This window comes from Ctenocephalides felis, unplaced genomic scaffold, assembly GCF_003426905.1.
Source record: "Ctenocephalides felis isolate EL2017-DRISC unplaced genomic scaffold, ASM342690v1 CF-g0.4_SCAFFOLD_01886, whole genome shotgun sequence".
Lineage (NCBI taxonomy): Eukaryota > Metazoa > Arthropoda > Insecta > Siphonaptera > Pulicidae > Ctenocephalides > Ctenocephalides felis.
This window is the reverse complement of record NW_020538040.1, coordinates 63,155,163-63,227,251: the sequence shown is the minus strand read 5'-3', so window position 1 is coordinate 63,227,251 and position 72,089 is coordinate 63,155,163. Positions and strand designations below refer to the sequence as shown.

Genomic DNA, 72,089 nt, shown 5'->3' with positions numbered 1-72,089 from the left:
CAAAATTTTTTTTCCAAAATCAATTATTTGTTTAAGACAAGCAGAAAGTTCTTTGAATCAATTAAATCGGATGCTTAGTTCTCTCAAAAACTGACATTTTTTGTACATTTAGCCTCGTATCTTCGAAATGGCTGGGCCTGCCTTTGCGAAAAACTAATAACCACTTCTCCCAATCATTACTAATTGAATGTTTTTTAGATCATTCTAATCGGATGCTCCGTTCTCTCAAAAACTCGATTTGTATTTTCTGCACTCTTTGCTCTTTATCTCCGTAACTGCTGGATCTGCCTTTGCCAAAAACTAATCAGCACATCTCCTTATCAATAGAAATCGAATGTTTTTTGAACCATTCAAATAGGTTGATCCGTGCGCCCGAAAACGTGGACGAAAAATTGTATCCATATATACATACACACACGCATCCATTTTTTCTGAGGTATGCCAAAATGTTCAGAAACCTTCAAAACGTCGAGAAATGTAAAAATTTTCAATTCCGATTTTCGGCCCATTACAATAACTTACCCTACGGGAAGTTAATAAAAAGAAATTTTTTAAACTTTGAAAAAGTTAGATTTTTGAGAAATTGTACATTTTTGAAAAAAATGGACTCTTTATGAAACAAAAACTTGAATTTTTTTTTCTTATTTTGAAATATTTTGGAAATTGAGACATTTTTTCGAAGCAATCGCACTGCTTTAGCCGCATAGAGATGCAATATCAAAGCGCGTAAGCGCCGAGTCTCCGTCCAACGAACAAACGATATTACGGAACCCATAGAAATGTGAGCAAAATTGATACATATTATTAAAATCTTCACAAAATATCTGATAATTTGATGTGCATATGTCTAATGATCATTTTTGACCACCAAATGGCGTTTTTACTAGATCTCCAAAACCGCTAGACCTGCTTTCACAAAAATTTGATCAGTTCTTCATCTTGTCAATACATGTAAAATATTTTTTGAATTATTAAAATCGGACGCTCCGTTTACTTAAAAACTGAGTTACCGTTTTTGGCACTTTCGAATCTTCGGAACGGCTAGACCCGCCTTTGCCAAAAACTAATTAGCACGTCTCCTTATCAATAGGAAGCGAATGGTTTTTGAATTATTCAAATCGGTTGATCGGTGTTCCGGAATCGTCGACGAAAATGACTGTTCTTTGTTTTTTTTTACAGATTTTATTTTATTTGTAATTTTTTTTATTTATAATTGCTTTCAATTGTAAATATACATACATTATCTTAATTATCTTAAGATATAAATATTTAAACTTATATTGAAATTCTAACTAGTAAAAACTAATATTTAAAATATATTTTTAATCATGGTAAAAGTAATCACCAAGATAACATAATAACAAACAAAACATACTGCATAGATATGTTCAAAAATAGTGAAGAGTCTATTGACATATATTGTAAATATAGTAAAAGGGCATTTAAGCATCATTATATTTGTTAACTTCCCGTAGGGTAAGTTATAGTAATCGTCCAAAAATCGAAATCAAAAATTTTTACATTTCTCGACGTTTTGAAGGTTTCTGAACATTTTGGCATACCTCAGAAAAAATGGATGTGTGTGTGTGTGTGTGTGTGTGTTTTGTATGTCCGCGTTTTTTCGTCCACGTTTTCGGGCGCACGGATCAACCGATTTGAATGGTTTAAAAAACATTCGATTCGTATTGATAAGGAGACGTGCTGATTAGTTTTTGGAGAAGGCAGGTCCAGCCGTTACGGAGATATGGAGCAAAGAGTGCAAAAAATAGAAAGCGAGTTTTTGAGAGAACGGATCAACCGATTTGAATGATTTAAAAAACATTCGATTCCTATTGATAGGGAGATGTGCTGATTAGTTTTTCGCAAAGGTAGGCCCAGAGGTTTCGGAGATACAGAGCTAAATGTTAAAAAAATGGCTGTTTTTGAGAGAACTAAGCGTCTGATTTAAATGATTCAAAGAACTTTCTGCTTCTTTCAACAAAATAATTGATTTTGGAAAAAAAAATTTTTTGTTTCTAATTTTTTTTTCAAAAAATTTTTTTTGTAATTTTGGATTAAAAATTCAAAAAATCACCCAGGCTAAGCACAGTCTAAGCGCCACTCTGGTAGAAATGTTTACGCAAGTGCGTTTAGACTGTTTATGTACTGGAGCACTTTTCCAATTTTGTGAAAATTATTGAAAAATGTGAAAATGCCGCCAAGCTAAGCATAGTATAAGTGAAAATGTTGCACAGAATTATTTGCAAATGCGTTTAGACTGTGACTATGCGGGAGCACTTTTTCAATTTTGTGTAAATTTGGCAACTATTTTTTTTTTGAAATTTAATTCGAAATGAAATGACGATTGTTAATGTTATGGAGATGATAAATTGATTTATTTATAATTAACTTCTCGTAGAGCAAGTTATAGTAATCGCAAAAAAATCGTTTTTTTATATATTTTTACGTTTTAAAACTTTCTGAACATTTTGGCATGCCTTAGAAAAAAATTGATGTATGTGTGTGTGTGTATGTGCGTGTGTGTGTGTGCGTGTATGTGTGTGTGTTCGGATACAAATTTTTGTCGACGATTTCGGTTACACGGATGAAGCGATTTGACTAATTCAAAAAATATTCGATTTGTATTGATAAGAAGACGTGCTGATTAGTCTTTAGCGAAGGCAGGCCTAGCCGTTCCGAAGATACGGGGCAAAAAGTGCCAAAAACGGTAACTCAGTTTTTAAGAGGACGGAGCGTCCAATTTGTATAATTCAAAAAACATTTTACTTGTTTGAACAAGATGAAGAACTTATCAAATTTTTATGAAGATAGGTCTAGCGGTTTCTGAGATCTAGTGAAAAAAACTAAAAAAAAATACTATTTGGCGGTCAACAATAATCATTAGACATTAGGCATATGCATATCAAATTATCAGATATTTTATAGAGATTTTAACAATAAGTATAAGTTTTGTTAACATTCCTATGGGTTCCGTACCAGTGTTTATCCGTTAGACGACGACGCGGCGCTTACGCGCTTCAATATTTAGTCTCTATGCATTTAAAGCAGTACGATTGCTTTGAAAAAAAGTTCAGAATTTCCAAAATATTTCAAAATAAATTTTTCAACAAAAAGTAAGATTTTGTCAAAAATTTATAGTTTCTCAAAAATCTATTTTTTCAGAGTAATTTTTTTTCAAAAATGTTAATCTTTTTAAAAAAATAATTTTTGGTACGGGAAGTTCCAGCAATTTGCCTTAAGGCACGATGCCATGCGCCCCACTAGTTTGATTTTTATGTCATTATTGAGGATGATTTGCGTATCTAAAAATTTTGCTCTGATTTTGTAGCCTTTTAATGAACACTCTATCTGATTTGGCCGATGTGAAATTTACAGTCAACACACATTAATAATTGAGTATTGATTTTTGTAGGCCTATCCAGTGGCGTCGGAACCAAATTTTTGATGGGTGGGCTCGTTTTTTTTTTTTTTTTAGATAGGCTGAGCCCCCCCATCAAAATTCATGGTTGGGCTCAAGCCCACACAGCCCACACGGTTCCGACGCCACTGGGCCTATCATATAACAAAAATGGAGAGTAAAATTGTTTCTAAAATACTATCTTGAGGCACACTTGCAGTAATGCCTTTATGAGTAGATTTACAATTGCATATATTAACTTTAAATTATTTATTAACTTCCCGTAGGGTAAGTTATTGTAATGGGCCGAAAATCGGAATTGAAAATTTTTACATTTCTCGACGTTTTGAAGGTTTCTGAACATTTTGGCATACCTCAGAAAAAATGGATGTGTGTGTGTGTGTGTGTGTGTGTGTGTGTGTGTATGTATGTATGGATACAAATTTTCGTCCACGTTTTCGGGCGTACGGATCAACCGATTTGAATGGTTTAAAAAACATTCGATTCCTATTAATAAGGAGAAGAGCTGATTAGTTTTTGGCAAAGACAGGTCCAGCAGTTACGGAGATAAGGAGCAAAGAGTGCAGAAAATAGAAATCGAGTTTTTGAGAGAACGGAGCATCCGATTTGAATGATCTAAAAAACATTCCATTAGTAATGATTGGGAGAAAGGGTTATTAGTTTTTCGCAAAGGCAGGCCCAGCCATTTCGGAGATACAGAGCTAAATGTACAAAAAATGGCAGTTTTTGAGAGAACTAAGCGTCTGATTCAATTGATTCAAAGAACTTTCTGCTTGTCTTAACAAAATAATTGATTTTGGAAAAAAAAAATTTGTACAATTTTTTTTTTTTTTTTTTTAAATTTTTTGTATATCGAAAATAATTCAGATTTTATTTTTAATTCTGACTATAGTTCTAATATACTTTAAACAAATAATTTCAACTCTGCAATTCAGTTTATATAAATATTATAAATATTAGACAATAATACAATATTTATAATAATCTATTTGAAAACATTCAATATTCCTCAAACGTTTCGTTACGGTACGGGAAGTTCCAGCAATTTGCCTTAAGGCACGATGCCACCCACCCCACTAGTTTTATAAATTAATTCATCAACCCAAACCGTGTCAGATGCCTTTTCTATATAAAAAAAACAAGAAATAGTACTTAGGTGTAGTTCTTCTTCTGTTAAAATTAAGGCCTGTAACTAGTAGAGAGTACACTAACTTTATTCGATTTTTTAATGTTATTTCAGAAACTTTCAAAATGAGCGAAAAATATTCATGTTTGAAAATACTGTTAATATTTTTTATTATAATAAAAATAATAAGTTTCTCCATTGAATTTAATTTTATTCAACTTCATATTGACTTGTTATTAAACATATATGAAGAAAGTTAAAAGCTTCTATTGTTTTAAATCTTTGGGTTGCTACCTTGTCAGAGGTCTACACTTGAATGTTTTGCATACTGCAATCATATTTAGGTCTTTACCTTTTAGGCGTTTACAGTCTCGTTTAGATGTTTGTTTTGAAATCCCATACGTCCATATAGGTTTAAATACCACGTTGTACAGGAACAACTTCTCCATGAGCTCGTGTTTCGTCACGTTGTTGTCAATTTTTTGAATGTGTTAAGCTTTGTATTTTGATCGCTCTAAGATTATGTTATGGTTTAGACATGAAGACAACCTTTGTTGAGGGTAAATTAAAATTGATGTAGAGAGATTTGGCACCGCTAATATCTTCAAATCTCTAGAGTCTACAGTCATTGTTGTATTTCTGATTAGTCATTGTTATAAATATAGAGTGCAGTGGTCTGATGTGGGCCTTCTAAATAATTATAAGACTAGTGATATGTTTGTCGAATCGCGTACATATTTATCATATTTTGATACTTGCTCAATTTTGGAAAGCATTTGGAGGTTAAAAACCTACTTTAGCACTGTACAGAGAAACGCGCCAAGAATTTCGCCGAGAAAGTTTTTACCCTCATTTGCTCTTACGCGATTTGTCATCGAATTTTCACGAGAAAAAATCAAGTAAATATACAATTTATTGTATAGACATATGATCTTTAAAATTCAAAGTGATTTTTGCCGATTGTTTACATTGTGTTTTTGTTGGAGGCATATGCAAAATAAGGTGTTTGTAGATAGAAGTGGGCCACTATTTGTAGACAGACATGGGCCACTTGAGTAATGCCATTCGTTGCACAGTAAAGCGTTTTTATCAATTATTCAAACGTATTATTAACTAGCTGTAAGTGGAATTCTGTCTTAAGGCAATTAATGCATCGTGCCTTAAGGCAAATTGCTGGAACTTCCCGTACCAAAAATTATTTTTTTAAAAACGATTAACATTTTTGAAAAAAATTTACTTCGAAAAAATAAGATTTTTGACAAACAATTAGACAAAAAATTACTCTTTTTTGGAAAAAAAAATTTTTTTTTATTTTTTTTTTATTTTTTTTTTTGAAAAAAAAATGTTTTCTTTATTTTGACATGTTTTGAAAGATCTAAACTTTTTTTCAAAGCAATCGTACTGCTTTAACTGCATGAAGGCGAAATATCAAACCGCGTAAGCGCCGCGTCGACGTCTAACGCGTAAACATTGGTACGGAACCCATAGGAATGTAAACCAAAATTATACTTATTGTTAAAATCTCTATAAAATATCTGATAATTTAATGTGCATATGTCTAATGATCATTTTTGACCGCCAAATGGCTTTTTTTTTTACTTTTTTTATTAGATCTCCGAAACCGCTAGACCTGCCTTTATGAAAATTTGATCGGTTCTTCACCTTGTCAATACAAGTAAAATATTTTTTGAATTATTGAAATCGGACGCTCCGTTCTCTTAAAAACTCAGTTACCGTTTTCGGCACTTTTTGCCCCGTATCTTCGGAACGGCTAGACCTGACTTCGCCAAAAACTAATCAGCACGTCTCCTTATCAATACGAATCGAATGTTTTTTGAATTATTCAAATCGGTTGATCGGTGTTCCCGAAATCGTCGACGAAAATTTGTATCCGCACATACATACACACACGCACACACACACACACACACACACACACACACACACACACACACACATACATCCATTTTTTCTAAGGTATGCCAAAATATTCAGAAACCTTTGAAACATCGAGAAATGCAAAAATTTTCATTTTCGATTTTTTTGCGATTACTATAACTTACCCTACGGGAAGTTAATTATTTTTATCACTTCAGTCATCATGCCTCCCAAAATCTTGGATTGTTAACAGCTAGCAGGCTTTTCGCCAATTGATTAGCATGGGACGTCTGTTTGTGAACCGTGCTATTTCTTCTTGGACATTGATCATATTGATATCTCGGTGTTTTATTCAGTTAGGGACATATTTAGGCGCTGGTATTGAGTTTTTAAATTATTTTGATGTTAGTTTTACTAGCGCAGCTCCAGAACTGAATGTCATATGTCCATGTCGGTTTTAAAATGGTTTTGTATAACAAAAATGTATTGTTGATAAGTTTGATCTCAGTCCTAAAAGACTATATAATTTTTGGAAATTATATTGCAAGTTTTTCAGCTCAACTTTTCTTTAGATATAGTTTCAAGTACTTGGCTGAGTCTTTTTAAGGAATTTGCTCTCTATAGATTGATATGGAAGATGTGTGTGTTTTGAAATATTGGGGTATTGGCTGTGTAAATAAAGAAAAGGATTGAAACCAGGACGCTTTCCTGGGGATCTCCGGAACATATAAGCTTAGCTGGAGAATTTCAATTATGTAGGTTTATGAAAAACTTGTGGTCAGTCAGCTAGGACTGTAATATTTGGTAAAGGGTTTCAGGCAACAATAATTTCAATTTATGAAATAGAACTTAATGCCAGACTATCTCGTACATCTATAAAGCTTGAAAACGTATTTTTATGCAGGTTTAATTTTGCATTCTATGTATTCACTAATCAAATTAATATTATTGAAAGATGGAAAATAATCGATTCTACAAACTTTTTTTGCTTTGCCAATCATGATGAATTGCAAATTTTCTGACACTGTTCTTTACTGTAATTGATGTGAAGAACTTACAAAATGCATTTGATGACTATGCTGCTTAATTAACTTCCCGTAGGGTAAGTTATAGTAATCGCAAAAAAATCGAAAATGAAAATTTTTATATATCTTTACGTTTCAGAGGTTTCTGAATATTTTGGCATACCTTAGAAAAAATGGATGTATGTGTGTGTGTGTGTGTGTGTGTGTGTGTGTGTGTGTGTGTGTGTGTGCGTGTGTGTATGTATGTGCGGATACAAATTTTCGTCGACGATTTCGGGAACACGGATCAACCGATTTGAATAATTCAATAAACATTCGATTCGTATTGATAAGGATACGTGCTGATTAGTTTTTGGCGAAGGCAGGTCTAGCCGTTCCGGAGATACGGGGCAAAAAGTGCCGAAAACGGTAACTCAGTTTTTAAGAGAACGGAGCGTCCGATTTTAATAATTCAAAAAACATTTTACTTGTATTGACAAGATAAAGAATTGATCAAATTTTCATAGAGGCAAGTCTAGCGGTTTCGGAGATATAACGAAAAAAGTAAAAAAAAATGCCATTTGGCGATCAAAAATGATCATTAGACATATGCACATCAAATTTTCAGATATTTTATAGAGATTTTAACAATACGTATAAATTTTGTTTATTTTTCTATGAGTTCCGTATCAATGTTTACCCGTTAGACAGCGACGCCGCGCTTACGCGCTTTATATTTCGTCTCTATGCAGTTAAAGCAGTACGATTGTTATGAAAAACAAGTTCAGATCTTCCAAAATATGTCAAATTAAAGAAAACATTTAAAAAAAAAAAAAAAAAAAAAATAAATTTTTTTTAAAAAAAATTTTTTAAAAAAAATTTTTTTTTTTCAAAAAAAAGTAATTTTTTGTCCAATTTATAGTTTTTCAAAAATCTTATTTTTTCGAAGTAAATTTTTTTCAATTTTTCAATTTTAATCGTTTTTAAAAAAAATAATAATTTTTGGTACGGGAAGTTCCAGCAATTTGCCTTAAGGCACGATGCCCTAATTGCCTTAAGACAGAATTCCACTTACAGCTAGTTATTATTTATAGATGCAATTTTATTATAGTCATCCATAAACCATTGAATATATGGACGTGAATATGGTCAAATTTTGTAAGCAAATGAAGACGTGCAGGAGTGTTGCCGGAGAAGCCCAGGATGATAGGCAAAGCGAATTGGCGACAAATCCTTTTTTCCACGGACCTAGTCTCGGCATCAAAGAGCAGTGCAACAATGACTGCGCGCGCTTTATTAGACTGTAGTTTACAAATCAATATAATATCCAACTCTTTATCAAATAGGTTAAAATAAAATATTAAAACTTCGATTGTAACGGTTGTTGTGATAGCTTGTGATTCAACACAAGCGCATATCACAAAACTCACCACGGGAATGAAAACGTTTTCGAAAAGCATGCAATTAATGCAGGTTGTTTAAAGCATACATTTACACAAGTTTGAAGATACTAAATTATAGGGGCTAGCAATGAGATTCAAATATGATATAATCCGAATCACATTGTTTTTGCTATTAGGGGCCGAGCTTTTGTGTGAGATTCCAAAAATTATACATCTTTAATTATAAAAATAATGTTATGGACTAAACTGCTGTGGAAAAATCAGGAAAGCTGAGAATATAATTTCAAATATACGAATTATTACACGAATAGTAGTAAAAGCTCGGTCGACGAAATTTAAATTATACACGAGTCCACGTCTATATACTTGGCACCGCGATGGTGGAAATTGGCAAAACTAATATGACTTGATTTTTTGACGATTTTTTTGCTGTCGATTGGTGCAAACTAAAATTTTTTTGCTCTTTCCGTTCTCGAGATAAATGGGTGGGGCCAAATTCGGTGCTAACTATATATATAGTCAGCACCGACCCCTTTAAAAATGCAAAAAAAATAAAATTTCTTTTTACTATCGTTATCAGTGATTTTTTTGCTGTCGAATGATGCAATTAATTTTTGGAAAAGTTTTGCCCACCATAGATTTTCACGCATAGGAAAATTTCCAAATTTGCCAGTTTAAAAAAATTGACAATTTCGAAAATGCCCAATTTTTTTGCTCGTTTACTTAAATATAAAACAAAAAAAAAATTTTCAAAAAGATTATTTTTTCACCCCTTTTCAGAGGGGTTGCCAATTTTTTTGGGTGTCCACAGGTCACTTTTTCAAAAGTTTAAAATTTGTTTCGGAATCTGTGATTTTTTTGCTCTGCGATACAAAAAAGAAAAATTCAAAAAAATAAATTTTTAATTAAACTCTACCGCATAAATAATAATTTATAATTAAATGTTATTACATGGAATCAAAAATAAAATACTAAATGAGAATTAAATATAAATAAATTTTGTATTTATTGCTATAGAAGTAGGCTTCTTCAAATTAAAATATAACAGATTAATTTATTTAACAAATAATTAAAATATAAAATAAATATAACTCATTGTAAATTCTTATCGATTTATTAATGTTACTGATTATGTTACATATTTTCATTATTTAACCGCGAGGAACTTCTTAATTAATGATGTGATAGCCTCTTTCTTTCAAGCCCAATCAATATGCAACACAAACATGTTACATTATTGGTGTAATCAGTATTGAGCTGTAATGAAAGCTGCTAAAGGTTTTTATTACAGACATATTGTTAAACTATGTCAATTATGAATTACCATAATTATGAGATTAAACATGTGAATATTGTATTCAAATATTGAAGAAATTTAGACCCAAGCATGCATATTTAACTATTAGTTTTTAGTAAATTTTATTTGTATAGATCAGGCACTTACAATCATAACAGCACATAAGTGATCAATCACGGATAATTTTGTACGATTATTAAAAATAAATTTCTTACACTATGAAATAAAATATATGCCTAATGAAGTTTCTTGAAGGTCGCTATTTCTATTTTGAAAAATATTTTAGTATGAAGACGGACATAATTCAGTCATATAGCATAAATGATAAAAACAATTTTATTTCTTAAACTAAACTTTATGCTATACATTTTTTGATAATTTGTTCCAAAATTAAGGCCACCTTCTTAAACTTTTTCAATTATTCTTAATATATTATTAACTTCCCGAAGGAGAAATTTATGTTTTCATAAAAAAATCCGAATTGCTAATTTTATGTTTTCTCGACGTTTCAAGTCATTATGAATCGAACGAGACCAAATTTGGAAAAAGTATGTGTGTGTGTGTGTATGTGAACAGATTTTTTGCCGTAAATCCACGTTTTTTTTCGAAACGGCTGGACCGATTTCAAAAATTTAAAAGCCATTCGAAGTATCTCGATGAGGACTACGCTACTGCGCTACTATCGGCCGAGCCGTTTCTTTGTAAATCGCAGAAAAGTAAAAAAAAATTTTTGGCCACGTTTTAGCCCGCAATTCTCAATCGATTATGAAAATTCAAAAACCGTTCGAAAGATATTGGTTGGGAATCGTGCTGATTAGTTTTTGGTAGAGATCGGCCGGGCCGTTTTCTTGTAATAAAGTGTTAATTTTTTTTTTTCGACAATTCTTATTATTATTTTTTGGGCGATAGATACCATAGTCTTCTAGATCATACTAAAATATTACGGCCCTACAACAACTCGTTTAACTTTAAAAATTCGTCAAAGTTTGCAAAAATTGGTTTCGTTTTTTTGCCATTTGTCAAAATTAGACCTTTGATCGACGTTTTCTCAAAAACGCCTGAACCGATTTCAGAAATTTAAATGCCATTTGATGTATCTCAATGAGGACTATCGTTTTGTGAGACAATCTGCGCAGCCGTTTCTTTGTAATTTGAAAAAAAGTGTTGAACTTTTCGTCCACATTTAACCTCAAACTACCGAACCAATTTTAAAAAATCAAAAACTGTTCGAAAGATATTAGTTGGGAGATTACTTTTAGGTGAAAATCTACCGAGCCGTTTCCTTGTAATTAACTGTTGAAAAAAAATTTGGAGCCGATTTTTATGGAACTTTTTTTGGCGATATATACCATGGTCTTATAGAACTTACTGAAATATTACGGCCTTACGACGAGTAGTTTAATTTCAAAAATTTATCAAAATTTGAGAAAATGAGTAGTTTTATTGACGTTTGTTAAAATTAAAATTAGATGATTTACTTGGTATAACGATAGGTTACTTGGTCTTAATGAACATACTAAACCATTAACGTCCTACGCCAGTTTTCGTACTTTAATTATAAAAATTAGAGTTTTTTTAAAAATTTGCTTTTAGAAAATACTCCGAGTTAACGTGTTTGTTCGTTTTCAATTATGTATCATAGATCCACTCGGAATACTTTTAATCGCTCATAAATTAATTTATTTTTTATTGATTAAGTCGATTATTTACACATATCGGGAAGTTCATGTAACTTGCCTCAAGGCTAAACACCAAATACCAATACCAACTAGTTTCAAATTTTAGTTCAGCCAAAGCGTACGAAATTGTTTCTAAATATATTTCACAGGTAAAAATTGTTTTAAATCATTCATAAATTTAAATATTCAAAAATTAAAAAAACAGGTTTTTCAAAATTTTGAAGTAATTCAGTTATTGATTTATTTTCTTTCGACAATAGTTTTGCATGACATTTGAGTGAGCATTTTTATTGTTTCCATACGTTTCGACACATTGTTTTGTGTCAGTGGAATGTAATTGTAATATTCTTAATTATTTCCTAATAATAATTAATCACAAATGCACTACTAAAAACAAACTAATTTTTAGAACGAATTTCTTATTGTAGAGTTCATTTCGCAATGTCGGTGTCCAATGCGACAGTGACAGTTGACTGTGTATAGGGTTTCCCAGAATTCAACATCAAGCTGAAATGGGTTGATTGTAAACAACATGAAAAATAGCAGAAAAAAATTAAAAAAACTAATGTACCTTGGCAAGCTTCACTAAAAGCTTATATATATATATATATATATATATATATATATAACAAATGTATTCTGAGAGGATAATAGATATTAATTTGGAAATATGAACAAACAACACTCTTCTTGCACTAATTTATAAAATAATAATTTTCACAAGCGTTTCGAGACTAGGTTTGTCTCATCATCAGTGTTATAATTAAAAAGAGAATTATATTTCCATATTTTAAAATTTTTTTAATTATAACACACTGATGATGAGATAAACCTAGTCTCGAAACGTTTGTTAAAATTATTATTTAATAAATTAGTGCAAGAAGAGTGTTGTTTGTTCATATTTCCAAATTAATATATATATATATATATATATATAATATAATAATATATAATATAAATATATATATATATATATATATATAGAATAAATATAAATAATATATAATATATATATATATATATATATATATATTATATAATATATATATATATATTATATAAAAGCTCCTTATTTATTTTTAATAAACCTAAATTATTATTTAGAAAACATAATGCAATACGACATTCAATACCAGCTTAAATAGTTAAAGTAGACTGGAGCTAACAATATAACTCAAATTCAAGATAATTTGATGCACGACAGTACAAATTTTACGAATTTTACAATCATTAAAAATTCATGACCAGGCTTTGCAGAAAAATCGCAAACAATAAAGTAGAATTTATTTCTTTATGATAGTCTAAAAATAGGCTCTTATAAAACTCTAAGTTTTACTTATACCATGCTTGATGCCCATATGTTACAAAAGGCATAACACAAATATGCTGCTTTGTAAAAAATTGATTTTTGAGGATTTTGAAATTATTGAAAAAAATTTATTTTCTTGAATTTTGAAATATTTTGGATTTTTTTAAAGCAATTGCGCTGCTTTATCTGCGTAAAGACGTAATGTCGAAGCGCCGTGTCTCAGTCTAACGGATAAACAATGTTACGGAACCCTATACTAATGTAAACAAAATTTATACTTATTATTGAAATCTCTATAAAATATCTTTTGACCCTGAAATGGCACTTTTTTATTTTTTTACTCGATTTCCAAAACCGCTAGACCTGCCTTCCCAAAAATTTAATCATTTCTTTATTTTGTCAATACAAGTAAAATATATTTTGATGTAAAATAATCATATTTTATGCTTTAGATTATTAAAAATTTATTTATTATTTTGAACTCCATGTTACTTCAGACCGCCCAGTGATAAGCGCTTTCTTAAACTTTTGCCATTGGCGACCCCCATTTATGATGGCGAGTTTCTTGATGATCCCACACAAATATAAAAGAAAGAGGAATTATTATTTTTATATAATTTTTATTTAGTAGGTAACAATATACATATGTCAACATATAGTTTTAGCTGTTCTTGCTTCGACAGAACATATACTAAAATTGGAATATAGATTTAGAATTCGTTGTGAAACATACATAAATCTAGACGATGTTATAAAATGATTATATACATTTGACATTAAAACCTCTCGCAACCTGCAAATTTCACTATATTTTTTATACTATTAATACTCTCATTTAAAATCAAGTGCAGTCATGGATGATTTTGTTTTTTTTTTCTAAAAATTTTAGTTCCAAAACAATAAACGCCCACTAATTATTCAGTTTTAAACATGACTAATTTCAGTTTCAAAATTGACATATTATATATCTGTCTTTTTACTCGGTCTCTAATTAACGGTCTATAATGGAAATGCAATAATTCTATTTCTCTAGCAGTAAATATATTCTTGTAAGTATGTAAATTTTATAAATAATCTGATTTTTTTCATTTGTTTTAATTTTGACGTGGATTTAGTTTACCCAGAGGGTATTGTTGTTTTATAAAATATAAGATATACAATAATTTATCTTGAAATAAACTATAGATAAATTATTTTTTGCTCTTTATTTTAAAATTGTTGAACTTGCGTATCTACAAAATAGTAAGAAGTTATAACTATTTTAAAAATCATACCATTTTTTTTGTTTTGACGAAGTATTCTTAAAGGGATAAGCTTATAATTATAAGCTAATTGGAGTCAAGTAAAGTACAGTGTGTATGGAACAATGATTTTGTACTTTTGTAGATTTGTTCAAACATATAGACGTGTAAATAAATAAAATGTCTTGGACATCGGGATTAAAATGTGCCATGCCGAGGAGGCCATGCAAGGTACCGCATGTTGTAAAAGCGTCTAGGGTTGCGTTACTTGGTGCCGCCTCACGACTAGGCGCGATATTAGCGTTGTTACTGAAGAGGAGTAATCTCGTTAAGAAGTAAGTCAATAGAACATTTGGTTATATTCTTCATACATATAATTTTCTAAAACTAAATGGTTTGCATTATTAATAGGATTATAATAAAACGTGTTTGACTTCTATATTTTGCAATACAAAATAATTTAATAAATCATAATAAAGAGTAATGAAAATACTTCTGTGAAATAGGTAGAACGAAATTTTCTTTTAAATAAGATTTTAATTTTTAGAAGTATCAAGCAGAATTTACAAATTATATATCTGATTTATTTTTCAATTGTTCTATCATTTAAGGGGGTATTCTAGAGGAGTAGAGGCAAGAATTTTACGTCATTTTTAAATCATTGTTAAAAAAAGCAATGAAGTTTTTACTATCATTTTTCCTATAATTTATTTATCAATGTTACAATAGTACAGAAGAAAAGTAAAAAAAAATAATAATTCTAAAAATTAGCAGTTGGTGAATTGAGTGGTCCCAAAAAAATGACACGTGATTCATTCCCACGATTGCAGCCCTCGTAGTAAAAAAAAAAATATCTAGAATGATGTCGCAATAGCATATACTAGGATTGAATTTGAATTAAAAGTTGATTTTTTTGACAAAATGAACATTGTTTGAAGAAAAAAAATCATTTTTCTAACCACTTTTGAGTTTCTCAATTTTCTTAAAAATAGTAAAAATTAAAATTTGAGTATGAGGCTATCGTGCCAAAGAGAAGTCTATAAAGAAGATTTTCTGAAAATTTCAAGTAAATCGGTTCAGTAGAACTCGAAATATTGTGGGCATCGTACTGAAAAAGCCGCGAAGGATTTTTCTAATATTATTTGAAAGCGCTTAATAATTTGTCTAGCTTTTTGACGCAGCGCCATTCGGTTCATTCTAAATAATACGAATTAGATAAAAAAAATTGATAATTCCTAAATATTCGGCCTTGTTTCGAACCAATTGAGAACAAACTAACCACGTATATATAGTTAAAATATCGTGGACATTACTAATTGCAATATCAACATGTTTTGAGTGAATAAAACGCTAGTCAATACAAAACACGTTAAAAATATTAAAAAATAGCTTTAATACGACTGGAATCATTGCTGAAACCATTCATAGTGCGCAAAACAAGAGCTACTTAGGGCTCCCTAATAAAAAATGTATGTAATTTGTGGTTATATATGAATAGTTACATATATACTCACACACAGGCATATTATATATATATATATATATATATATATATATATATATATATCAGAAAATCAATTTTTTCTAATATTATATATAAAAATTAAGCTCTCGATCGAATGATTTGTAAATCTCTCGATTGATGGAAAAACTCGAAAACGGCTAAACCGATTTGGCCAATCTTAGTCTTAAAAAATTCGTGCCAATGCAGAGATGGTCGGAAAGATGAGATATTATTTCAAAATCGCGTAGAAACTTTACATTTTTAATTTGAAAATTTTTGAAGAAGCGTAATTTAAATAAAACAATGGACGGTGGCTAATGCGTGAAATGTCAAACGTTTTTGACACATGATGTTCAATTACGTTAGGATGTTTATATTCTTCATACATATAATTTTCAAAAACTAAAGTTTGCATTATTAATAGGATTATAATAAAACGTGTTTGACTTCTATATTTTGCAATACAAAATAATTTAATAAATCATAATAAAGAGTAATGAAAATACTTCTGTGAAAAGGTAGAACGAAATTTTCTTTTAAATAAGATTTTAATTTTTAGAAGTATCAAGCAGAATTTACAAATTATATATCTGATTATTTTTCAATTGTTCTATCATTTAAGGGGGTATTCTAGAGGAGTAGAGGCAAGAATTTTACGTCATTTTTAAATCATTGTTAAAAAAAGCAATGAAGTTTTTACTATCATTTTTCCTATAATTTATTTATCAATGTTACAATAGTACAGAAGAAAAGTAAAAAAAAATAATAATTCTAAAAATTAGCAGTTGGTGAATTGAGTGGTCCCAAAAAAATGACACGTGATTCATTCCCACGATTGCAGCCCTCGTAGTAAAAAAAAAAATATCTAGAATGATGTCGCAATAGCATATACTAGGATTGAATTTGAATTAAAAGTTGATTTTTTTTGACAAAATGAACATTGTTTGAAGAAAAAAAATCATTTTTCTAACCACTTTTTGAGTTTCTCAATTTTCTTAAAAATAGTAAAAATTAAAATTTGAGTATGAGGCTATCGTGCCAAAGAGAAGTCTATAAAGAAGATTTTCTGAAAATTTCAAGTAAATCGGTTCAGTAGAACTCGAAATATTGTGGGCATCGTACTGAAAAAGCCGCGAAGGATTTTTCTAATATTATTTGAAAGCGCTTAATAATTTGTCTAGCTTTTTTGACGCAGCGCCATTCGGTTCATTCTAAATAATACGAATTAGATAAAAAAAATTGATAATTCCTAAATATTCGGCCGTGTTTCGAACCAATTGAGAACAAACTAACCACGTATATATAGTTAAAATATCGTGGACATTACTAATTGCAATATCAACATGTTTTGAGTGAATAAAACGCTAGTCAATACAAAACACGTTAAAAATATTAAAAAATAGCTTTAATACGACTGGAATCATTGCTGAAACCATTCATAGTGCGCAAAACAAGAGCTACTTAGGGCTCCCTAATAAAAAATGTATGTAATTTGTGGTTATATATGAATAGTTACATATATACTCACACACAGGCATATATTATATATATATATATATATATATATATATATCAGAAAATCAATTTTTTCTAATATTATATATAAAAATTAAGCTCTCGATCGAATGATTTGTAAATCTCTCGATTGATGGAAAAACTCGAAAACGGCTAAACCGATTTGGCCAATCTTAGTCTTAAAAAATTCGTGCCAATGCAGAGATGGTCGGAAAGATGAGATATTATTTCAAAATCGCGTAGAAACTTTACATTTTTAATTTGAAAATTTTTGAAGAAGCGTAATTTAAATAAAACAATGGACGGTGGCTAATGCGTGAAATGTCAAACGTTTTTGACACATGATGTTCAATTACGTTAGGATATTTTACGTGAATATTATTTAATTATGATTAAATTGTAGTAAATAGTTTTGTTTGTAGTTTCATTTATATACAAAAACGTTAGTAAACGGGCCGCAAGTATTACTAGAGACTCAAAATATCAACTTTTTTGAAATGTTAATATGAAAATGCACTTTTTGGCATATTTTTCTCGAACACGGTGCTCTGAAAGATCTCATTTGTATATACTCATTGGTATATATAAAACATTTTCTAGGTTATATTATTTTTTATTTATGTTATTTAAATTCAGAACCTAAGTTTGGTATCGATCAAAGGAACATTTTGTCGAATAACATTTTCCCAGTTATAATTTCCCAGAATTTATCGAAAAATAGATAGTAATATATGAAGATTCTGGGTTAAAAAGGTCCACCAGCGATGTGTCAAAAACCAGTAAAGTTAAGTATTGTTTAACAACAATATTTGAATGTAGAGGGAAAAAGATGTATAACTAGCTATAACCTTGACTTTGGTAATCGCTTGGTGCGAGGTCCGGACTGTATGCAAAAGCGATTGTGGTCAAAGACCAGAAACGGCCAGAATTGGCCAACAGAAGAGGTGTCGTGTTCCATCAGGAGAACGCCAGGCCACACACTTCTATAGTGACTCGTCAGAAACTCAGACCAACCAGGAGCTTGGTTGGGAAGTTTTGATGCATCCACCAAACAGTCCGGACCTCGCACCAAGCGATTACCATCTTTTTCTTGCATTGCAAAACTTTTTTAGTGATAAGCAATTGGCATCAAGGAAAGAGTGTGAAAATCAATTGCTGGAGTTTTTCGCTAATAAGGATCAAGACTTTTATGAGAAAGGCATAATGAAGCTACTATTAAAATGGCAACAAATTATAGAACAAAATGGTGCATATTTGACCTAAATCGGACAATGCAAAACATGTTAAATAAAGTCTTGAGGTTCACGTAAAAATAATGGATTTCTTTTTCCCCAACCCAATATATATACATATATAATGGGTGTACTGCCCTAGGGCAGGTCCGTGAGCTGAGTTAAAACTCCGACTCGATTCAGGGAAGAATAGTGTGAATATTCCCATTGTCATTTCACACCGCAGTGCCCGAGATGGGCTTATTTTCAATTGGAAACATATTTTGATCTATATTTTCAATAGAAAATGGACATCGCGCTGCCCGATGTCAGATTGCCAGAGCGGAGAATCGAACGCGCGACCCTGTCCATACAAAGTCAACGCGTTAACAACCTTCGCCACGACGAACCCATGTAAATATATATATATATATATATATATATATATACGAGGTGTGTTCAAAAAGTACCCGGAATTACTAATAATTAAATTTCGCGGGTCTGGAGTGTCTGATTGTCAAAATTGTTTTTTTATTGTGTTGGTATACATGCCCCTAAAGTATGATGAAATTTTCAGCTATATTCACTGTTTACTTTGTCTGTGGTAGTCGCTAAGGTTCGACGTGTTTTTCTGAGCTCGGCGATTTTTACAATGGAAGAATTGAAAAGTCAAAGAATTTGTATTAAATTTTGCGTAAAAAATGAAATCAAGTGTTGCAAAGTGCAAAAATTCACCAGATATGGCTCCGTGTGACTTTTTCCTATTCCCAAAGTTGAAGAGACCCATGAAAGGACGGCGGTTTTCCTCGATTGAAGAAAATCGCTGAGAGTGCTCAAGGACATATCAAAAAGTGAATATCAAGGGTGCTTCGAAAATTGGAAAAAACGCTGGCATAAGTGTATTATATCTGGGGGGGACTACTTTGAAGGGGACCACATTAATGTAGACGAATAAATAAATATTTTTTTGAAAAAACGAAAATTCCGGGTACTTTTTGAACAGACCTCGTATATATATATATATATATATATACATGGGTTCGTATATATATATATACATGGGTTCGTATATATATATATATATATATATATACATGGGTTCGTATATATATATATATACATGGGTTCGTATATATATATATATATATATATATATATACATGGGTTCGTATATATATATATATATATATATATATATATATACATTTATATATGTTCATACATACGTACATACATACATAAACGTGGGAGTGGTTCCAGTCCGAAACAAATGGCTATAATCACGAATCACGCTTGTAATATCTTGATTTACCTACGATTCTATATTATTTAAATAAGCCTTTATTGAAATATTCAACTGCTGCTTTGAATCATATCGGTCTTACGATTACTGATTTGAATCAAAAGGGTGCGATTTAAATCAATACTAGTTGTCACTGAACGTCGCTCAAGGACAAACAACGCTTTGCATACACAAACATATAAAGGGTTTTCACAAATAATCCCGAAAGTGGGATGCTTTACACGCCCAATGTTACATTTTTTAAGCCAGTTATTTCCCCACGAAAAATATATAATGGTAACGCTTAATCGACATTGCCAAGTTGTTGCATTGTTTTATTTTTATTAGTTTGATTTTATTCTGAAATCTGTTTTTTATGAACAATAAGCAGAGACTGCTAACTATAAATATTTTACTATATAAACTAGAATATAGTAGCAACACCCAACGGCGTGTCTACTAGACATACACTATATTATTAACTAGTTGATTTTTTCTTTCCAATATAATTATGCTAGAAGGACAAATATATCCAAATACTTCATAAGTATTCTTTCTTCTGTAAGCATAACGTATAAGAATTGAAACCACATACAATTGGTATCATCCTAATATTTCAAATAGTCTACACTGTTAAAGAAAATGAAAGCTTTTTGACCTGATTTGTTTCTGGTTCGAATTTGTAATTGAATGGTGATCAATTGTACGGATAATTGTAATGCCTAAAAATTTAATTGTCTTTGCTGTCTTTATATGAGTGTGAAGTATTTTTATTACATATATTAGTGATTAAATTAAATTTTTCAGCTGTATTGTTGATTATTTTATGTGGAATGCATTTTATTAGGCCATACATAGCCGTTATAAGTTTGTATATAGTATTTTTTTAAATTTGTAACAGTTATAATGTTTGACCTTTTGTAACAAATACTTTTTCAAAAAATATCTTACAAAAGTTCTAAATATGTAGCACATTTGATGATCGTAGTTTTTTACTTAATTAAGTCATTCGATGTAATGCTGAGTTTTTATTGCTTATTTTAAACTTATAATACTGATGATAATTTACTTACTGAATTAATTAGTTTCATTTCTTGGTCATTGAACGAAGATTAGACTTAAAGACCAAAACTTTTATAAAACCTTTATATTTTTTTTTATTTAAGTAACATCCTGATTGATCTCACAGTCAGATCATATGTATATATGTGATTGTTGAATGTGAAATGTTTGTTAATGTACGTTTGTGCGACAGGCTCGAGTTGTATGACTGCTCGCCCCGATTGCACGGTTACGCGGCTGATCTTACATACGTTGACACCACTTGTACTGTAATGGCCAGGGTTGGAGGTCGCGATGCTCTGGAGCGCGCTATACAGGTCGCTCATTCAATTTTTATCGAAAAATGACACAAGCGCATATATATACATACACACACACACATATATATATATATATATATATATATATATATATATATATATTTATTAGGACGTCCTAAATCTTGACGACAAGCCAAAATGGAATGATAGTATTGATCTTAACTGTACTGAAAAAAATAGAAGACAATTTATCTTACGTTGTTCGAAAATTACGAGCTTTTAAGGTTCTAGAGATGGGTTGTGGTTCTAGAAATGCTATTCACGATCATGGTTCCAAAGTTTAGTAAAATGAAAAAGATTAGTAAAAATTAACCACAAAAGCCGAAAATCATAAGTCATAAATTCACCAAAACTTGAGGCTGACTTTAAAGCTCGTAATTTCCGAACATCGTAAAATAATTTGTTTTCTAATTTTTTCAGGACAGTTAAGGTGAATACTATCACCCTATTTCGGCTTGACATCCAGGCCTGGGACACCCTATATTCTTATATATTTCTTCACAATATTTTTAGTCTCATTTCAAATAATTTTTCATCTTATATATATATTTATATATATATATATATATATATATATATATATATATATATACTTTTAATGAAAAAACTTTTGGTGAATAATAATTCACATAAGAACAATATTTACATCCTCTGTTTATATATAAACAGATAATGCTCCACCGTACTATTCGAGTAGAATTTTAATTGTGAATTCTAGTGACAAAATTGAACATGTTCGTTTTATATTTTTAGTACCGGAGGGTTTTTATAAAATAAACTAGATCGAAGTCTATATTTTCGATTTTTTAAATTAACATATTATTATTAGGCACTAATTTGAAGTGTTTACTGTAACTACTCCGTGTTTTTTTAACATATTGCTGAACGAATTAATCTATAACTATAATCTATTTTTTTGCACGTCTTCAAAGTTCTTGAAAAAAAGTATATTTGTTTTTTTTTTAAGTATCTTTGAAATCTTATATTTTGAAAATTCTCAATATTATTAAAGAATTTCAACGCAAATGGTATGGATTGTTTCGGGAATACATTTCATTTTTATGTAGATTTGATCAAAGTTTAATTCGTTTATGAATTTCATTCGTCTAAAATTTATTAGATTAGGTATTATTTTTGTTTTTGAACAATTTACGGTGGGAAAAATGAACATTAAAAGCTATACTTAGTGGATATAATTAACTTTTGATTTGCAACATTTTTGACAATGTTTTGACTAAGATTTTATAACATTAAGGTGACCATACGTCCCGGTTTGGCCGGGACAGTTCCGGATTTTCACCTTTTGTCCCGGTTTTTCTAAAAGCATTATTTGTCCCGAATTTTGCTGCGGATTTTCCCGGTGTTTCGGAAATTAATAAGTAAAAAACAAAATTAACATTAACAACATTAACAAAAAATATGAGAACAAACGAACCATTAATAAATTAATTAATAAAGCTTTTACTAAAAGTCCGCAATTGTGAATAAAAAAAATTTTCATGTAAAAAACTGTTTTTTTATTCTATCCTTAATTAGCATTTATTATTTTAACCTTTTCCAATCGGATGCCGCCAAAATCCAGCGGCAAATTTCATATAAATTTCGGAATCCGTGAGTAGAAGTAAAGTTTCCCTCCTATCCCGGATTAACATAACTAAGACTTGCCGTCCCGGTTTTGACTTATTGTTAATAAAAATATGGTCACCTTAATGAAAAACCATTGCTGAATACAATTGATCAGAGCCTAAAATAATCGTTATTGATCACCAATTGTTGATTGATGCACACAAATAAATATTTTAAAGAGTGCGATGTATTGGTAAAAATAGGAAGAATTCGGTGTGAATAAACAATAAATTAGGATATACATAAATAAATCTCACATAATATTTAATGTTATTCAATTACTTCGGATCGATAGGGTTGTGATGTTGCGGTAATATTAGAACCAAAAGGTAGGTACGAAGCGGATCCGATTCGGGCGCTCCACGCGTGCGGCCGCAGAGTGGCCAACTACGCCCGCGTTCTGTGCGAAACAAACCCGCGAGCGCTAGTGGCCGTTTGTTGCGAACCGGTCGAGGCTCTCGTCCCGCTAGTTAGCGCGGTTTACTGTAGTGGCGGCTGGTACGATCCCGGTCGAATCATTGGTAAATCAATATTTTATTGACAATTATACGCTTTTTTAAAAAATATAGGATATCTGAAGTGGTTAGTTTAAAATATTTGAAAGCGGTTTTTGTTTTTATTTTATTTTTATTTGTTATTTTTCATTTTCTAACTATTAAAAACGACTATGTACAACTTTTCGTATATTGAATTTCATAGTTTTGCTTAGGGATTCGAATAAATATGAGCATTCAAAAAAGTAAAATTACGTTTATTTAAATAATTCCTCATCATACTCATTGTAAATGTTAGTAAAGAGTATGTTATGAATAAATTGTTTATGAAAATCCAAATATTATTTAGCCTGATATCATTAAAGCAAGATTTTAAAATTACAAATTACAATATCTAAAACACTTGATTATTTGAGCATATACAGGATCGCTGAACTTAACGTCAGCCAAAACAGGGTGATTGTATTGATCTTAACTATTCTGAAAAAAAAATATAAAAAATATATTTCACGTTGTTTGGAAATTATGAGCTTTTAAGTGCAACCTAGAGCTTTAGTGAAATTATGAACATTTTTCGGTTATTATGGCTAAATTTTATAAATTTTGTTCATTCAAACTTTGGAACCGTATGTGAATTACATCTCTAGAACCACAGTAAAAATAATAACACAATTGCCCCGAATTTTCAAGAAATATGACATTTTGTTAAACTATAATCAGGGTTTTATTTTTTTTTACTCGAATAATAATATTATTCGAGTATTATTTTTTTAATAATAAAATTATCAAGTATTTTACCATTTTACAATCCTGATTAAATGCGTCCTACTTTAGATAGAACTTGCCAAAACAGTTTAGTGCTTTTTTTAAGGAATGACATTCGAAGTCGATTAATTTTTAAATTTTTAAATTTATAGTTTAACCATAAACTCTTAATTCTCGAAAACTTGAGGCAATCGAAATTATTTTTGACTGTGGTTTTAGAAACGTTATTCATGGTTACATACAAAAATTAATCAAAATTAACCACAATATCCGAAAAAGGGTGACATTTTCAACAAAGCTATGAGTTTTATTTAAAAGCTCATAATTCCCAAACAACATGAAGTATTTCTTTTCTAAATTTTTTCCAGGACAGTTAAGGTCGATACTATCACACAGTTTCCGCTTGACGTTAAATTCTGTGACACCTTGTATATACTTGATATAGAAAAAGCAATATAAAATTACTGTTCTCGATAATTGATTATTGAAATGTTGTGTATTACTATTTCTTCGAAAATGTTTCACAATATTTAAATGTCATGCTTACGATGTAAATTGAAGACAACATGTTATAAAGTATGTGTAATTCAGGAAAATACCACTTACTTAATACCAAATTTATTTCTTTTGATTGTTTTTACTATTCTTCCAGATTCCAATCATATACTTTTATATTTTCGCTTTAAATATATCAATAAAAGTTGTCAATATAACCAGTTATGAGATCATTGTCTTCATTCAGTGTTTCTTGATTTTTTTATGAAAAAATGCGAATAATTACATTTTCATCCAGTGAATATAAATTTAAATTCTGTCTTAACTTCCTCACTGATAATCAAATATTATCATAAAATTTATCATTTCATTGATATTGATTTGCAGGCAGTTGCGCGACCAGCGAGGTCCGCTGTAATACAAGCCTGGCCCGGTGCATGGGCCTCGATCCGTACACGCTCTATGTACCCATCGTGGGTGGAGCGAGTGGCGAATCGCTTGTGCCTATATTCTCCAAAGCATTGCCCACTGTTATGTTGACTGAGGTGATACACAGATTAATGAAATTCAATTATTACTATTTAATTCTATGACAAAACTAATGAATTTTTACTGGCATTGCTATAAAAATAATCGTAACGTAATGTCATCGTCATTAACTATATCAATAAATTATATCTAGCTTATAATGAAATCTACTTTACTTTGAGCAATATTAGCAATAAGAACGTCTGGCATAAAATAACTGCTACAAAAATTCAATGTTACTTAGTATCCATAGGTCATTTTAAGTAATTCAATATTCCGTTCAGAGTGCAACAAACTCGGTTGTCCAAGAGCTTCGAAAGCCCGTGATGGAGGCAGCTTGCAATCCGCTTATTCCCTTGCTGGGGGCGCATGCAATCAAGCGCCTGATTTTAGCACTGTGCTCAGGTCTGGCTAACAAGAACAACGTGCTTATCAACGCGTTCGTTGCCAGCGATTTGCTGCCTTGTTGTCGGTAAAATTTGTGCTTGCAATTATTATCATAATTCATGTGAATTTTTGCCTTTTTTAATGCTTCCTCGTACTTTGGCAACGTCGTTTTTTTCGCCAAATGAAAATACTCCAGAACTGTTACATATGGAACGGTTATTGTAGGATATAGTAGACGGCATAGAAAAAAATTATATTTATCTTTTCAAAATTATTTTAAAGAAAGTCTAATCATTTGTTCTAACGGAATTATTACTATATTTGCTGAAGATATTTTATGACTTTATACTAAACCTCACTGAATACATTCATGAAACTAACCATGAATGAAATTTCTAAGACTACAGTCATAAATAATTATGATTCCCTCAAGTTTTCGAGATTTAAGAGTATTTGTTAATCTATAAATTTAAAATTTTTGAAAAAATGCACTAAACTGTTTTGGCAGGTTCGATCAAAAGTAGAACGCATTTAATTATTTCACTGATATTTGAAGATTGACGGAAGAAGTAGAATATCAAATTTATTGGATAAAAAGCAAAGCTTATAGTCTTTGCAACAAAAATATAAAATTGCACTGATGTGATCTTAAATTTAATTAATGTTTAAATTCAAAAATTATTTAGTTGCTGCATAGCAACCACACATTAATAATTAATAAAAATATATCTGTAGGGGAGCATGAAAGATCAATAAGCTATTTTAAATGTAAAATAAACAATCGCGAATTCCATATTAATGCTACATAGGATTATTAAAAAAATCATATATTTCTAATAAATAATTTAAAAGAACACGTAGTCTTTTTATTTTGAAGACAGAAAGCTCGTTCTATCGCTGATACACGTTGGATATTATAGTTAAATAACTGCAAACATTTACTTCTAGTTTTTTAAATACAAATAAGTATATTCTGTCTAACAGATGCAATAACATTGGGAACTTACAATTAGGGTAGGGCGGGGCTAGTTGAGCATAGGGGCAAGTTGAGCAATCGAAATATCGTTTAGGCATTATATGGCGAAAAGCTAGAGGTTTGGGAGAAATATAAACATCCCGCGATCGCTAGTGGCCGCTGGACAAATGAGTGAGACTCACGGGCGTTTTGTTTATTTTGAGACCGAAAAGTAAAAAAGTAATTCATCGCGAGTTTTTGTCTGGTTTAGTCAAATATTATTTAATTTTAATCAGGTAAATGTTATTCTTCCACATAATCATAGTACTTTTGATATGCACAGAGATTCTGGGTATAATTCTCACGTTTTTTTTATAAACTCACTTTTATTTTGAAATTCCGAGTTGGGGTTAGTTGAGCATAGTTGCTAAACTTGTTCTGTCACTAAGACAATTACCATTAACTTCCAGAAATTAATTATTATTTTTAAAATTTAAGCTAAGTCTATGAGTAATAATATAAAGAAATAATGATTTTAAACAAAAATACTGCATTTAATGGTAAAATAATTCCTAAGATACGATATTGTTTTGTTGATTCTACTTTTGGTCAATTATTCAAAGAAAATTACTATAAGTTTTGCTTTCTCTGTCAATAAAGACTATAAATATAGAACTGGTTATTAAAAACTAATTTTATTTCATCACTAATCGGCATTGAACCTATGATTCCATTATAATTTCTTAGTGCTCAACTTGCCTCACCTATGGGGTACATTGAGCATACTTGACTTTTTGCATTTAAACAGCTGCAGCTTTTAAATTTTACTTATTGCCAAAAAATAGTATTAACACTTTTGTTAAGCGATAAACAACAAATCCATTAAGCCGTATAGCAATTTATTGAGACTTTTCATTGAGGAGCTACATCCGTTTAAGTAAAAAGTTGCTCAACTAGCCCCGCCTTACCCTAGTGACAAATGGTAAATAAGCAAATGATTTTGATATTGGTTCAATTGTAACCAATATTCGTGTAATATTGATTCTCGCTCAATCTCATAGACATAACTATATAAACAACATTTTGATCAATTTATATATTCTATTCGATTGTGATATTTTAATAGTTCTGTATTATTCGTGCAGTTTTAGAAAATATTAGAAAGTATTGAACGCCCAACGTTTGATAATTATTCTTAAATGTTTTCTTTAATTTTTCTCAATTTTTTTTAGAAAATTAGATGATATTAAGAATGAGACGTATTACCGATTTAACACTGTCACTTACTAATAGTTACTTGGCGAGCCCGGTGCTGCTCGGCACGGACGGCGTGAAAAGGGCCCTCAACATACCCAAATTGTCCGACTGGGAGTTGAATGAGTTGTCTAAGGCCCTATGGCGTGTGAATGCTCTAACTTCCGCTGGAGAAAAACATGCGAGAAAATTGGTAGGCGAACAAGAACGAATAAGCAACGAAAGTAAAACCGAAGTTGATCCAAATGTTTTGAGGGCCGCCCTTAGAAGAAAAGGTCTTATGCGAAACTAGGCTTAAAGTCAGTTGTTTGTGCTACTTACACTGAACGAGAGATTTTTTTTAGATATTATTATGAATTTGGTTCCGGAAGAATATATGATTATAAAATGAAAACCAATTTGTCTTTTAGTTTTCTTAATAAATTATTGTTTGTTTTAATAATATGGTTTTTATAAGTTTTTCAGTTTTATACTGTCAAGTTATTTTTATTTTATATATCCATAGATCATATAGTGTTACAAAAAAGAATAGACGAGCACCCAAATTACTTGGCCAACAAAGTATACTCAGAAGCGCGCCCAACAAGACTAAAACGAAAAATTCCAAACGATCTTATAAATTTGTAAATTATTATTATTATTATTGTTATTATTATTGTTATTATTATTATTATTATTGTTATTATTATTGTTATTATTACTATTATTATTTTATTATTATTATTATTATTATTATTATTATTATTATTATTATTATTATTATTTTCTTACTATTTCTATTATTGTTATTTTGTTATATTTTATTATTTTTCTAGTATTATTTTATTATTCTGAAATTTTATTTATATTATTTATTAATCTTATTTTTATTATTATTTGCTTATATTTTACATTAAATCATATTACGGATATTATTTTCATGTAAATTTTATCCTTTGCTCTTTTATTTATTTAAATTTATATTATTATTTATCAATATTACTTGATGTTAATAAATTAGCAGTTGTAATAATTATTGAAATTAAAAAAAAATATAGTGTTACAAGGAATGCCTTTTATTTAAAACTAGCTGTACCCGATCACGCGTTGCTATGTTATACATTTAAATAAAAATCTAAACTAGCTGTAAGTGGAATTCTGTCTTAAGGCAATTAAGGCATTGTGCTTTAAGGCAAATTGCTGGAACTTCCCGTACCAAAAATTTATTAACGATTAAGATTTTTAAAAATTTTACTTCGAAAAAATAAAATTTTTGAGAAACTATAAATTGGACAAAAAATTACTTTTTTTTGAAAAAAAAAAATATTTTTTATTTTTTTTTAGATGTTTTCTTTATTTTGACATATTTTGGAAGATCTGAACTTTTTTTCAAAGCAATCGTACTGCTTTAACTGCATAGAGACAATAAAAAACATTGGTACGGAACCCATAGGAATGTAAACAAAATTTATACTTATTGTTAAAATCTCTATAAAATATCTGATAATTTGATGTGCATATGTCTAATGATCATTTTTGACCGCCAAATGGCATTTTTTTTTACTTTTTTCGTTAGATCTCCGAAATCGCTAGACCTGCCCTTATGAAAATTTGATCTTCATCTTGTCAATACAAGTAAAATGTTTTTTGAATTATTAAAATCGGACGCTCCGTTCTCTTAAAAACTGAGGTACTGTTTTTGGCACTTTTTGCCCCATATCTTCGGAAGGGTTAGACCTGCCTCCGCCAAAAATTAATCAGCACGTCTCCTTATTAATACGAATCGAATGTTTTTTGAATTATTCAAATTGCTTCATCCGTGTTCCCGAAATCGTCGACGAAAATTTATATCCGCACACACACACACACACATACATCCATTTTTTCTAAGGTATGCCAAAATATTCAGAAACCTCTGAAACGTGAAGATATATAAAAATTTTCATTTTCAATTTTTTTGCGATTACTATAACTTACCCTACGGGAAGTTAATAAAATGCGATTCTGTTTACCTAGTTATCAAGATGTAAAATAGCGCGCGTATTTTTCGTGGTTTATTGTTGAGATTAGATGATGATGAGATTATTAGATGCATCTTAAGAGTGAAATATCCCAATATATATTTATTGATTTTATTTATTTATTCATATACAAGCCGTAATCAATAATAATAAATATTATTTCAGGCTCTTGTCAAGCTTATTAATAAATAATACATAAATTAATCAATTAATAGTAAATTATTTTTTTAATATTTATAGTAGCTGCACGATTTTCGCTTCTGAAAAAAGAGCGGAAAAAATCATTTGAACATTAAATACAATGTTCATAATCAAGTTCATCATATTAAAGTCTATTAAACCACCAGTTAAGCAGAAAATTCTTGCACAAGTTGAAAGTTATACTGATTTAAAACCGTTAAAATTAAATTGATAAAATAGCAATGAGAAACTAGTAAAATTATATAAATGAAATCACTAAACATGAGAAAAAAAACATGGTTGCACAGGATCAAATGGTCAGACTACATAAATAAAAGATAAGCATTATGCAAGAAAATAGTTATTGAAATCAAATTGAGAAAATTCTGTAATGTCATAAAAAGCTAATTTTTGATGTCAAATTTCCACTTGGAGTTATAGATCACAATATAATTCCAAGTGGAAATCGTCCTTCGTGGACATAGCTACAATATCCAATCACATGTTAACTATTAGACTTAAGAGCTAATATCAAAAATAAGAGAATGGTAAATCGATGGATTGCCTCTCATGAAATACATAAGTAGTCATAAGTCTTGACCAACAGCTTATAGAACATATAAGCATTCTGATTGCTGTTCAAACAATTACAATAAAAAAAAATAAAAAGCTAATTCTTTAAAAAGTTTTACTGAGGTGGCATGGATTTTTTTGTTGTCTAAGTTTGGGATATTGAGTGAATGTTTTCATAAGCTGAATACCTAAACCGTCGATCGTATTGAAAGAGCTGGCTTTAAAAGCTTATAAGCTAATAAGCTTATAAGCATATATATATATATATATATATATATATATATATTAAATAATTTACGAAGCTGTTTGAATCAAATTATTAAGCTATCTTATTTATAAGTTTTTTTTTCCAAAATGTAAACAACGTCAAAACGCTATGAGATCAATATATATATATATATATATATATATATATATATATATGTGTATTTACAACAATCAAAGTTGCAAACTTTTATATTTGACCTTAATAAATTTATAATTAATTTGGATATAGAGCAAAATGCTTGGAAAAACGTTGGTAATATATATATATATATATATATATATATATATATATATTATAATATAAAGGTAAATATAAATATATATTAAATAGGTGTTTCATGGCGTAACGGTTACGCGCACTGTCTTCTGTGGATAAGGTGATGTCATGCAGTATTGATATCTATTTTCACTTGGATATATAGATCAAAAATATATTTCCAGTTAAAAATAAGTGTGAATAAGCACTGTGGTGTGAAATGGCAATAGGAAATCTCTCACTCATTTTTGTCTTGAATCAAGTTGGAGTTTAACTCAGCTCACGGGCCTGCCCATGACCTGCCCTAGGGCAACAGTACCCATAATTCATTATATATTAAATAATTCGTTCTTGATATTCTCTTGATAAGGGCATTCATCAGTTTGATATAAAATATATTCTATATATGCAAAAATATGCAATCTTCTCAAAATCAAAGAGTTTTCATTTTATTTATGATACAATAAGCTCCATCATTTTGTCACAAACCTTTAGTTTGATATTTATATCTTAAAAGCTAAATATAATTGTAATGTTTACAACAAAATTGGCTGTTTGTTGTTATAGATTATTTGAGATATGATATATGTTTCAGGACAAACTTCTAAGTAAATTGGAACAAAACGAGCCAGAGCTTGCAACGACGCAGGAAGATGAGGTAATAAAAATAATATATGAAACCTATAGATATAGTATAAACGCATAGTTTGTTTGTTGTTAATAGTATTTTACAACCCCATACATTTATAAAATCTAATGCTAATATAATTAATGCGATTAGACCAATCACATTGTAAGGATGGTTTTCTATTGCAAAGTACACGCTGTTTGGAGAAAAATATTCCCAAAACTAATGCTTAAATACTTTCCGTGAGGCGTATAATTTTAATCGAATATCATCGCGATAAGAAACACTTGTATTTAGCGTTTTCTGAGCATTTCTGTAATATAATGATGTTAATCAAAGTAAATTAATGAATTAATTAATAAATATAACCCCAAACGACACTGAAACCGACTTGAACGAGAATATAATATACCTACTCTAGTGAATAATAATATCTAATGAATATAATTATCTAAGTTCTAATAATAATGTTTTTCTAAATATCATCAATTATTTAACTAAATCTTACTCTCTTATATATCTGCAACAATTTTATATTTTTTAGTATATTTTTATTTTAGAACCATATTAATCTATATATTAACAATCGTGTCTAATGTGATCAATCTTTCTATCGCCAACAATAACATGTTTTAACACACTAGAAACTTTTTATCTTCCGGAAGTTGATTTTTTGCTTTTACCAGAAGTTTCAAGTCAATCTGAATCGTTTGAAACCCAAATTAGAAAGAGGACGTGTTTTGTGTACGCTAAAATTTGATTTTTTCGATGTTTTCTCAAAACTGACTGCACGGATTTAAAAAATTCAAAAGTCACTTGATGAAAACCTCAATACAGGTTTACGATGATTAAGTTTCTTTAGAAGTAGCAAGAAGTGTAAAATTGTTCGTCCTGAAAATCCTAAAATGTTTAAGAACCGTTCAAAATATATATGTCGAAAATAATGATTTTGGTAAAGGTCGGCATAACCATTTCTTCGTAATTAATTGTTGAATCAAAATTTTTGGGTGATTTTAAAACAAGGTTTGTATGACGATAAAGTACATGGTCTTAACGAACATTACATATCAATTCAAATTATTTTAATTATTTTTAGATTTAATTATGAAAAATCATCAATGTTTAAAATAATAGGACGTGCCAAATTCTTATTGAATAAGTCGATTATTTACATAAATCAGAAAGTGAGATAAAACTTGCCTTAATACAAAATGTCATTTACACCTGCTTCAGTATGTTTTATTACTATTGTAAATTATTTGCGTACTATAATTTGGTAGTCATAATAATATATCAATATCATACAACATTCGCAATAACAAGATGTCGTAACAATTGTATATAATTAAACTATTCCTATTTATCATTTTGCAAGTACATACATGAATTATTTGAATTATTTGCAAGTGTTTTCGATTATTTCAAACAAAATGTAAATGTAGCACTCTAATGGAAGAGCTAGAGCTTAGAGGTTTTTACACTAGTCATATAGTGAACAAAATTTGTATTTGAAATTCAACAAATGATTTAAAATTGATTTAAAGAATTGTTTTATATCTAGGATTGCACCGAATATTCGGTTACAATTCGGTATTCAGCATATTCGGCAAATTTTTGATATTCGGCCGAATGCCGAATAGCGACATACTATTTGGCCTGCTGCTAAAACACTGCCAAATATTCGATATTCGGTGTCTGGAGTATGCCGAACTTTCGATATTCGGTATTTTGCCGAATATACTATTCGTTGCAAGCCTATTTACGTCTTGTGCTTTTTGATTGTTCATAGTGCGTGATATGCGTGAACGCTCGAGCAACAATGCAGACTTTACCTTGCGCTCATCAGGTTGTTTGTCGGCGTTGCTTCGTCAAGACTATCCAGAGTGCCGTAGCGCAGCGCGTACTACCTCTACGATGTGTTATTTGCAGGTAGAAATTAGTTAACATATGATTACATAAAAATCAGCCTATGGTTCAACCTATGGCTTCATTTTTTATTATTCAATTTTTTTATCTTCTATCTACAAAGATATTTGATCAATTTTTTTAAAGTAGAAAAAATAAATATAAGAACTATGCATAATGATAAGAACTACATTCAGTGATGACACTTTTTACAGTGACGATAGAACAAAAATAAAATAGAAAGTTTTAGCAGTTATTAGTTGAATTAGAATAAGTTCTTCTGTTATGAACTATTAAAACTATTTTAATATGAATTTATTACAACAACTTTCATGCTAAGCTGTAAGGGTGATCAATCAGCTCTTTTTGTAAACTACTCAGTAAACTACTGCTTTCTACTTTTTACTTTCTGCAAACTACTTTCTTTCCTTTGAGTACCTCATTTCTGATAGAAACGTTTTAAATTGTACCATTATGCATGCAATACACGACTATTTGTAATGCTGGCATACATCACATTTTTTCTCTAAGCTGAATAGATTTTTTATTTACAATTATATTTGTTAAGGTATTAGAAAGTCCTATATTGACAATTAACATTTTTTATTTTTGAATTTATAGTTAGTAATATTTATTTTTTCACAATTAAAGAATTAAATGGTCCAATTGCTTGAATTTTGCCCTAACATGGTTGTTTTATTTCTAATAATCGCTACCACATGAAGTACATATTTTATTGAAGTACCCATTTGAGTTGAATCTTAAAAGCATATTTAGCATGTTAATTAGAAATAGCGATAATCCTAAAACACTACTTTTTGATGCTCCCAGAGGTTTTGTGCCGTAGAACTGCAATACAGCGTTTCCCAATCATGTTTCAATTCCATTAGTCAACTCCAAAAGATTTTAATACCTGATCTTTATCTGGTAGACAGCAATTAAGTTGATTAGAAGCTGTTATACCAAGCATTAATGAATGGTTATTTTACTAAATACAACCCTGCTCAACATTTAATCTTTGGTCTCGATCGTTCCTTGGATGTTCCTTATACTATTATTATTTTAGTAGATCTGTCCGAATGCAGTTCCATGGCGTAAGAGCACCACATATCAACGATTTCTTTCTTTTCATTGTTTATTATTATTATTATTATTAAATTACATTTCCAAACTTCTACTGCCATGCTTTAGGGCCCTGTGCCTCGACTTTTAATTCATTCTTCACTCGCGTAAGTCGCCTGGCATATATTTGACATATTATATGCAGCTGCATAATAATATTACTGAATATGTGTATGTGCGATTTTCCCTCCATAATTAAGCACTCGAAGCATCTGACATTCATATATTTATTTATTCCATTTCATATATAAATATCATATGTTTGCAGAGCGCGAGTTTTGCGTCTTCAAACCGGGAACGAATCTTGGGGCCTTCAAGGCTCAGCCAGCAGTTATTCCGTCTCCAGTAAGAGTTGGCGAGTAAGTTTTACTTGTAAACTAGTGCTAACTTCAGTATGTTTCATATCGCTAGTCACAAATCAATTTTCACTGGATGTCTCTTTGCAATATTTAGAGTACACTTCTATAACTGGTTGATTTATTTAATTGTCTGGTACTAATGAATGATTTGAATAGAAGTCATGAAACAGTATTTCTGTTTAGGTTAACAATAATTTGAAAATTCAAGATGATATGGATTTAAGTAAAACTTGTTTGAAATCTAGGTATCAGGGTCTTCCAGTTCATATAGTGTTGGTACCCAATCTTTGGGCCCACCCGGAGTTCCTCCTTCTGTCAGCCTATATTCCATGAGTTCCGGCTCCTCATGCGGATCAGGTATTGTATATATGTATATATATATATATATATATATATATATGTATATATATATGTATGTATTCAATAGATAAGTCCTGGATTTTTTCAATATATTGATTGTTTCTTTTCAAGACTTTGTAACACACTGTAATGAAGTTACAAAGTCTGTGGAAGTCAAAAACATTTACAAATATTCTCGAAAAATCGAGTGTTTTTAACGAAAAATATTAGTGATATGGATATATAAATTATTACAGAATAAACCTGATGATGGAACGTATCTAGTTCCGAAACGTCGTTATTAAACATCTTCAAAAAAACAAATTGTTTTTTATTATTGGATTTACTGTTTGGAAAAGAAACAATCATATATATATATATATATATATATATATATATATATATATATATATGTGTGTGCGTGTGTATTATACTGCTTATGCTTAGTTATGAAAAAAATCAATCATTGTAGCCGTTATATGAATAAATATCATTAGGTGTATCTTCCACTTCATCGAGTGGTGGTGCTTCGAATCATCACACGAGTTGTTCGAGCACTTGTTTGGGCGCAGTTCCAAAAATGCCACAAAACCGTTCCTATCCTAGAAGGCTTCAAACGCACCCCATAAAGGTATTTTGTACTACTATTGTTACATATATCTCAATCTTTAAGTATAATATCTTTTTAAGATTTTTTAAAAATGAATTATATTTAATCTTTTTTTGCTCATTGTGATGTTACACTAATAGATACAGCACAAAGTATAACTATTAAATGTTCATTGTTTGTAAGCACTAAATGCTTTGAAACAATCGAATACATAGCATATATGTTTTCAACGAAAACCACTCAAATGAGGAAACAGTTTCAAATTATATTATATGTCGCATAAGAAAATTTGTTCAGAATTATATGACAAAAATAAGTCCTACTTGGGAAGGTATTAAAAGGTTATCAAGAAATAGTGCGTTTTTCCCTTTTTTTTCCAAATAGCCAAAAAATTATTATGTCTTAGAAATCAAAATAGAAATTTAATAGAAAAAAAATCTGGAAGCGATTGATTGTTATACATTTTCTAATGAATCCGATGTATTCAAAGCATGTAATTGTAAGCACTTATTGTAAATATTAATCGTTCTTCTATAAATAACAGTATATCATTTGTGCATATAATTCAGTCTTTGAGATTCAATTAGATAATTGAGCTACTAGGCTCCTGTCCAAAGTATAGTAAAATTAGTACAATTGTAACTCCCTTGCCATGTTCTTTATTCCAGGCAGGTTTTGGAATTGGTTTATATTGAATGAGCTTTAAATATTTCTAGCAAGACAATATTATATTTTTAGTGGAGCTAGAGCTATAGTTTGATTGTATTATATATTTTAAGGATAGATACACTTAATTATATTAAATTTTTCACTTCACAGTTAAGAGTGCCAGAACCTCCAGGACGTCTGCCACCAATCAAAGAATTACCACGAAGTCCTGCGCGTACTTACACTCAGCCTTCCGTTAACAGCGCTTCCTCTTCATCTACTCGCATTCGGTAATTTGAATCTATCATAGCTCTAGACAAAGTATGATCGTAACATTATTTCTATACTTTCTAAATTTTCAATTCTATTTCCAAAATGGTCAAGACTGTTTTTTGTGTTTATTTAATTTGCATCAAAGTTCAATGTCGTACATCAATAGACTATTTTATGTTAGACCAGTTGAAAATATTTACTAGTGATGACAGACTGACAATATTTATCATAAAATAAATTCTTCGTTTAACATTTATATGACTAAATAGTGCATAATGCTAAAATACAAAATTAAATTCATTACGGATCTGTTGGGAATATCTATTTATGAGTAAAAGAGGGGGTATTTCTACTTGGTATAAAACCGAGGATTTTCGATACAATCTTCCTATTTCGATTGCTGCCTTATGGAATAAATTACTTTTTCAATCAGAATATTGTTATGTAAACTTTATCAGAGAAATAAATATAATTATACCGACAAGATAATACAACATAGTATTTCAAATTGCATTATGTATGTTGATTTTTCATTTCTACAGATGTGCACAAAAACTCGTAACACAATTAGAAGCTACCCCGCTGCTTGGACACGAGCTCCATAATCAAAAGTTAGCAGAAAAATTAGATAATAGAAAAAATGAACTAGTAGAGAAAGTAAAAGATGAAAAATGCAAACAGAAAACTGAGAAAGAGGTAAGAAAGGAGGAGAAAAAGCAAGTTAAAGAGCTAGAAAGACAAGCCAAACTTCTTGCCAAAGAAGAAAAAAAAAAGACTAAAAAGGAAATGAAACAGTCGTTGTTGGGAAATAATAAAGACAGAAAATGAATGAATACATCACACCAAACACACGACATATTGTCTTTCTTAATTTGAAATCAAAAATCTTCAGAAGTCAATCAGATACTGTAAGCATGATTTTAGATTGATAACGTTTCTATTTTTTAATTTTTACGGAAAGTAAGAAAATCAATGAAATATATATATATATATATATATATATATATATGTTTATTTTATCTTCAGTTTGAAGAAATTCAAAATGTTATTCTTCTTGATATATATATATATATATATATATATATATATATATATATATAATTATTATATATAATTATATGTGGATGGGGTCGCTTGTTCGATTCCCCGCTCTGGCATCGGGCAGCGCGATGTCAATTTTCACTTGAAAATATAGATCAAAATATGTTTCCAATTGAAAATTAGCCCATCTTGGGCACCGCGGTGTGAAATGGAAATGAGAAAAACTCTCACACTACTTTTTCCCTGAATCGAGTTGGAGTTTAACTCTACTCACAGGCCTGTTCTAGGGCAGTACTACCCATTATTTATTATATATCAGTGTGTGTGTGTTCAACAAATATCCTGCAAGAGATCTTCCACGTTGGATATAGTCTGGGTCCCCACTTGATTGAACTACACGTCCCCAGCGGTGTTTCCGCGTCTTCAAACAATTCCAGAATGCATATTTCCTTTATTTATTGGACTATAATTTGTTATTATAAACATCCAAAGATTGAAGGATTTTATAGTTACGGTGCGTAGGCTAACAAAGTTTTATAATTATATTTCACTAAAAATTGCTGCCCAAGATCAGAATTCAAACTTTTTTTCCAAATCTTCGGCGTGATTAATCATTTTTTAAACTTTTGAACCACTCTTTTATCCGCGTGTAAAGGTCTTTTAAATTATTTCAAATGTCTTCGTACTGCAGTTGCAAACATTGAAGCTAATCTTGGTACCAATTCGTTGATTTGTTAGCGCGCGATCCAATACGTGTCCAATTCTGAATCTATTAAATTTGTGAGTGTTACTCTCATATTTCCACGTAATTTTCATATATATATATATATATATATATATACATATATTCCATACTTTTTGTAAAATCAAACTTTCCTAAATCTCTTATATAAATAATAACTAGTAATAGAGATCTTTTAGCGAAAAAATATTGCAGTACTATTTCAGACTTGTATCAATCTTATAATGATCTAACTTCGTTTGAAATCGTTCGGACAATAAACTTTGATAATTTGATGGACAATTATATATGATATATATATATATATATATATTATATATAAATATATATATATATATATATATATATTCGAAGTGTGCCAATTCGAAGCGAATTTTTCGAATCATTCGAATCAAACTCGCAATAACCTGATTTGAATCAAATCATATCAAGCCGTTCGCTTTCTGCTCCAAATTATACGAGAATCAAAATGATTCGAATTATTCAAGTTATTGGATTTCTGATTCAAATCAGAATATCAAATCCGCCGCAACTTTTTAGATTTAGCTTGGAATCCGGAGCACTCATTCGTTAATTCGTTACTATTATTTGGTGGACGTATTATCGGAATTTAGAGTCTTGTTTAGGTTTGTTTGGAGGCCGATAATATAAATACGCTTTTAAACGCCCACGTTCTTCAATATTATTTCAACCAAACGCAGATGTCGACTTTAGTAATTATGTTTGGTTATGTTGTGCAGTGAACTAAATTAGAAACATTTATCTACCATCGAAAAATTTAATTCTCTGCTTAGTTTAATTAAATACTGATTTGGTTTGTCAGAATGCAACTTAATTTAGTTTAATTTATTGAGTCAATATACATTTACGCAATATGCATTTTAGTGGTTAATCAAAATGAAATTTGTCATTCAAAACCAGAGATAATACATAATTTGGTAAGGTCTGCTGGTGAGCATATAAGTTGCACCTGAACTTCAGTGAATGTAATTATCGTTCTGTCGCAACCTTTGTTTATCACAAAAATATTGATGTGCTTCTAAAGATGGTTACAATAATTGTGACTCACTGTTTCTGCTAACCAAAAGGCCAGCGAATCCAGCGCTGACTATTAATTACATATAGTTATATTTGCTCGATAAGTAGTAAACTATTGGTGCGTGGCAGCGCGGCGTAAGGTACGGCAAATTGATGTACCGAAAATTAAAATTTTTAAAAAACTTTTCAATTTGTTTGATAACTTTGAAAAAATTAGATCATTGAAAATTTTGAAATTTTTGATGAAATTTGACTTTCTTGAAAAATATGATTTTTTTTTATATTGCTATACTTACCTTACAGGAAGTTAAAGAGTAAATGTAATCCAGATTAAAAGTCGCCATCGAAAAAATATGCACATAAATTTTTAATTATTCCACCAAATCATTTAAATTGTATGTTTCAATTAATGCAATTGTATTTTTGGCTTGTTTTTGATTATGATTCTAATTGGGATTATTTTATTCGAATCAGTCGAATCAGAAAAATTTGATTCAGCACATCATTAGAAACATAAAATACACACACACACACACATATATATATATATATATATATAATATTATATATATATATATATATACATATATATATATACCTATACATATATATATATATATATATATATATATATATATATGGGTCATTCTTTTACAAACCGGACACTTTTTAACCTTGACATTTTAGAATTGTCTGAAAATTTGTTTACAGATACTATTCATAAAATCATTTGACACGTATTTCAGGATTTTGCCGAAAAAAATTTTTTGACGTAAATATTTACGATTGAAATATGGATTTTTTGCTCAATTTCTATGAACATCATCTGCGGTAAATTAATTATCTCCGGATGTGCTGATCCGATCAGTATTATTTTTTTTTATTACACTCATATTGAAGTGAACTTTGTAATGATTGAAAAATTTTTTTTGTTTTTGCAATTTTCTTAACAATAACAACCCCTAAATATTTACAAAGGTTTTACTCGGCCTTTACCCGAATTGAATCGATCCAAAAAAAAAACATATATTTTCTTTTTTTCTCTGCAACAAAATTCTTTTTACAATTTGTTGGAGGTTTTGTTACATCGAAAGATATTAAATATTTTCAAGCGCGAGCCGCGCTTTTCACGTCGTGGACCTCAAAGACTTGTACTCATTTGTCACTTTCGAATGACAATCTTATTGTTTTTCGGTTGAAAAATATTTTATAATTTCGCTTCTGGTGAAAAATGAACATATAGTCGAAAAAAAACATTAGGGGAGAGCGGAGCTTAAAAGTTCGTGGGTAAAAAGATCCACTGCCAATATCTCAAAAACAAGAAAAGTTAGAATTTTTTTAACAACAATATTTGAATGTAGACGGATTGTTCAGTTAGATTTTTCTAATAATAAAAAAATGTTTTTCAGCCACTTTTTTTAAATTCGTCATTTTCCGTCTTCACTCCGTAGCCTGGATAAAGAGGGATCGACTTATTTTTAATTTTAATAGAATTTTACGTAATAATAGCTAAATTTCATAGCCAATGTAACATAAAAATTTCATTCGTATATTTTTATAAAGAAAATACCAGATATACCTTTGATCTGATGCTTTGTCAGAAATATTTATCAGCAGAGTTAATTAACTATTAATTTATATATATATCAATATATCTATTGTAAAATAGCTTCTTTCTAACTCAATTTAATTTTTTATTTACTATTTCCTTATTATTTACACCTAGGCCAGTATGAAGGTGTGGTTGACTCTGTTTACCCCACCCACATGTAAGCTTTAATACAGATTATATTAGAAAGGGTTGAAGTCAACTTAAATATTCCTCTACATTCAAATATTGTTGTTAAAAAATTTCTAACTTTACTTGTTTTTGAGATATTGGCAGTGGATCTTTTTACCCACGAACTTTTAAGCTCCGCTCTCCCCTAATGTTTTTTTTCGACTATATGTTCATTTTTCGCCAGAAGCGAAATTATAAAATATTTTTCAACCGAAAAACAATAAGATTGTCATTCGAAAGTGACAAATGAGTACAAGTCTTTGAGGTCCACGACGTGAAAAGCGCGGCTCGCGCTTGAAAATATTTAATATCTTTCGATGTAACAAAACCTCCAACAAATTGTAAAAAGAATTTTGTTGCAGAGAAAAAAAGAAAATATATGTTTTTTTTTTGGATCGATTCAATTCGGGTAAAGGCCGAGTAAAACCTTTGTAAATATTTAGGGGTTGTTATTGTTAAGAAAATTGCAAAAACAAAAAAAATTTTTCAATCATTACAAAGTTCACTTCAATATGAGTGTAATAAAAAAAAAATAATACTGATCGGATCAGCACATCCGGAGATAATTAATTTACCGCAGATGATGTTCATAGAAATTGAGCAAAAAATCCATATTTCAATCGTAAATATTTACGTCAAAAAATTTTTTTCGGCAAAATCCTGAAATACGTGTCAAATGATTTTATGAATAGTATCTGTAAACAAATTTTCAGACAATTCTAAAATGTCAAGGTTAAAAAGTGTCCGGTTTGTAAAAGAATGACCCATATACATGTGCGTAGCCATGGATGTTGCTACGGTTCTTGTTCATGAATTTCACATCTTAATTCATCCCGAAATAGTCACTTGCCATTTGAATTCTGCATAATCAATTGAATATTATCATTTTTTGCATCATTTTTTTTATCATTTTTTTTCAATTTATTGCCATTTGAGAAATATTTAAAAAATCCATTATAAGGTGATTTCGGCCGAAGTTAATAGAAGTATATAGAGTTCAACTATCGATAGGTAAAAAATAAATAAACCTTCACATTTACTTACATGTATAATTGTGAAATGTTTTAAAATACCATCATTTTTTTACAAACATTTCATTTTAATATTTCAATTACTTGTAGCAATATACAAAAACTTTGCCAAAGACCTAGTGTTAAACTGATAGAATATAAAAGTAAATAAAGTAATAAATTAAAGAAAAAGTTTTCACTATTATAATAGTAAATAGTAAATTCACAATAAGTCGAATCGCTAGTTTGGTTCATAACAATGTGCCAATGAGAGATAAATTTAAAATTACGTTCAATTCAAAAATAGGGAAATAATTCATGTAATATATTTTACATAAACATTTCTATATTACAATGCCAAACATTTTCAAAATATTGTTCTGATATATTTGCAGTACGGTCGTTGCCTGACTAACAAAAATGGAAAGAAATGCTGCAAAACAATTCAACATGTTAAATATATGGGTTATTGATATTTCTTTAATTATCTTTCAAAAACATGATTGAGATTAATTAAGATTTATTTCGGGTCCCTGACAAAATCCTGGCTACGCCTATGTATACATATATATATATATATATATATATATATATATATATATTATATACGTATATATATACATGTATATGTGCATATGGGTATGTATGTTGCATGTAGATATATTATTATGACTTGTTATATATGTATATAACTATAACTTGTTATTTGATCTTCAAAGTATGATGTAAAAAGAGAAATTGTTAATGTATTTGTTATTTTCCTGAAGAAATTTATGTAATGTTATCATTACGAAACTAGCGATTTAAAATTTGCCACGTTTGTTAACAAATATAATGTTTTTCATAATTACTGTAATTAATTTATTACTTATATATATATATATATATATTTATATATATATTTACTTATTATAATTAAATACGTGCAATAAAAATCAAAAAGTATTCTTATATATAATAATAAATTTTATAATGTTTTAGTGATCCTTGTCACTAAAAGTTTGTTTTATTCAAGTTTTTCTTATCACTAAATTTAATAAACTCCGAACCGGAGTTGAGAGTTGTTTGTGGTGTTTCCTAAACAGCAATGTCAATAACCGAAATACACGTATTAATTTTTTTTTCTAAACTTATATTTAATTAGGCAAATGTGTACTTTACTAATGCGTAATTATATTTGATATAAAACACATAATGGCATTTTATAGCATTTTACTTTGAGTCATTTTTTGTTCGAAAACAATTAAATTCTAAACTATTATTCCATTAAACGGCGGTAACAATCTGAAAACCACATAAATTCCACATAGATGTCGCAGCGCTGTGGATTTCAGATTGTCACCGCCGCTCAGATTACACGGTGTGCATTGGGATGCTTATATTCGAATAATTATCGAAGTTACAGTAATTGTTTGGATTTTAATTGTTAAAATTACTTGTATATATATAGGATATAACGACCATTAAGACACCGGAAATATATAATCGCCTAATCGAACGAATATGGTTGGTTCTTTGTACTTAATATGGTTTTTGTTATTTATAATAATAAAAATATAATAAATTGGTAAACAGAATTGAAGTATAACATTTATATAGACCTAAATAATTACAGAAATTATAAAATGGTACTTACACTTATTTTTTAATAATTCAACAAAAAATATATAGTTATTTATATTCCTAACTATTTTTGATTTAAATATTTGATGTACATCCAATTAACCATAACTACCTATGCACAAGATATCAATTAAAATCAAATTTTCAAATGTTTAAAAGAAAACGAAACGAAAAGTTTAAAAACATCCTTTATAAGTCATGTTCAGAATATAAAATTGTTTCATTTAGATTTAGACATTTTCATTAATTAGTTGTTCAGCTGATATTTTATCATTACTGGCTACTTTTTTCTTTCTCGTGCCCTTTATTGGTCTCGCGATTTCACTTTTCAGTACGATTTCAGTTCGATTTCTTCGAATCAGCGATTTTATTCTAACGTACAATTCTCAATATATGTCTCACGGGGATATTTTTTATTACTCAATTTTTGTTATGTTACATTTCGTAGATTTTCTGTTTTATTTCTTCTGTATAAGCCATCTATCTTGTCGCCTCACAGTACATTGTGTCTACATTGGTTTGCACTTTCTTCATCACGATTTTTTATGCAACGTCATAATTATTTTTTATTTCGAATAATTTAGTTGCTATCACTCTTCTCAGTTCAACTCTGTTATTGAACAGTTTGCTCTTATCTGTTTGTTAGTTTTTTATTTTCGCAGAGTCGATGCTAGCTCCTGAAAATAAATTTGAAAATTGTAACATTTGTTTTCGCATCTCGAAAGATGTGTTTGAGATTATGAAATTATCCCTATGATAATCAGAATTTTCCAATACCTTTTCTCGAATCCCGCTTAAATTTGCCATTACCGTTTAGTCTTGATTACTTGGATTTACAATATCTGATCGTTTGTAGCTTTACTCCACCTCTCCTGGTCTTTGGTAAATGCTAATCTGAATTATCAGCAAAAATAAAGTTAAATATAATTTCAAAAATATATTCCAAGCAGCAATTGATGTTGTTTTTAGGGAAAGTTTCAGTGGTTGAACTGTTTATCTTTAAGTGTAGGAGGTTTAAAAACAATTAAACCTATTCGCATGATTAGTAAAAAAAATTACATTTAAAACATACTTCCTCTGATTAATTTTTCTACATTATTGTAAGTGGAAGTCGTATTGAATGAATGTTTCTATAGGATCTAAGAAAAGTCGTTATATCCAGATTCCACTGTAAAATATATATATATATATATATATATATATATATACTTTATTCGTATATATAAATATATACATATATATACATATATATATATATATATATATATATATATATATATACATATATATATATATCCAATTTTTTTGTATTTGGAAACTTTTAATAATTTTGATAATTTGTTCAAAAATCCTTTTCTCGAAAGAAACAAAATAATTAATGATAATTTTTAATTAACGAACATTTAGGATTTTTAAATTAATAATTCGAGCCAACGATCTCAACTTCATTTATAAGTTTAATTTTTCTTAGGATAATCACAGAAAATAATTGAAGGTTTTTAATTAAAATAAAGTATAGAAAAATATGCAATATCTAATGTAGATATATTTTATGAAATGGGTTCGAGGTCATAATATTGAAATATATGAAAAACAATAATTTATAATAGAGAATTATGTGAAATGTAACCACAATAATTATTAGTTAATATTGTACTATAGTCAGGAATAATTGTGTAGTTCTAGCAAAGTTGTAAGTGCAGATGTACTCTTGAGTTATAGTTTTTAAAATAAAACATAAGATGATCAGTGGCCTTAATAAAGGCAAATATGAAAAAAATTAATAATAAATCAGCTTAATCTCGTTGCCAACTTATTTATAAAATATTTACAAACTAATGTAGAATTATAATGTAACTTTGAGGATAATCTTAGCTGTATATATATATATATATATATATATATATATATATATATATATTACTGTATAAGCAAAAATTATTATTTAAATTGTCATGCAATACATATCTATAAATAAAAAAATCATTATTTTCTCATAAAATAAGTAGTCTCAAAAAACCTTTAAAAAACGAATTACAATATATAAAAGCTTTAATAAGTTCATTGATACTATCGGTACCAAAAAACTTTAAACAAAGAAAATTAAAAAGACTATTAAAGATGACTCGACTAAACCGAATTAAGTATTCACCGAATTTATTGTCGGATTTTTTTTTCTCAAATCGTACTTCAAAGCCAGTTTAAGGTAAGGTGACCATACGTCCCGGTTTGGCCGGGACAGTCCCGCATTTCCACCTTGTATCCCGGGTTTTTCTTAAGGCAATACGAGGTCTGTTCAAAAAGTACCCGGAATTTTCGTTTTTTCAAAAAAATATTTATTTATTCGTCTACATTAATGTGGTCCCCTTCAAAGTAGTCCCCCCCAGATATAATACACTTATGCCAGCGTTTTTTCCAATTTTCGAAGCACCCTTGATATTCACTTTTTGATATGTCCTTGAGCACTCTCAGCGATTTTCTTCAATCGAGGAAAACCGCCGTCCTTTCATGGGTCTCTTCAACTTTGGGAATAGGAAAAAGTCACACGGAGCCATATCTGGTGAATTTTTGCACTTTGCAACACTTTATTTCATTTTTTACGCAAAATTTAATACAAATTCTTTGACTTTTCAATTCTTCCATTGTAAAAATCGCCGAGCTCAGAAAAACACGTCGAACCTTAGCGACTACCACAGACAAAGTAAACAGTGAATATAGCTGAAAATTTCATCATACTTTAGGGGCATGTATACCAACACAATAAAAAAAATTTTTTGACAATCAGACACTCCAGACCCGCGAAATTTAATTATTAGTAATTCCGGGTACTTTTTGAACACACCTCGTATTTGTCCCGGATTTTGATTTTTTGTCTAGAATTGTCCCGCTTTTTCGAAAATGAATAGTTAATTAACAGAAATTAAGTAAACAAACTAACAGATGCTATTTTTTTTCAAATTAATTACGAAGAAAATTTACTAGAACTTATAGATCGAAAAATGTAAGATACATTATAATATCATAGATAAAGAAGTATTGCATATAGTCGAAGAATAAAGCTCTTACTAAAAGTCTGCAATTCTGATTGAAAAAAAGATTCATTTTAAAAAACTGTTTTTTATTGTATCCTTGAATAGCATTTGTTATATGAACGACTAACACCCCCCCGCCCCCCCCCCCCGACATCTAGGATTAGCTTAACTAAAAATTGCCGTCCCGGATTTGACTTAAAAAATATGGTCACCTTATTTAAGGGCGAAGCAAATGAACTTTATTAATTGTTGTTAAAGTAGGGTTGAATGATATATTACTGGTAAATAGAAGGTATATTAAGGAACTCAGAACAGCCGAATGAATCTGTTTACGAGAGGGGAGTCCTTCATTGACTTTAATTGGAAAAGATCTTTGAGACAAATATGATATCAAAATTGTGAAATAGTTGGGAGAGACTTTCTTTAATACGTATAGCAAAAAATATACTTTAAATATTAGTTTATGTACACGAGATTCTCTTTGATACATTATTCAGAAGATAATGAAAATTCTGTAAGAGAGAAAATAAGTTAGACTAAACATTTAATTTTAATCGATCACACCATGATATTCAATAAAATCAATAATTTTTCTAAATAAATCTGATTAAATGAGATAAATGTTAGTGAGATTTTTCTTGTACTATACATTTTAGATTTGAAATGCGCGCTCTTGGTCTAACCGAGAATCGAACCGAATCTATGAATTTGACATTTCACTTCGTGCAGAATGCGTACCAACAGCCAAAAAGATTATCCTAGACAATATTAGAATACCCCGTATGAAGATTATAGCCCTTGCTGCTGTCAAACAACTGTCACAACTGTTAAAGCTTAACCTTAATCTCATGGTTAAATCCTTATTTCGAATTCTTATATTTCATTTTCATATTTCGGTGTTCTCATGTGGTAGTTTTATAGTATTTTGTAATATTTTTTTTTATTTTATCATAGGCTTCTCCAAAACGTTTATCATGGATCAGAATAATTTTTTGTGAACAGATTGATGCAAGTTTGCTTTATCAAAATCAAAAGATGTACAAGAAGGTATAATTACCTAATAGGCCAATTAATGTGGCATGTAAAACCATTTCTTAATACTCCATAGGCTAATTTTTTAATATATCATATTACTACAGATTATAATTGTTGATAACTTAATTTTGAACCAAAAACATTTATATGATTGAATATTAGAACACAATTTTTGTTATTAAAATAGGTACATGATTTAAATTCAATATGGATGTAATTATTATCAGTAATGATTTCAACTGTAGTATGTAGCTTTCAATAATTGAAAATATTTAGATCATATATTATTATATGAATAGCACTTCTGTAGTTGATGACTAAGTTTTGGTGGATAGATTGAAATTATGATTAACGGGAACAGATGGAATATAAAGAATGGTAGGATTTTTCTAATCTATGGGCAGGATGATGGGGTCATATGCCTTTTCAATGCAAATGCATCGGCTCTTTGCCATGCTCCACGGATTATGTCGATACAATTAGCTATTGGATTCAAATATTTTTGAATAGTGGAATTACTTTATTTTAGCAATAGTGTCCATGAAGATTGCTTTGTAACTGTTTTGAAGATTTTTTACACATATCAAAATCAAAATTAACACCATATATAAAAATTTATACAAAATTGTTAACACACTATAAAGTCAATTTTACTTACAGGTAACTCTTATTTATTTTGTAATTTAGTTACATTTATAAAAACTCTAAACTGAAAATTTACAATATAATTAATTATCTTACATAACTTTAATACAAACTATTAAATGTCAGGAAGACACAACTACCATACATATATTGTCGCAATATTCTAATTATATCAAAATGGTTTCACAGTTTATACTACACTTCAATATTATCTAATATTTAACTTGCATATATAATAGCTATCGAGTTCATTTTATTATTTACAACAATTTTACTAAGTTGAATAGGTAATACTAAAAATAATAAAACAACAATATTATATTTATTAAAACTGTGAACACCTTAAGCGTTAGATTTTAATTCGTCATTTCGTACTTGACGTGGTGGGAAATGCGCTTACAATTACATAAATATTATTGATATGCATCACATTGATCCTATTCAACAAAGAATTAATTATAATCAAATAATAGATTGTATGGCTTTATGTGAATGTTATTTTAAGTTTAGCTCTGTAGGGCCTTTGTAAGCGCTAAGTTATTTAATATTAATCGTGTTTAATATAAACACCAATAGTAAAATTGAAGCGAATTTCATATATCTAAATACATACACATTACCAAAAGATCGATTTCATTTAATTGGCATATTTATTTAGATGTTTGTTTTCAAATTTTGTTCATGCAATATTAATCATTTATGTAATTACTAACTAAATTTATAATACAAAAAAAAAATGTGTTGACTATTCAGATATTACTAAAATCATAACCTTTTTAAAATTCGTGTCGAGCAAAATATAATTTTAATTTATAATCTTCAACAATACATACTACTGTTCAATCGAAATTAAAAATATATTTTTAATTTGAAACATATATCTGGTGTTATAAATCTATATTTTTTACTTTTTACAGATACATTTTCGGATTTCAGATTGAATGAATCAGAATCTACTCATAAAAATAAATCAACTAACAAACTAAATGGGCAAAGTAAAGAGAAAAATGATGATGATAGTCAGAACTGAGGAAAAGATTTTGAAGGTTATAGATAAAAAAAAATGATATCAAAAGGCTTTTGGGGCATTGCTGCAGAATAATAAAAAGGTCAAAAAATACTATTCAGGTATAATAAAAACATGTCATAAATAGGAAGGACAACTACTGGGTTGCCTTCAAAACAGCTATCTAATTGGAAGGCAACCCACAAAACAATTACTAAATATCTTCATAACAGACGAATAAAAGATGAAGAAAAGGGGACCTAAAAAAATTGTTGTTTAATAATTATAAATTAGTGTGGTATAGATTTATAACAGCAGACCATACGAGGTAACATTTTTGATTTTATGTGTATTTATTTGTTCAAGCAGATTGACCAATTATATTTTTCACTCATGCTTGTTCATATATATATATATATATATATATATATATATATATATATATATATATATATTCTACAACTTTGAATTTTATGTAGACATATTTATAAACATGGTCTAATAATCAGGCATAACATCAATAAAAACATAAATTTAATATGAAATTCAAACATTGCAGCTGTAGCCCTAGCCTTCATTCAGAGCACCTAAAAAATGTAAGACTAAAATATGCAACAATAGTGTTTGAGAATTAAAAGTAAAAATAACTTATAATTTGCTGAAGAAGTGGATTTCTTCAGTTAGCCTACAAACCACACACAACTTTCTTTTGTAGAAAGTTGTTTCGTTAATTGAATTGTGAAAAATATTCATGTGGATAGAGCAGTTTTAATGTTCTTATTATCACATAGTGTAGTATAAATCCTATCCTCATATCATGGATTATTGTTTCTTCTATTTCATTTCCTATAATATTTATTAAGTATTTTTTACTTTTTTGCAAACGAAATTGTTGCTTTTTTTATTCTTAATTTTTTTTCAAATGAATCAAGGCTGGGCTACGGCCAAAACATGGGAATTTTATAATACATTTTTAACAAAATAATTTTTGTTTTTATTGATGTTATACCCAATTATATATATAATATTATAATTATATATATGATGTCTAAGTAGTAAGTCAGGCCTAGAGATCAATAATAAATGTTTGTGTTAAAACTGAAAATAATTATTTATTTAGTGTCTGATATATGGTAACTGTGAAAAAATTTAACAAAAAGCCGCTCTATTTTTTTTTAAATATTCACGTAATCACATACGGCATGGGGTCATAAATATACAATAAATATATATAGCATTCCAGTTATATAATCTGTTGTCTCGTTTGATAAAATTCACAATAAAACATAATGCTACTGTAGTGATATCCGTATTTATATATATTTCATTTATTCTAAATTTTAATATATTTAAATTTGTAGCACCAATATGACAAAATATGTTATAAACTTTTAAAAATACATATTCAAAAGGAGTAGTAGCGGCGCATAGAATACTTCAACGTCCATTTCATGGAAAAAATCTATTACAACCTACCCAAATGTTTTGTCTTGTATCTTATTTACTTGTTTATATTCCATATTTAGCTATTATTCACCAATGATGTTTTAGTCTAACTTACCACGTCAATTTTATCAAAATATGTCAAATTAAGTGCATGTAGAAATATCTGACTTTCCAATACAAATTCTAAATATTTAATTAAATAATTCTAGGTGCATGATATAAGTTATGATTTCGATCTTCAAAGTATATGCAACAATTTTATGAACACATTCATTATATTAAAAATTAATTATATATATTTAATTTCATCAAACATCTTCAACTTTAACTTTTTAAAGATTCCTAGAAATTTCTACAAAATATTGCTTAATAAATTTTGATGAAAAATACCTTTTACAAACTTTGTATGTACAAATTCTTTACGACTTTTAAAAAAATAATTTCCTTCTGATAATTCTATTCACAATCTGAAATATAATAACGTTCAAGATGAGTGATAGCACCTCAATCAGCAATCTTTAAGCTACATTCTTATCGTGCAGATACAAAATAAACCAAATAATTTTTTTCCAAACGTTTTGCAGTATTTTCATAGACCTCATAATGTATATATATACATATATATATATATATATATATATATATATATATATATAGCTGTTTTACATCAACTTTGGATTTCTGAATTATCAAGTTCATAAAAACCAAAAGCTAAATCTATCCAACGAAAAATAATGCAAAAATGTTTATGATATTAAAGAGGGCTAAATAAAAAAATATTGTAACTGGCGTAATAATCACATTTTTATGTTGTTCGGCATCAAATATACGCACTACTAACTTAATTTCCAAAAAAAAGACAAAATTACACTCAAAGCAGCGACAGAGGCGCTCATTGTCAATTATAAGTATATACATATTTGCTTTCTATATATATACATATATATATATATATATATACATATATATATATATGTATATATATATATATATATATATATATAGATTTAAAAGGTGCATGTATCATTCATGTAAATTTTTACTGAGAAGTAAACTATTATGTGGACCAGACAAATGTCGTACGAGTTCAGGTAATGTTTCAAACCACAATGAACAAAAACAACAATTGAACCTACCACCATTTTCAGGCGAACTAATTACGTTCCTATGCACTGAACACAAATGTTTCAATAAATGAGCTTTTTGTTTAAACATCGCGACGCACAATCGACACGCAAAAGGTTTTTCTCCTGTATGCACTCGCAGATGGGTCTTCAAGTTCCACGACATGCCAAATTGTTTCCCACAGTACTCGCATCGGTATTCTCGAACGGGAGGTTGGTGCGGCCGACCCGTGGACGGAGCGGAGCCGGCGGGCTCAGCGCCCACGCCGACGCCGACCGCCGAACTTGTGCTACTGGCACCGATATTACTGCTTCCTGAAGATGTATTTTCAACGGGCCATAGTGGGTTGTTGTAAGGGGGTCCTACGGGCAACAGGGTCTTTCTGTAGTCTTCTATATAACTTGGTGAAAAAGGCACAAACGGTGGATTCTGAGCTGGTGAATTATGAAATCCAGGTCTTCGTTTACGATGCGGTGTCACGACATAGTTTTCTGGGCTGGGGTATGTCAGAAGTTCGCTCGACTTAAAATCTTTGTATTCCTCGCAGGTTCGTTGTTTACGTTTATGACTCGTCGAATCCAAATCTTCTGCAGATGGTGTCAGAACAGTCTCGATATCGATGTCTTGTGAATCTTCCGTGTGACTTGCGCAACTTTTGACACCAGATTTGTTATCAATAGTATCCTGTGAATCCTCGGCATGCGTCAGTGTTTGAGTTTTAGTATCCATATGTACATCTTCCGTATATCCCGCTCTGTACAATTTGAATGTGTGACTGGCATAATTCATTAATCCGGATTTACTTTCCATAGTATCTTGAGATTCCTCTATATGTCGAATAGAGTGTGATTTGCTTTCTTGTGATTCCTCAATTTGTCGGAGAGTTTTGGTATCATGGGCTATGTCGTCACGAAGGAAGGTCGGTTTGGTATCATCTGAAGTTCTCGTGGTAACGCATAAATCAACAGGATCCGATGAACTCCTTCGTTCCCTGTCGTTGTCTTCACCTCTCGTTGCGAGTAAAGATGACGTATCTCCACATGCCGCATCCTCATCTTCATCTAGCTTTTGGTCTTCGTGCTTGCTTTTAACAATATCAGATTTAACACCAGATGTTCCAGGTTCTTCCGACGAACAATCACTATCCGAGGTAATGAGCCGTTGTTGCTGTTGATGACGTTTAGCAAATATATCCGATCGTATTTGTAGCAGATCAAACAACTCTTGCATTTGATCCAACTCAGTGGACTGAAATTTGAAAATATATTCTTATATAAAATCACACTGTGTAGTAATACTGATACATATAAATATATAACTATATGTTTAATTTACTATTATTTTGATAACTACACTTTTCAAACAATCGCATATAAGTTTTTACAATAAAAATAACTTAATTTAAATTCTTACCTGAACACAAGCCTGGCCACTGTACAAGAAGTCCAGTAAATGCTTAAACGATTGCGCTCGAATGCCCGGTAAATGTACGGTTATTGTTTGTTCTAGTAGAGGTAATTCGTGTAATAATTTTCTGAAAACAATTTTTACGTGATATTTAACATTGTAAGTTGAAGTTTAATTATTATTAATTTATAAAATTGTACGTAAACAATACTGCAAACTCATAAAAAAAATCTGTACATATGCTGAATATGATGCAGTTGTTTAATAATTAATAAAATAAAACTAATAGCCGAGTTTGCAAGTTCATTTAAGAGTCATCGTTATTAACGTGATATATAGGTGTACTCTCTGGTTATGTGGATAGAAAATATTTCCATTGAAACGGTGAATCGAGCATTTTAAACCGAATTAGTTGATTATAGTTGAACATTTTTCTTAGTATGAAAATTATTCTGCTCTGTATCATTAGTGTGCTATACAATAGCCGGGGGTGAAGATCGTCTCCAACATGCTTGAAGTGTTCAAAGATGGTTCAGAGGTTGAAACTCACCTAATAAGTGGACTAGCAGCAGCAAGAACCAGTCTGTGCGCTTGCAGAACAACTCTCGTCTTGTTCGCTCGCCCTCTCTGCGTGATATCTGGATGTCCCTCGCCGCTGATATTTCCAAGGTCTAGACCCGAGTCACAGATGACGCTCAAGTCGGTCGGGTGTGCGCCTCGTCTGGCCGCGGCTAGTTCTTGTTGTATGCAAGCCCGGTGCTTACCGTAGTGCAGCGTTAAAAGACCGTGCTCGAACATAATCTAGGCTTTTTGAAATTTCATTTGTATAAATTATATGCACGGTAAAGTATTATGTAGTTATATTTCAACAAAAATCATTTTTACTTTTACTTTGTTTTGTGATTTGAAACAAAATTCTAAAAATCTCCATTGATTTGAATGCAACGTACTATGGCATGCGAAATGCTGGTAGAAGAAGTAAAATTTAACTTAAATTTACTCGAAACTAGTGTAAATTAATTTTAACATAGACTGGTCAAAGTAAATTTTATTTTATGTTTGCGAAAAAGTATTCAAAATGAGAATATTTATAGATTTCAACAAGTTGAACCTAATATAATAATTTTCAATTGAAAAGTTTTAGAAAAAAACATTATGATATTGCATTGCAATAATTACGCATTCTTTTTTAAATTAACAATCTATTTCAGTCGAGAAAATATAATATTTTTTGGAGTACGGATATGAATGAAATGTTTTCATTAATTCTTTGTGTTTTCGGACTTTTATAGTGCAGAACACTTAAAAAACATCAATTGTTAGTTTGTGTGAAGGCTTTGCTTTTCTATCAATCCAAAACTAGCAGTTATTCTTAATATTTTTCGTATATATATATATATATATATATATATATATAATAATCATTTCTACTGTTTTTAGCAAATATTTTAGGTTTTAGTAAATGCTGAAAAAGTTATTTGATGCGAAGCAATGGGATTCCGTTCGAGGAAAATCGATTAAAATTTCAAAGAACAGAATAATTTCATATAAATTAAGATTGAGTTGCGCCAACGTGAATTTTTGCAAAACAGTCCGAATAGTCTGGAGTATAAAGAGAAAAGTACGCGTTTTACATGTTAACTTGTTACGTCACACGTTCAATGTTACGACACGATTGTAATACGAGTTTAGAAAGGTTTCTGGGTTTTGTCTATCTCGATGAAAGTATATTTGATAAATATGTTGTTGAAACATGCTCTCTAATAATACATTATACATATATATTGAATTTTTGAAAGACTGCATATCTGTTAGGGTCAAAATTGTGATGAAGAATTATCAAGAATATCATTAAATAGAATCCATTTGCCTTCAATGCCATGTCACCTTACAAAAATATAACAGCTAATTGAATCCTTGTAATTTTCAGTTTCCCGTGTGGTAAGTTATTGTAATCGTCCAAAAATCGAAATTGAAAATTTGTGCATATCTTTACGTTTCGGAGGTTTCTGAGCGTTTTGGCATACCTCAGAAAAAATGGATGTGTGTGTGTATGTATGTGTGGATACAAACTTTTTATCAACGTCTTCGGAAGCACCGCTCAACCGATTTGAATGATTTAAAATCATTTGATTTCTATTTTTGGGGAGTAGTGCTGATAAGTTTTTCGAAAAGACCGGCCCAATCGTTTCGAAGATACGAAACAAATAGTGCAGAAAATGAAAATTAAGTTTTTAAGAGAACAGAGCATCCGATTAGAATGATTCAAAAAACATTAAGATGGGGAGAAGTGGGAATGATTCAAAAAACGTAATGATATAGGGATAAGTGGTGATTAGTTTGTGGCAAAGACAGGTACAGCCGTTTCGGAGATAAGGAGCTAAATTGTAAAAAATTGCAGTTTTTGAGAAAACAAACCATGCGATTATAATGATTAAAAAAAATATTTTGCTTGTGAAGAAACGATCAGATTTTGCGAAAAACATTTTTTTTTGGTTTCAAAATTAATTTTTTGTCTTAATTTGCCAAAAAAAAAACACAAATATTAAAAATGATTCGGATTTTAATTTTAATTCCAACTAAAATTTTAAAGATCACTTATATACTTGAAATAAATTTATATAATTCATATAAATATGAGATAAGGTCCTTTAATTCTAACTCCATTTAGTTTTCAAGTAAACATTTAGAAACGTCGTCGTTCAATTTATAAGCTCTTATAATTAAGGTGACCATACGTCCCGGTGTTTCGAAAATTAATAGTTAAATTAACAAAAATTAAGAAAACAAACTAACAGATGCTAATTTTTAATTAATTTTAAATTAATTATGAAGAAAATTGAACTTCTTACTAAAAGTCCGCAATTATGATAGAAAAATCATTTAAAAAACTTTTTTTTATTGTATCCTTGAATAGCATTTGTTATGTAAATGACTAACACACACCTCACCCCCACGTCTCGGATTAGCATATCTAAAAATTGCCGTCTCTGATTTGACTTTAAAAAATATGGCCACCTTATTATGATGTAAGAGGTATTTATAATATAAAATAATATTTATTGGATTAATTTATATTAAATTTCATATATATCTAATTTGCAAAGTATTCGTAAAATTTGTTATACAATTTAGTTTGCCACATAATAGAAATCGGGTATCACAATTAAGTGAAAGTGTTGGAGGGTACTCAGCTTTCCGCTACACTTATATGTTTTCTTTTCTTAGGTTTCCGACTTTATGAACTCATAATTCCGTACCATTTTATTCATCTTACGGAATTGACAAAATACAAAAGCAAATACATTATATCTGAATTTGAAAATATAATCAATCAATTTTTTTAAATAAATTGCTAACGAGTACTACTAACATACTGAGAACTATAGAAATAAAACTGAACATTGATGTAATTACTTTACTCTATAAAATTGAGAAGTGTAAACTTTTTGGCGTAACTGAATGTAGAAATTGGAAAACTTGGAATATTTTAACGTAAGCATTTTAAATATGTAGTTTATAAAGTGTTAATTCATTTAACATATTTTACCAGACATAAAAGTATCAAATTATAAACTAGGTGACTTCATCATTAATTTTTATGATTTAAGAAATTATAAGGACATAATAGGTGTGTTTAAAAGCTAAGCTAGGTATATCCTTTCCCAGTTTTGCAGACATATAATGTACCAATATAACAACTACAGAATTCAAAAATCGAGTGAACTTTTGCACGAAACTTGTAATTTCCCACGAATCATTCCTTAGATAAATTTTCGACGTAAATGATACACTCTAATAAATTAATAAAATGAAATACCGTTAAATCTTTAGAATATAAATGTAATATATTATAATAAGAAAAATAAACAGACTCTTACACTTTATACGACATTCATATACATTTTTCCAATAAATTCATATGCTACCCAAAAATGAGATAATTAACAAATACTAAACAAATCACTAGCCTCATAATGAATTTTTCAAAAATACGTTAACAGAATAATTATTATAATAATATGTTATTTTTATATTTACATATTTTCATTTTTTATTCATATATCCATTCGATATATTTATAAGTCAAAGTTATTAAGATCTGGAATTAAATCTGGAAATGTGAATGCATGGGCAAATTAAATAAAATCGAAGTTTTTTACTATTTATAGCCGAGACCAGATATTTAATTTTTGAGTGAATTGTGATGATGGAAGTTTTAACAAAATTCTCTTAATGTATCTGTTTTGTTAATATCTAAATTAACAATATATTCATATTGAGTACAAATGTATAATTGACGTATAACATAATCCAATACAGAACAATTTTAAAAATTTCAATGCTCTGCAAATGAAATGAATTTTACGTGTTTTCAATCAATTTAACAGTTTTTCAATTAAGATATAGTTAGTAATATAATTCAATTGAATCGCCGATGAGATCATAGATTAGCAAACTACATCGAACATCATTTCTTGCATAAAAATATGTGCAGGAAATGACTACTGATACGATAGAGTCGCTCATTTAAAAAACGCCTCTCGACTTAAGTTTGCATCAATACGCTAGTCTTCAAATTAAATACTACACGAAGCCTTGAATAAAGAATATTTAAAATAATATTATATCACGACAATCACCAATACGAAATAATTTTCTCAAATTTAAATTATCATGTTAAACGGAACGTAAGTTAACTCATATTTGCGTGGGTTAACGTAACTCACATTTACCCAAAATAAATGAAATGAATAGGTGATCGATTGAATAAGTAAAAGATTCATTATTAACCAACAAGGGTAAACTGCATTACATTTTTTGTTAGCGATTTGTATCATTGTATTTTTAAGATATTGAATCTAGTTGTATAAAATATAGTTGCGGAAAGTATCATACTAAACAAAATATAAGATTGCATTTTAAGCAGTATTAATAAATTTAGGTTTTCGAAAAAAAATGAAATAGTGATGTATGGTATCGCGTCTTCCCGTACCGCACTGAAACATTCGAAGCATAATAAATGTTTTGAAATAGATTATAAATGTTGTATTAGTATTTTATAGACAAAATATAAGACTTAATTAATTTGTTGATGACGTTTATATAAGTTTACATGAAAAGTAAATGATCAGAACTTAATGAAGAGGAGTTAGAATAAAGAATCTTGTTTCATATTATTATTATAAAAATTATATAAACTGAATTGCAAAGCTATAATTATTTATTTTAAGTATATACGTGAGTTTTAGAATTTTAGCTAGAATTAAATTTAAAAAAATAAATAAATTTAAAAAACATGTTGCTTTCCCCAAAAACAATCGTTTCGTCAATACAAATAGGGTCAAAGGGTTTTTTGAATCATTCAAATCGGATGCTTCGTTCTCTCAAAAATTCCATTTTTTGCACATTTAGCTCCGAATATATCTCCGAAAATGACCTGTCTTTGCCAAAAAGTAATCAGCACGTCTCCTCATCAAAAGGAATCGATTTGAATTATTCAAATTGGTTGACCGGTACGCCCAAAATCGTGGACGAAAAATTGTATTCACACACACATCATTTTTTTTCTGAGGTGTGCCAAAATGTTCAGAAACCTTCCAAATAATGATATTCAAAAAGTTTCAATTTAGATTTTTGGACGATTATTATAACTTACCCTACGGGAAGTTAAAAATGTATATTTTATCCAGGATAGCACTTCAAATTCTTGTGTTTTCACCATTGTCGTTTTCACAATAAGTGAATCTTTATTATATTATCGTATAATTTCGCAGATTTTCGCAATGTTTTTATATAAAATGGTTTTTCTTATTATAATCAGCACAATTATTTCAATATGCGACACAGAACGGGCGTTCATTTTTGCTCTATGTAGTTAATATTGAATATTAATTGAGTAATGTGCAATTTGGTTTATCATAATTAAAGTTTCTACAGTTGAATACAACGGTAAGCTGATAGGGATTGTTATAGATACCATCGCCGTGATGGAGATGTTAAACGGCGGATAATTATGTATTTATATTCTACTTGAAAAATAGTTGAGAATCACAGTAGTTTATTACGCATAGCACCTTATCTACAGTGATATTTCCGATAACATATCATGCGTAAGATTTCACTGTTCATCCTTAAAGCAGTTTGGCAATATACACGAAACTTCTTCGCAAGAATTATAATTTCTTTTCTTTGTTTTATGTTCGCAAATCTTATATTACTTCAACATAAAAAATAATGATTTTAGTACAATTATTGGTTTGATTACACTCATTGTCAGAAAAGCACTGCCTAATAGCAAAGAATTTTACACGAAGCAGTGAATAATTACGATCATATATAAACAATAAACCAACAGAGAAAAGTACAAAATCACAAGTTAATGGCAAATGAACCCACAATTATTTCTAGAACATACGTAATTCCTTCACGTACTTCTATACAAACATATAACGAAATCAATAACTACTTATCGTATAAAAATTAAATACACTATGTAACTAAAACTAAAAACTAGCTGTAAGTGGAATTCTGTCTTAAGGCAATTAGGGCATCGTGCCTTAAGGCAAATTGCTGGAACTTCCCGTACCAAAAATTATGATTTTTTTAAAAACGATTAACATTTTTGAAAAAAATTTACTTCAAAATAATTAGATTTTTGAGAAACTAGGAATATGACAAAAAATTACTTTTTTTTGAAAAAAAATTTTTACTTGAAAAAAAAATTTTTTTTTGAAAGAAATTTTTTTTTTTGAAAACAAACTATTTTTTTGAAAAGAAAAATGTTTTCTTCATTTTGACATATTTTGGAAATTCTGAACTTTTTTTCAAAGCAATCGTACTGCTTGAACTGCATAGAGACGAATTGTCACAGCGCAAATGCCGCGCCGCCGTCTAACGCATAAACATTCGTACGGAACCCATAGAAATGTAAAAAAAATTATACTTATTGTTAAAATTTCTATACAATATCTGATAATTTGATGTGCATATGTCTAATCATCATTTTTAACCGCCGAATAGCATTTTTTTTTACTTTTTTTATTAGATCTCCGAAACCGCTAGACCTGCCTTCATGAAAATTTGATCAACTCTTCATCTTGCCAATACAAGTAAAATGTTTTTTGAATTATTCAAATCGGACGCTCCGTTCTCTTAAAAACTGAGTTACCGTTTTCGGCACTTTTTGCCCCGTATCTTCGGAACGGCTAGACCTAACTTCGCCAAAAACTAATCAGCACGTCTCCTTATCAGTACAAATCGAATGTTTTTTGAATTATTCAAATCGGTTGATCCGTGTTCCCGAAATCGTCGACGAAAATTTGTATCCGCACATACATACACACACATACATACACACACACACACACACACACACACACACACACACATACATCCATTTTTTCTAAGGTATGCCAAAATGTTCAGAAACCTCTGAAACGTAAAGATATATAAAAATTTTCATTTTCGATTTTTTTGCGATTACTATAACTTACCCTACGGGAAGTTAATAATGGGTTTTTACTTCATCTATTTTAATGATTTAGTATAATAAATTTTAGTAAAAATAAAATCCTGTACCGCTAACATATTAATAAGCAATAGTTTAAGTTTAAAAAACGGCTGCAAACTATAAAACTCAATAAAAAGTCAAATAAAAAAATCTAAAATCAATTGTGATAATAGTAGCAGTAGAAAGCGCAAAATATAAATTACGAAAATTTATTTTATTAATTATAAGAATGTTTATGTAACATTAGCATACGCCAATTTCCAAAATCTCTGCTATGGTCAGAAAATGTATTTTTAAAGCATTTTTTTTGTAATTTTACAGTTTTACTTGTTGTCTATTTCAGGGCAGGTGTAAAAATTACTATATAATAAAAAATGAGCGTTATTGTTAATTCATATCAGGTGAAGTAAAAAAAAAACATTATTTTTGCATGAAAGCAAGGGCTTTAAACCTTTTCGGTCGGATAAAATTTGGAGATGGGTATCACAGTACTTGGAATTATTTTCCGTCGATAGAGCAGAAAACGCAAGTTTAAGATGTGTAAACAAGATTTAATAATTGTTTTGTCACCTTCAGATATATTTTTGTTTTAATACACCTAATTAGTGTTGTTTTTGTATAAAAGTTATGTTAATATTTACTAATTGCATACAGTACACGATTCGTACAGTAACTTGCCTTGGTGGCTGAGAGCAGACATACGACCGGAACGGTAAAAAGGCTTTGGTGGCTGAGAGTGGACAAACGACCGAAAAGAGTTAATTTACCATGAATAGTATGATCCGATTTAGGTAAATTATGCACCGTTTTGTTCGATAAGTTGTTGCAATTTTGAAGGTAAAATCAATATATCTCTCTAATAGAAACTCACGTCCCCATTGGCAAAATATTGAGACTGTCGATTTTCACAAGTCTCTCGTGAAGCAAATTTTTCACTAGCAAAACTGATCGTCATGGACAGGAACAGATGGTAACCGCTTGGTGCCAGCTCCGCTCTATAAGACGAATGCACTAGAACCTCCTAACCAAGCTCCCAGACCTTCTGGCTGGGAGCTTGGCACTATCGATGTGTGTTGTCTGACATTGTCCTAACGAAACACAATTACTATTCTATTGGCCAAAGCTAGCCAAAGCAAATTTTTCATCAGCAAAACTGATCGTCATAGACAGGAAGAGATGGTAACGGAACAGATGGCTTGGTGCTAGCTCCGCTCTATAAGATGGATGCACTAGAACCTCCTAACCAAGATCCCACACCTTCTGGCGAGTCACTATCGATGTGTGTTGTCTGACGTTGTCCTAAAGAAACACAATTATTATTCTATTGACCAAAGATTGCTTTCTTCAGATGGTTCAATTGTTGAACGTACAGCTTAAGAGTTTTGCCATAGAAAAGCACCATACAATAGATAATTCTCTGTCTAATTCCCAATCCTGGCTTTGCCACCACTTATGGCAACTCACCGCGATTCGACCAGAACAGTTCTTGCTTTACGTTTTCGTAGGGAATCCAATTTTCTCACGATTAAGCAGCTAGTCTCAGATGGAAATTCGGTTCAGTAGATTTTTGTGTGGCACCCATATATCGAGCTTCTTTTTGTATCCAGCCTTATTCAATGGTGTTTTGTGCTATCTTTAGCGCTTGGACAATCGAAGTAGATGATTGGACCATGATTTTGTCGACATTTTCGACAATTGGCCTTCCAATGTGTGTGGGTGCGTCTTTGACATCGAAATTACCCGAATGAATACCATAAACAACACTATTCACATTTTTAGCCGCCTAGCTTGCGTTTTCGCCTTTATCGAACAAAATATAGCGCATTTCCTCTTTGCTAGTGTCCTTTGACGCGCGCTCAAACATAACTGAGTCAATCAATTACAAAACTGCCAAAAACGTTTTTCAGTACAAAATCTTGCTAAAGCCGTCTAGTAGAATCCAATCAGACTCGTACAACGCGGGTTACGGATAATTCAAGTCAATTATTGCTAAAATAATCGATTTCTTTTTACTTTCCCTAATACATAATTATTAGGCCATCAATGGTTACTTCTACTATATTTTCTTCATTTTGTCGTACTGTTATTTTATTCTAAATTATTACAGTTTTTATTCAGTTCTATTTTTAAGAACTATATTTTGATTCTAAAGCAAATAATTTAACGACAGTTGAATAAAATTAATTCACTTGATTTGGTAAAAAGTGGACAAGAATTCTAAAATTCATTAAGTTAAAAGAAAATTTATATTATGAACGTACAAATCGATGGATAATTAAAAAAAATGATAAAATGATAAAATGAAAATTGTTTGTCTAGTATTTTACAAACAATTATCACAATGTTGATGTTATAAGTAACTAGTTCGCATTTGAGTGAGTTAGTATGATATCTCTTGACTTTTAAATTTTATTCAGGAGTATTGAAAAGATTTGTGCAATATTCTGCTTTTCTTAGTTTCTTTTCGAAAGACACGCTTATTTTTTGAGGCAATAAAAAAATCACATATAAAAGTTAAAGAATTTAAAAAAAAAATCTATTCAACTTTTATACTTTGTAATTTAACTTCTGCCTGTTTTATTATAGAAGTACTCACACAATTTTGATAAATTAATTTATATACGTCGTACGATTCAAAAAATATATATTAATTAGACAAAATATAGTTTTCTTTTGGCCATACTTCCCTCCTTTCCTTTTTGACAAAAATTTCACGTCATGAGGATACGTTTTCTTGTATCGGTCTACGCCAGCATGATTTTGCAATATATTTATTTAGCAATAATAAGAAAACAGCAATAGACCGATAAATTTTATTAGGACATATGTAATTTAGCCCTGAACAACAACATAGCAAAAATTGAGTTCCGCCAGATTGCATCAAACACGCAATTCGAAAAAATACCAGGCAATGTATATAATTGGTATAATAGCGCAATTCTATTGAAGGTAAAACTGACTTTTTACGTTAGGTATATAATACTATGAAATAATTACGATTCTAATATCATAAGATTCATGGCCAAGCGTTTATTTTCACGTCGAACGAATTGAAAGTGTGCAGGTTAAGTATTAGAAATTCACATTGCGTAAGGTGTCTGAATGTTATGAAAGTAACTAATAATAAGAATCAATATTATGTACACATATTAAAGTCAGTAGATCAAATAGTTTATTCATGAAATGCTAGTTTTCTGGACGAATACTTTTAGTATAAGGCTATTCTATCTTTGTTTTCCTTAAAAGCTTTTGCTGATTTTTCTCCTCCTCCAGCTAGTGTTGTGTTAAATTATTATCAGGGACAAATATGTAAAACTGATTTTTGTATTTTTTTTTGCAGAGGTTTGGTTTGGTGAAATTAATTATGCCACGCCGAAGTGATGTAAAAACTAATGTAATAACTCATGTTTCAATTATTATCGACTGGTAGCTTGATGAACTTCATCAGTTCTTTTTGTTTTTTAATGCCATAAATAGTTTATGAGCCAATATTAAAACCATTCAATAAAACATTTTTATTGTCGCCTAAACTATCCTGAAAACTTCCAAATAGCTTTAGCGTTTTCATTTGATTAAAATCACACTTTTAGAGAAAAACAACATTTTCGAGAAATGTTGCCAGACTATACGCACAATGCAAAGGTTCTGGCCAAAATTTGGTCAATTTTTGGACGAAGATTCGGATTCGGAAAAAAAGACCAAGATACCGGACACAATCAGGAAGAAAAGAAAGAGAAAATACAGGGAATTCAAAGAACAACCATAAGAATTTAATGGAGGAAAGGACCGTCAACAAGGTGCGATCACACCATGGACTTGCATTAGCAGAGCACCAATAATAATAATATATACACACATATACATACTTCATTTGAGAAATGTGATGAGGCATGAAATATTCAAGAAAAGAACTGGGCGCCACCATAAATTATTACAAAAACTAGGAAATCGTGGTCGTGGTAGTGAATACCAATTACATATTTTATATTCTTTATGTTCGTTTATGAGTTATTATTAATAACAATATATAATAATAAGTTATTTTAAATTTTTTCCTTGGAACGAACTTCATTACATTTGCCCTAAACCCCTATTTTTAACTCCCCGTAGGGTATGTTATTATAATCGTCCAAAAATCGAAATTGAAAATTTTTACATTTCTTTACGTTTTGAGGGTTACTGGACATTTTAGCATACCTAAAAAAAATGGTTGTATGTGTGTGTATGTATGTATGGATACAATTTTTCGTCCACGTCGTCGAGCGCACGTATCAACCGATTTGAATGGTTCAAAAAACATTCGATTCCTATTGATAAGGAGATGTGCTGATTAGTTTTGTAAAAGGCAGGTCCAGCCGTTTCGTAGATAAAGAGCAATGAGTGCAGAAAATAGAAATTGAGTTTTTAAGAGAACGGAGCATCCGATTTAAATGATCTAAAAAACATTCAATTCATAATGACGGGAAGAAGTGGTGATTAGATTTTGGCAAAGGCAGGTCCAGACGTTTCGGAGATACCGACCTAAATGTGCAAAAAATGGCAGTTTTTGAGAGAACTAAGCATCCGATTTGAATGAATCAAAAAATATTCTGCTTGTTTTGACAAAGTAACTGCTTTCGGGAAAAAAATATTTCTTTTTTTTTAAATTTCTTTTTTTTTAAATTTTTTTTTTCAGATTTTTTTTTGTATATAGAAAATAATTCAGATTCTAATTTTAATTCTGGCTAAAGTTCTAAAGCTCACTTATATACTTTAAATAAATAATTTTAACTTTGTAATTCAGTTTATATAACTCCTATAAATATTAGACAATGTTACAGTATTTATAATAATCTGTAAGAAAACATTTAATATTTCTCGAACATTTCGTTACGGTACGGGAAATTCTAGGAATTTGCCTTTAGGCACGATGCCATACACAACTAGTTACGTACCCTTTTAACACTGTTTATGAAGTGATTATACCTACAAATTCATAATTGAATTCAAAGGAAACTAGAATTTTCAATAAATTCAGTACCTTTTACTCATTGTAGAGTGGTTTCACAATGTTATCTTGAAGAAAATGTGCTTTTCGTATTGTCGGTTCAAAACTGTAGTGAAAAATGTGTTCTCACTCATTAAAATTACAAAGGTACATAGAAACTTAAATAAATGTATCATAATGTATAATTTACTTATTTAGTTAGATTCGATCTAAAGGATTGCATGAGCAACCTTTTGTGTTGATGGCTACTCATCTCTGGTCATTGGTAAAGAATTTGATTCATCTGAAGACAAATTTATAATAAATCATCATAAAAAATCATCATAACAGCTTATAGAATGCAAAAATTCTGATTGATAAGCCTTTTTCTGGAAAGTAGTTTATTGTAGTAATTTTGATGTCACTTCTATCGCATGAATACTGAAAATTACAGGAGGGTGTTAACGCTGTTCCAAGATTATATCGCACTAAAGTTAATATTAGGGATTGATTAAAACTTTGATTTTATCAATTCATTTCGATTCCAAAATTAACTACAATAAAGATTCTCTAATTATAATTAGAAAACCTGATTATGTTTAGTCTAATAATATCTTAAATAACAATCAATTTATCCAGCATCTAGTCAAACAATCGTGTTCGAACGAACCAAATACGATTGCTACATAATGGTAATGCAAATGATGTAATAGAAAATTAACTTTACGATCTACATCCAATAATCAAATAGTTAATGAAATTCATGGCAATTGTTGCAAACAACAAAGAAATGAAAATGGCGCGATTCAAAAAATCAAACGAAGGGCATACTTCTTTCAAGGTATAGTGTAACTCGTTTGTTGGATATAATTATTTTCTGATTTATATGCATAATATATATATATATATATATATATATATAAATTCTCGTCGGAATACTCTTTCAAAATCGCGATCAGTATGATAACTATTTATACCCCTATATGGGAAGGGGGTGGCCAACCATAAGATTTTTTTTTAGTTTTGGGACCATTTTTCTTGTTTTGTTTTTTTTATAGTTTGTAAAATTAGTTATGCAAAAAATACACACAGTCCTAAATTTTCACCCAATTTCGTGAAACTTATTTTAGTAATAGAATAATTTTTCATCCACCTTTCAGTCAATGATTATTTTGCATTGAATTTTGATTAACATTTTCTTCACATTATGGAAACGCTTAAATTTAATTTATAAAAACAAGTATTTTTAACCAGAGTTATCTACCCCTAACACTTTTTTTAATTTTGGAATTAGTTTTTTTTTTTATTTTAATTTTTTATTGCGGAATTTAAAAATACATACAACTCTGAATTTTCACCCTCCTACAACAAATCTGTATTTTATAATAGTCATTTTAGTAGTTCAATTATTTTTCATATAGCTCGATAACTGATGAGTTATCGTCTTTTTTGTGTACGTTTTACATTGAATTTTGATCAAGTTATGGTTGAGCTTATTGAAAAGTTTCAATTTATTCGTTTTATCCGCTGAAACATTTTTATAACAATTATTACATAGTGTCGATGGAAAGTTAAGTTCACTATGCGCACACTGTACATTACATAGTTCATGAATGGCTTGCAGAAAGAGCAAAAATATTATAATCTGAAGATGCAACAGTTTTGGAGAGAGAACTAGATGCCATACAAATCTATGGCAAAGATGTAAATTTTTCAACAGAGTTTTTGAAATCTCACTCGATTCGATAAACTCGATCGCCACTACATGCTTCAAAAACAAATGTTTCGATATTGCTTCCTAATCCAAAAATCATTGATTAATGAAAAGCGCGGTAATAAAATCAGTTTATATTATGCTGGAACTTGCAATGCAGTAGGAAAACTATCCAATTAATTTACGTTAGCTGCCTCATTCACTTATATACCACATATTTCTACATTCACAATCAGTTAGTTATTTTATTTTAAGCTCAAATTATCGCAATCGAAATTGAGTCAAAAATCGAGATAAAAAATTATGTAATTACTATAATAATTCTTCTGAAATAGGGTGGTAAATTTATCAAGAGGGTAATGTGTATTTTCATATATGCATTATAAAACAACTAAAATAAAAATTAGTCTGAAAAAATAAAAAAAAGTCTTCAGGGTATCCAAGCCCTACCACTTGGTTTTAATCAGAATATGCGAAAACCTATCCCGGGTTTCCCAAATTTTCACGGCGATTGGATGTTTGGTTTAGTTTGGTTTACAAACATACATCCATTTTTATATTATCGACGACTCAGATTATCTGTATTCAAAAACTACAACGAAGGGAAAATGTACGCATAAAAGATAGTTTATTTTTTGACATGCACATCAGTACTTTTCTTCATTATCAATAAATAAAGTACAAGTTTATATTCGTTTTTGCATGACACATGAATCTATCTGTTAAAAATTAAATTTTAATTATTGACTATCATAAAACTGGTAAATTTATTTGTTTACAAATACATATGGTTACTATTTTTTAAACAATATTTAAATATTTCCTTTATTACTCAAGTACACAAAATTGCAGCGACATTGTGGACCGTGAATAATCACAATCATCAAGCTTTCTAACGTAAAAAACTTGTTTTATGGTGATGTTAGACAGATTATCTTTATTTGATGATTGAAAAAAATGGCAAAATGTCATAGTCAAAACAACTAGTTAATGATGACTAACCGTTCAGCTCAATAATGAGAACTTCTGCCATGTTAAATCAATGAAATCGAAAGCTAATCTGCGTAATCAATAAATATAAATGTTTACATTATTATTCAAGTCTCACTACAAAAAGTTTCTCATTTACATTTGAAAATCATAATCTTGAAATGCATAATGAAGTATAAACTCATAGCGAATCAAATACTACTCCAGAATCTTATAATATTTAACGTACTATTAAATTTGATCAAAATATGTTGAGACTCTGAAAAAAAATGATATCTAGTGATTCGTCCAGACAAAATAATAACAGTTTAAGTCTTTGTATTTAAATTACCGCATTACTTTCTTTGATTTTATCTGAAGTAAGCAGTTGAGGGGAAGTATTTTGTTGAATTAATATTTTCTAACAAATGTATATTATTTTTGATCTGTATGTTTTTTAAAATTGCCAACTGCAAAGCAACAATTCCGTTTGCTGATAATAGCTACTTTATTTATTTATATATAGTTGATATTAGCTTGCACTTTAGTGGGATTTGATGACGATCTGCCAAGCCCTTTTTGTAATAGCATTGAAATATATCTGTTATATTGACAAGTATATACATGTTTTATATTTATACATTTTCAGATACTGATGGATACTCATTTCCGAGTACGTGCAATATTGATAGATGAACTCGGTAATTAAACTACTCCAACATTAACGTTGATGATCATTTTTAATAATTTTTGTGTAACCTCCTTTTTAAAATACAACACTCAATATTAGTTAACTAAATTGTTGAGTAAATTAACAATGCACTCAATAAATATTCGTAAATCGATATACATACAATGAAATATAATTGTTCAGAAGTAATGCCGTGTAATTATCAACTTCATTTTTAAATATAATTCTTAGATATGGAATAATAATATAAATCAATAAAATAAAGAAGGATTTTGCAATGTTTCAGTAGACCATACTCGTATATTAGATTTTTTATTACAATGCACTAAAAGAATTCAGCGTTTATATCTCAAATAAATAAAGCAATAAACAATAAACGAATTTAGCGTTTTTAATAAAATATTGAAATAACAGAATATAAAATCAGAAAAAATATTATAAAATCTGTTACAATAGTAATATCATTTTAATTTTTAATCCTTAAATAATCAAAATTATTTACAGGCAAAACTACTAAAAAAGAATGTAATTTTTCTTTTACTTCTACTTCTCTTACTGAAATACGCAGGCTTATATAATATAAAAATCAAACACAATTAATTTTTTTAATTTAGGACTATATTTCTAAACGGTAAAGAAAATGTCTATAACGTGCTTCTCCTGTCACATAAATCAGATTTGTAGCAACAAATGTTTTTTTTTATTCTATTATACTGGAATAGCAGTCAGAACTTCCTATTAGAGTTCATTGAGCTATTTGATAATATTTCTTAACTCCGTAGCCTTTTAGAAGGCAACCCAACGGTCAGCCTTTGTTTATTTGATATATTTTCATTTCTCTATTCTCATCGGTAATAACTGCCATATTTGGTCCGGCAATGCCGGGAAATGGCTATTTTCACTTGGAAGCATATTTCCATCTATATTTTCAAGTGAAACCGAGGTTACTACTGCTTGACCAGTATAAATAATCACCTTTTGTAAAGAAAATGTATGTTTCATAGCATATGAAAACTAACTACATCAAATACATATTAAAACTATCTTCAAATGATTTTTTCTCACTTTTTTGGCTCTAATTTCAGTTTAAATTTGTGAAATGGAAGATAAAGTCCTAATTATTACATTTACTATTCCTCCTTATCACAAAGAGTAAGTCTATTATAATGTAAAAGAAATTATTGCCAAAAAGTGTCCAATGTATAACAAATAAACTATAAAATTACAGTATTTCATGCTCCTACATTGCATGAAAGATTCTGAGCGGATTTACTTAATATTACGTACTGCAGTAAATAAATATTATATATATATATATATATATATATATATTATGTATATGAACGTGAATGTATGTGTTATTCGTGTGTGTGTCGATGTGTAATACATGAACATATAATTATAATTGAGTGAACTCAAGGTTAGCTTATTGTGTGATTACGTAATCAACATTTATACATATACATGCATATGTATAACATGACTTACATAAGTATATATATATATATATATATATATATATATGCAGTGTACACACGTACATTTACCAAGTTAAGGTAGACGTTCTATGTATATGTGTAATACGTTTGTACCTGAGTGCATGTGTATAATTTCAAGGCTAAGACATCTTCTAGAAAGTAACTCGTTGTGATGTAAATTTTTTGCAATACACACGCACAGCTTAGACAAAAAGCAATGTATGTATGGATATACCATATGCATGTGTGTGTATTTATTGTAGATTTCATTATATAAGTTTGGTTTGTCATATTCGCCGTATGCTAGATATACAATATCTCTTATACAACATCGGCGAGCACGATTTACAAATGATTTGGTGAGCGCGGTTTCGTGAAATTTTGAATAAAAAAATCAAAGCAATTAGTAAAATTTTCAAAGCAAATGCTTAGAACTATTGCATTAGTTTTCACTGTACTCTATTAATACGATATTTATATTTTAATTTTATTTTATCCATTTAAACCTTAATAATATTTAGGCATCATTTAGCAAACCATTGCCATATTCATTTACACTAAATTCTCTTATAGGATATAAATTTATAGTCCAATTGATATAAATTTATAGATCCAATTTGACTTGGGGCAATTATATTATGAAAACCAAACCAATTATATTACAGCGAATAACACATATCAAACAAACAACTATCTGACTATGTTCAGAAAAGTTATTTCATCATTGTAGAAATGTGATTTGTTAGCAGTTTTTCAAATATTTGTCACTTGCTCCTTTTTACCCCATAAGCTTAGTAAAATGGGATGGCCAAGAGACAGTAGGTCTAATGACTTTTTTTTTTAAGTACATTTTTATAGAGATAATTTTATAGATACAACCATTTCAAGGTTATACTGTATATTACCCTGAAATGG

The 72,089-nt window shown here is 29.5% G+C and overlaps 3 protein-coding genes across 3 annotated transcripts; 2 read left to right on the top strand and 1 right to left on the bottom strand.

The window, feature by feature from the left end:
• Positions 1-25,057: 25,057 nt before the first annotated feature.
• Positions 25,058-28,078, top strand: LOC113378784 (malate dehydrogenase, mitochondrial-like). The gene is made up of 3 exons (XM_026619379.1): positions 25,058-25,174; positions 25,442-25,629; positions 27,793-28,078. Exons 1-3 carry the CDS (start codon positions 25,067-25,069, stop codon positions 28,043-28,045), a joined length of 549 nt encoding a protein of 182 aa, XP_026475164.1. The 5' UTR covers positions 25,058-25,066; the 3' UTR covers positions 28,046-28,078.
• A 2,151-nt stretch (positions 28,079-30,229) lies between these two features.
• LOC113375190 lies at positions 30,230-50,177 on the top strand. Its single transcript, XM_026615137.1, has 9 exons — positions 30,230-30,250; positions 31,625-31,687; positions 33,447-33,586; positions 34,953-35,043; positions 35,289-35,400; positions 35,880-36,013; positions 36,812-36,930; positions 37,456-37,821; positions 49,777-50,177. Exons 1-8 carry the CDS (start codon positions 30,230-30,232, stop codon positions 37,739-37,741), a joined length of 966 nt encoding a protein of 321 aa, XP_026470922.1. The 3' UTR covers positions 37,742-37,821; positions 49,777-50,177.
• A 2,157-nt stretch (positions 50,178-52,334) lies between these two features.
• LOC113375189 (transcription factor Ken 2) lies at positions 52,335-54,641 on the bottom strand. Its single transcript, XM_026615136.1, has 3 exons — positions 54,394-54,641; positions 53,850-53,970; positions 52,335-53,684 (listed from the first exon to the last, which is right to left on the bottom strand). Exons 1-3 carry the CDS (start codon positions 54,639-54,641, stop codon positions 52,335-52,337), a joined length of 1,719 nt encoding a protein of 572 aa, XP_026470921.1.
• Positions 54,642-72,089: the final 17,448 nt, after the last annotated feature.

Coding starts and splice junctions, on each gene's coding strand:
- LOC113375190 (XM_026615137.1), top strand. CDS start 30,230: ATGGTTGCACAGGATCAAATG. Junction 31,688..33,446: donor CAACGACGCAGGAAGATGAG/GTAATAAAAATA, acceptor GATTGTTCATAG/TGCGTGATATGCGTGAACGC. Junction 35,044..35,288: donor TCTCCAGTAAGAGTTGGCGA/GTAAGTTTTACT, acceptor TTTGAAATCTAG/GTATCAGGGTCTTCCAGTTC.
- LOC113378784 (XM_026619379.1), top strand. CDS start 25,067: ATGGGCCTCGATCCGTACACGCTCTATGTACCCATCGTGGGTGGAGCG. Junction 25,175..25,441: donor CCACTGTTATGTTGACTGAG/GTGATACACAGA, acceptor TATTCCGTTCAG/AGTGCAACAAACTCGGTTGT. Junction 25,630..27,792: donor GATTTGCTGCCTTGTTGTCG/GTAAAATTTGTG, acceptor ACTTACTAATAG/TTACTTGGCGAGCCCGGTGC.
- LOC113375189 (XM_026615136.1), bottom strand. CDS start 54,641: ATGTTCGAGCACGGTCTTTTAACGCTGCACTACGGTAAGCACCGGGCT. Junction 53,971..54,393: donor GCTGCTAGTCCACTTATTAG/GTGAGTTTCAAC, acceptor AATTGTTTTCAG/AAAATTATTACACGAATTAC. Junction 53,685..53,849: donor GTGGCCAGGCTTGTGTTCAG/GTAAGAATTTAA, acceptor TTCAAATTTCAG/TCCACTGAGTTGGATCAAAT.